This window comes from Gossypium arboreum, chromosome 2 (assembly GCF_025698485.1).
Source record: "Gossypium arboreum isolate Shixiya-1 chromosome 2, ASM2569848v2, whole genome shotgun sequence".
NCBI classification, from domain to species: Eukaryota; Viridiplantae; Streptophyta; class Magnoliopsida; order Malvales; family Malvaceae; genus Gossypium; species Gossypium arboreum.
The window spans coordinates 20,802,489-20,874,577 of NC_069071.1; the positions used below are offsets into that span (position 1 = coordinate 20,802,489).

Below are 72,089 nucleotides of genomic sequence, written 5' to 3' on the forward strand. Positions count from 1 at the left end.
CCCCAATTGAAACCGCTATTCGAGGGTTTGTCTCTTTGGACCTCTTTGGTTGAGATTGAAATGGCTTACTTATCTGTCTTTTTCGACATCTCGAGCCTCAATAGCGACTTTTCTTCTTTCTTTGTTCAATTCTTCTTTTAAGAGCTCGATCAACCAATACTACAAATTCTTTCAACTCCAAAATCCCTACAAACACTTTAATGTCCTCATTCAGCCCATCTTCAAATCTTCTACACATAATGGCCTCGGTGGACACACATTCTCGGCATACTTGCTTGAGTCTTACAAATTCGCGTTCATACTCATGATGACATTTTTCCTTGCTTCAATTCAAGGAACTCCTTCCGCTTTTGATCAATAAATTGCGACTTATGTATTTCTTTCTAAATTCTTCCCGAAGAAATCCCAAGTAACTTTTTCTTTTGGCACCACTGCAACCAAAGTCTTCCACCGGTGGTAGGTCAATCTCTCAAAAGTGATACAAAGACACTTTAAGCATTCCTCGGTGTACATGAGAGCTCATCAAATACACGGTAGAATTTTCAAGCCGAATTCCGCTTTCTCAGGGATCATCATCAACCTTTGCTCTAAACTCTTCGCCCCTTGTTTTCGAATCTTGTCAACCGGAGGCTTGTTCATTCTTACCAAATTTATACCTTGAGCAGCCTGTGAATCGCCCGAGGTATAGGAGGGGTGGAGGAGGTTGAGCATTTGGATTTGCTCGAATAAATTCAAGATACCAATTGTTCATCATTTGGAGAAAGGCGTCCGAGCCTCATCTCCTTGTCCCAATGTCTCAGTGTCTATTTTCCACAAAGCGGTCCCTTGTGCGGGAGCCGGCGACATTACTAAAGATCATCACCGCAGCCTTCAGATCCATTACTATATTAAAACAAAACACGCTTTAGAATAATCAGAGTCACCACACTATCACAATATTTTTATGGCATGTATAGCTAGACTTTTACACACACTTTATTAGTCCGAGAACCGACTAAACCATAGCTCGATACCACTAAATGTAACACCCTTACCCGCTACTCGTCGCGAACAGATACAAGGTATTACGAACATAACATATACCAAGATAGAAATATGTCATCCCATTTGATAATGCATCGTATAACATATATCTTGAACAATATTAGCCAACTTTTATGGCTTGTACAAAGTAATCGGTCGAGTCTCAGTAACTAATATTTTAAACCTAGACAAATATGACACATAACAAAATAATTTTTGCCTACTATACATGTCATAATTCAAAACATTTAGTTCAAATACCCCAAAGTATGATAGTGCGGTAGATCTTCACGATCCTTGACTCTGAGCAAGTGGAGAACACTATAGGACAAAAGAGAGAAAACGAAGTAAGCTTATAGCTTAGTAAGTAGTATGTAAATACTAATTTAAGAATCTAACATGTTTACACAACAATTCAAGTATGTCTACTTTAACTTCACTACTTATTCCACTTCGATTAAGCTGTCTCTCATGTGTCATATTCACTAAATAAATCATAACTCGAGTTACAAAACTCGAAATTCATATCCGTAAAATTTCCCTGAATCTAGACTCATAAAGCTTCTTGCTAAATTTTTTTTATAATTTTGGTTCAGCAGATTAGTACAGTTTATTAGTTAAATTTTCCCTGTTACACAGCTCGACTGGCCTGACCTCTGTCCACTACGAATTGAATTTCTCTCAGTACATAACTCAAACAACCCTGAAGTCTGTTGTATTTAAAACTAGTCTCAATAAGGAATTTAGGCATGTAAACTATATTTCTTAGTTTGCTTTGTACAATTTTTAATGATTTTTCAAAGTGGAAACAGGCGATCACGTATTCATCCTGAGCAAGTCAGTTACAATTGTAAATATCTCAAAATATAGAATTCCTTTGCTTGCCCTGCTTCTTTTATATGAAAGTAGACTCATTAAGCTTTAATTTAACATCTCATTCAACCTCTAATTATATTCTTTCTATTTTGGTGATTTTTCAAAATCACGTCACTGCTGCCATCTAAAACAGCTTTAATACTAATTTCACTCTTTCACACATTCTTTATGCTAACCTCATTTTATCGTATATATGTATATGCCACAATTCATTTTCACCACATTTCATTCACTATAAGTGTAGGTCCAAACCACAATGTCACCACAAAACCATCCCGTTGAACAATTCGGATCAATCCTCGATATTTAACGGTTTCAAAGACACAAATTTCACCATCATACTTCATTTAGTTCGGCTCTCTTGTACACATGGGGAACACTTAGTACCACTCATGCGACCTAGCCGATTTGTCTCGTAGCTCTCTTGTCTACATGGTGTCCTTCACTTGGAATCACGCATGCGACCTAGCTACATTTATCTTTCACGTAGCTCTCTTGTCTACATGGTGTCCTTCACTTGGAATCACGCATGCGACCTAGCTACATTTATCTTTCACGTAGCTCTCTTGTCTACATGGGATACATCTCGTATCACGCATGTGACCTAGCTACTACAGGGTGTCTCGTAGCTTTCTTGTACACATGATGTGCACTCAGATCATACATGTGACCTAGCTACGCCCTCTATTTCATTCGATCTCTCCAATGTTCAACCGAGATCTCTCTCTCTGATTTATTTCCATTCTTCCCATAGTCAATTTATATTTTAACATCAGCTAGTATATTTATATAATAGGCTGAAATATAAGAATGTACATGAAATTATTGTAATATTTACATACAACTTACCTTGGTGCAAAATATGGAAATTTTGCAATTTAGTCCAAAACTTTTTCTTTCCCTGCTCGAGGTCGGCCTGCGCCTTTCTTGATCTATAATAACACATTTAGCTCATTTAATACTCATACTATTTATTTCAATCCAAAATCACATTGTAGAAAAATTACATTTTGCCCCTAACTTTTACAAAATTACAATTTTGCCCCTAGGCTCGGGAATTTAATTTCAGCCCTTATTCTTATGTTTTATGATATGCTGAACATTTTCTCTTCTACAACAACATCAAATTCCCACTCTATCATATAGTTATGAACATTAGGTATTTTTACCGATTATGCTGCTTTTACTCGCTTTCACTTAAAACCGAGTAGCACAAATTATTTAACACAATTTAAAACCTCATATTCTATCATAAAACATCAAAATACACAAATTTCACCTATGGGTATTTTTCCAAATATGAACCCTAGGTTAAATTATTACTAGCATAAGCTTAATCGAGCTTCGGGATTCCAAAACGTAAAGAACATTAAAACGGGCTTAGAATCACTTACTATGGAGCTTGAAAGTTGAAGAATCCCTAGCTATGGAGAGAGTGAAGTTTCGCAGCAACTAAATGGGGAAGATGACTATTTTGTGTTATTTTTCCCATTTTATTTCATTTAATATCAAAATGACTAAAATACCCTTACTACTAAACTTTCCAAAATTCCTTCCATGTCCTAAATTTGTCCATGAACTTAAAATTGGTAGAATTGCTATTTAAGACCTCCTAATAAATATTTCAAAACAATTTCATACTAAAAATTTCTAGTATGCAAATTTTGCAACTTATTCGATTTAGTCCCTACTTTCAATTTAAACACTTTAGGCATAGAATTTCATCACGAAATTTTCACACAATCATGCAATCATATCATAAACCCCAAAATATTTATAAAACAATTATTTCTATCTCGGATTTGTGGTCACGAAACCACTATTCCGATTAGGCCCTAATTCGGGTTGTCACAGGCCAAATCTTCAACGCGCACACGATAGCTGCTAATTCCAAATCGTGAGTCAGGTTATTCTTTCCATGCGACTTCAATTGTCTCGAGGCATAAACCATTCAACAATGCATCACTATAGATTACGAATTCTTTACCCAATTCTGGCTGAACTAACATTAGAGCTTCGATCATTAAAGCTTTCAACTGATCAAAACTTTTCTGGCATTTATCTGACCACTTGAACTTAACATCTTTTTATAGCAGCTTTGACATCGGAGTTGCAATCATGGAGAAGCCATTTACAAATCATCTGTAATAACCGGCGAGTCCTAGAAAACTACGAACTTTGGATACATTTCTCGGAGGCTTCCAATCCATTATTTCCAAAATCTTACTCGTATCAACTCGAATACCCGATGTTGACATAATATACCCCAGAAAACCAACTTCTCATAGCTAGAACTCACATTTACTGAACTTTGTAAAAAGCTATTTATCTCGCAAAGTCTGTAGTACTATTCTCAAATGTTCAACATGCTCAGATTTATCACGAGAATAAATCAAGATGTCATCTATAAACACAACAACAAATCTGTCCATATACAATTTGAAGATCCAATTCATTACGTCCATAAAAACAACAGGTGCATTCGTTAATCCAAAAGGCATAACTAGAAACTCATAATGACCATACATGCTATTGATAGTGTGACGATGATCCTTGATGATCCCCAAGCTCGAACTAGCTTTATATATCTATAAAACAATGAAAGAACACACAATGTAAGCTTTGAAAGCTTAGTAAGCTGTAAAAAAATAAATCATCACAAGAACATTAACAATTCAATTCGAATAGGCCACATTTAACTAATCTCATACACATATACAATCACTTTTCTCATATAATCCATATTACCACGTTAAGTAACTTCATTTACCTTATTTTTCAATGAACATATAAACTTCATACGTACCTTAATCATTTAGCTTAAATTCACATTCGGTCACATTTTAACATTGTCCGTTGAACCATTCGAAATTGTTAAGGATACTCAGAAACACATATATCACATACAATGCCATATCCCAGATATGGTCTTACATGTTATCACATATCGATGCCTCTGTCCCAAACAGGTGCTTACACGTAATCTCATATCGATGCCAATGTCCCAGACATGGTCTTACATGAAATCACACCTCGGAAGTCCTAATGTCATGACATCAGTATCCTATACTATTCCTAAGGTTCATACGGGGCTTTCAACTTCGTAACTCAATCAAATCATGCTCGAAACAAGTCCTCTAATGCTTGATTCAATTCGGCAACATATATAAATATGCAATTCAATTCGATAATATATACATTTAAATTTAAAAGCATTTATTTGCATAAGAACTTACCTCGTATGGAAACGAACAGATCGGAACAACTATTCAACAACTTTTGACTTCCTCCGATCCAAATTTGATTTCTTTCTTTCTTGATCTAAATAAATTCAAATTTAACTTATTTAATCACACATTCATTCAATTTCACCCAAAAACACATAAATGGGCATTTTGCACTTTAGCCCCTAACATTTCATATTTTTACAATTTAGTCCCTATTTCAAAACAACACAAAATACACAAAATTTCATCAAACCCAAGCATGGACGATTCTTCCATAGGTCCCTAGAAGCCCATTAATTCCATTTATTTCACATTTTAACCCCTTAATTTACAAATTTCACAATTTAATCCTTAATAAGCATTTTTATCAAAAATCATTTCATAAACTATGAAAATCTAAAAACAAATATTTATTTTTCATCATCAAACAACAAAAAGCTTTAATATTCATCAATGGCATTTCAGAAATTCATCATCAAATCTGGATATTAAGTATGGGCTAGCTAATATACGAAGCAACGATCTTAAAAACGTAAAAATCATCAAAAATCGAACAAAAATCACATGCCAATTCAATTTTCAAATGACCAAACCCTAAATAGCCATGGTTGTCTTCTTTCTTCTTCAAATTTTAGCAAAAAAAGATGAACACTCTACTAACCTTTTGTTTTATTTTAATTTATTAACATTAATACATAATTTACCATTTTACCCATGGCTATTTAACTTATAAATTAATTAATGGTTGTCCATAAATGTCCACTTACTCTAATCTTGGTCAAATAACATTATAAGGACATCCAATTAAATAAATCATGGCAAATAATCACTTAAACAATTAGCATGCCACTTTTGCATTTTATGCAATTTACTCCCTCAATTAAATTAACTAACTAATCGATAAAAATTAAATCACAAAATTTTCACACATATCAAATAACTTGCTATAAACACCAAAAATAATATTAAAATAATTTTATGACCTCGAATTTGTGGTTCCAAAACCACTGTTCTGATTTAGCTAAAACTGGGTTGTTACATTTAGTCGGTTCTCGGACTACATAGCATGTGTTTGAGTCTAGCTATACATGCCATACGTGAATTATGATAGTGTGATGAATCTTGACAATTTTAAACTGTGTTTTTTATATAGTAATGGATCTTGATCGAGCAGTGGCGGATGATGTTGATAGTAACGCACCAGCTCCCATCCAAGGAGCAGTGCCTAGTGAGAGTAGACCTGAGATCATGAGTTAAGGGGAAGGGGCTCGAGAAGCCTTCTTCTAAGTAATGAATGAATGGTTTGCTAATTTTGTTCGCATGAACCCGACGTCTAACAAAAACAACCTACATCCCCTCCGAACCCTTAACCCATACCCCTAATAACTCAAGGTATAGACTTTATGAGATTTCATAGAACCTCGGTCGATAAAATTTGAAAGCAAGGGGCTGAAGAATTTAGAGTAAATACCAATGACAACCCCAAGAAAGCATAATTTTGGCTTGAGAATTAGATCAGGGTATTTGATGAACTATCATGCAAACCTAAAGAATGTTTGAAGTGTGCTATTTCCTTGTTGTGAGATGCGACATATTGTTAGTGGAAGACACTAGTTTCTATGGTTCCAAAAGAAAGGGTCACATGGGAATTGTTTCAAGATGAGTTCTAAAAGAAATACATTAGTGAGAGATCCATTGATTAGAAAAACAAGAAATGTTTAGAATTGAAACAAGGCCGCATGTCAGTTACTGAGTATGAAAGAGAGTTTTCTAGGCTCAGTAAATATGCTCAAGAGTGTATTTCCTCTGAGGCTATAATGTATAAGAGATTCAAGGATGGGCTTAATGAAGACATCAGGATGTTATTTGGTATTCTTGAACTAAAAGAGTTTTTGGTACTCGTTGATCAGGCTTGGAAAGCCAAGGAACTAACTAAAGAAAAAAGAAAAAGCTGAGTCTAAGGCTAGAGATGCAAGAAAGAGGCCGGCGGGCAAGTCATTTCAATCTCAGTCTAATAATTCTAGAGAGATGTATTCTCGTTCTCGTAGTTCAATTGAGTATTCACGTGGAAATTGTGAGAAGTAAAATTCAGGTTTTAAGTCTCAAGCTACATCTGTGGCTAGTGTGGGTAATGCTAGACCTTTTAGACTTGAGTGCCAACATTGCGGTAGACGTCATCTTAGTGTGTGTAGGATGAATGGTGGATCTTGTTTCAGATGTGGTTCTCAAGACCACTATATCAAAGACTGCCCCGAGGCGATCGAGAAAGAAAAATTTTCAAGTACAAGGCTGAGTAGTACAGCTTCTAAAGGGAGACCTCCGAGAAATACTGGTATTAGGGCTAGTAGCAAAAATGTGACGAGAGATACAACTATGAGATCTGAAGCTAGAGCTCTAGCTAGGGCCTATGCCATACGTGCGTATAAGGATGCATCTTTTCTAGAAGTGATCACTGGTACTTTTTCTCTTTATGATACTACTATTATTGCCTTGATTGACCCTGGTTCTACTCATTCTTATGTATGCATGAATTTGGTGATTAATAAAAATATGTCTGTTGAATCTACGAAATTTGTGATGAAAGTGTCAAACCCATTAGGTAGGTATGTATTAGCTGATAAAGTATGTAAGAATTGTCCTTTAATGATTAGAGGCCATTTTTTCTGGGTAATCTCATGCTATTGCTGTTTGATGAATTTGACGTAATTCTTGGTATGGATTGGTTAACTACTCATGACGTGATAGTAAATTGTGGAAGAAAATTTATTGAACTGAAATGTGAAAATAGGGATATTTTTTGGGTTGAACCAGATGAATCATATAACCTACCTACAATAATTTCTTCTATAACTGCTCAAAAATGTATAAGAAAGGGTTGTGAAGCTTACCTTGCCTTTGTACTGAATACAAAAGGGTCTGAGTTGAAAATTGATTCAATGCCGGTAGTATGTGAGTATCTAAATGTGTTTCCAGAAGAGTTGTCTGGATTACCTCCAGTTAGGGAAATTGAGTTTGGCATTGAGTTAGTCCTGGGTACTGCACCTATTTCAATTGCTTCATATAAGAAGGCCCCAATAGAATTGAAAGAATTAAAGTCTCAGTTGCAAGAGTTAACGGATAAAAGTTTTGCTAGACCTAGTTTCTCTCCGTGAGGTGCTCTAGTATTATTTGAGAAAAAGAAGAATGGATCCATGAGATTGTGAATTGACTACCATCAACTCAACAAGGTAACTATAAATAATAAATACCCATTACCGAGAATTGATGATTTTTTTGACCAATTAAAAGGAGTGACATGGTTTTCAAAGATAGACTTGAGGTCTGGTTACTACCAGTTGAGAGTTAAGGAGTCTGATGTACCAAAAACTGTATTTTGGATGAGGTATGGTCACTATGAGTTCCTTGTTATGCCATTTGGGTTAACGAATGCACCTACTGTGTTTATGGACTTAATGAATAGAATTTTCCGACCATACTTGGATAAATTGTTGTGTTTATTAATGATATTTTAATTTATTCACGAAATGAATCCGAGCATGCTGAACACTTGAGAACTGTTTTGCAAACTTTGAGAGACAAGAAGTTGTATTCTAAGTTTAGCAAAAGTAGTTTTCACTTTGAGAAATTAGATTTTTGGGGCACATTGTTTCGGGTGATGGTATTAGAGTTGACCCGAGTAAGATTTCGGCTATTATTGAATGGAAATTGTCGAGGAATGTGTCAGAGGTTAGAAGCTTCCTAGGTTTAACTGGTTATTACAGATGGTTTGTTAAAGGATTTTCCATCATTACTACTCCAATGATGAGATTGTTACAGAAAGATGTCAAGTTCAAATGGACAAAAAATAGAGTTTTGAGAAATTAAAGGCATTATTAACTGAGGCACCAGTTTTAGTGCAACCAGAATCAGGGAAAGAATTTGTAACTTATAGGATGCATCTTTGAATGTGTAACACCCCGTACCCAAGACCGTTGCCGGAGTCGAACTCGAGGTGCTAATGGACTTAATTCCTTACTTAAACAGCTCATACAATTCATTTTTAAAATTTCCAGACGAGCTGGCTAACTGCATAACAGTCACTCTAAAAATCATATCTTGAGTTCCAAAACACGAAATCCAATTCCGTAAATTTTTCCTGAAACTAGACTCATACATATATTTACTAATTATTTTTCTAGAATTTTTGATTGGTCCAATTAGTACAGTTTATTAGTTAAAGTCTCCCATATTTCAGGGTTCGACTACTCTGACCTTCATGAATTACGACTTAGATATCTCCCTGTACAGGGCTTCAATACTTATGCCGTTTGTTTCTAATGAAACTAGACTCAAAAAGGAATCTGTACATATAAAGCATGACTTCTAATTATCTCTGGTTAATTTATGGTGAATTTCAAAATTCAGAATAGGGGATCCAGAAATTGCTCTGGCCCTGTTTCACGAAAACTTAAACATCTCATAAAATACGGCTCATATGGTCGTTTCGTTTCTTTCATATGAAATTAGACTCATCAAGATTTGATTACATAATTTATTAATTATTTAATTCCATTTCTACTATTTTTAGTGATTTTTCAAATTCACATCACTGCTGCTGTCAGCATCTATTTTAAGGTAAATTTTACCTATTTCATAGTTTTCCATGAATCAACTAGTAATTTGACATACATTATTTCCAAGTATAATCACGATTAGCCATGACATACGTAGCACGAATAGGACCATGATTGGCCATTCCAATGGCTAATCATTACCAAACATTTCCACACCACTTAATAACCATATCATAAGACCATATATACAAAATGATCATAATGTTATACTCAAAATATACAAGCCATTTTCGCATGGCTATACGAATATACATTACCAAAAGATACTTAATCAACAACAAGGGTCAGCCCTATACATGCCATTATCAAGTTCAACTGGAGAGTACCAAAAAGTGGCTTAGATAGTGTGGATGACTTCGACTTTGACACTCCCGAGTCCGATAGCTGACGAACAAAATCTATAAAACAGAGAATTAAAGAAACAGAGTAAGCATTTAATGCTTAGTAAGTTTGAGTAATGAAATTATTTACGACCAAAGTATAGCATTCATATGACTAAATGAATAATTGCATATATGCATGTTCTCAAAATCATACTTACTTCACGCTTCAACCATTATATTCATACACAAGGAATCAAACCTAGCTAGAGGCCGGAAGCTCGTTGATCAATTGAGCGAATACTATTTAAAAGGAATCAACTTTTCCGTTGCATATACGAACATACCTTAACGTTTGGATTTTATGAGTGTATTAATTGAAATTTTTACAGCAAGATCGCTCACTTCCAAACCCAAGTATCTTCGAGATTTAGCCGGATATAGCAACTCGTACAAATGCCTTCGAGTCTTAGCCCGGATATAGTCACTAGCATAAATGCCTTCGGGACTTAGCCCGGATATAGTCGCTAGCACAAATGCCTTCGGGACTTAACCCGGATATAGTCACTAGCACAAATGCCTTCGGGACTTAGCCCGGATATAGTCACTAGCACAAATGCCTTCGGGACTTAGCCCGGATATCATTCGAATAATCATGCACATATATCAATAAATCATGACACATCCATATTTCATCTTCATTATTAAAGCTCAAACACAAGACACTTATCAAACCTTACCAATTTCCGCTCAATAGCCACATACAAAGAGCATGATTTTGATTGGCTTTATAACATGATCTCTATGCACATTCGGTTACCCGCCATAGGTATAAACTAATCACCTCAATATATAATTCAAGTAGAATCATTATATCACCGTTTACTTGTTATGCTTATATGTCATGACTTAATCAAATCATAAACTAAGTTTCATTACTCGAAGACTTACCTCGGATATTTGGTACAGTTGCGGGGTGGCTACTCGGTTACTTTCTCTTTTCCCTTATCTGAAATTGCCCCCCTATGCTCTTGAGCTTAAGTTCAACAAATTTTAACTAGTCATTAATCGACTATTCAAGTATTTCTTTCAGAATATAATACATATGGATTATAGTAAGCTTTATAAAAATCAATAAATAATTCATTAGCAAATTTTCATTAATGTTTACAATATATTTACAATTTCCTATAAGTGACTTCACGAGCAACAAATCACTAAAGTTTTTATAACTGAGCTACGAAACTCCAAATCAATTGCCGTAAATTTTTCTTGACAGAAGACACATTTATCTATTATCCTTAAAATTTTAGTTTAGCCCAACAATACCAGATTTTTCTTAAAGTTCACCTTGTTTCACTGTTTGACTAAATCGACTACTCTTCACTACTTAATCGAATTTCTCATTGTACAGAATTCAAAATATATTCTCGTTTATTTAATTTGAAACTAGACTCATTAAGGAGTCTAAGCATATAAATTTTATCTTAGGGCCATTTTTTACAATTTATACTGATTTTATAAAAACAGAATAGGAATCTAGTAGTCATTTTGACTCATTTCACAATACTTCAAATATCGCAAGATCGGTAACTCTTTTGTTTTTATAGTTTCTTTTGTAAGAAACTATACTCTTCAAGCTTTAATGACATAATTTATTCAGCTTCTAACTCAACTCCTACAAATTATGGCGATTTTATAAAATCACCTTCTGCTGCTTTGTCCCCAAGCGATTATTACCAAATCACTCTCTCACACATTCTTTGTATACATTTTATTTAAGAATGTATATCAACAATCAATTCATCATATAAATATCTATAAATTCACTCAAACAATCTCAATACAACACATGGTGCTCAAACCATTATTCAAGTTCAAAACTTGGCTAATACACATATATACACTAGCAATCAAATACTAACATTTGCATTTCACCTTAATAGCTAGCTTAGCAAACCTTAATTTAACATATAATTGTTCATAACACAATTAAAGCACCTCTCCACTCCATCAATTCAAAACACATACATTACCCAATAATATCCAAAATCATATTCGGCCTTAGTACACAACTTGTTAGCCGATTTTTCTCCATTTGGCAACTAATGCACATATGTGCTCATTTGTTAGACTCTACTTCACCTAACTACCATTTTTTTTTCATCCAAATAACATGAACAACAACCATTTCTTGAACATTTTCTCTTAACCGATTACTCATGTTACCAACAAGATTCAAAATTTGGACATGGGCTAACTAAGAGACTTAGTAACTAGCTTAATACATTCAACAATTTCAAAAGCTACCATGAATTACATACCTTATTCAAGACTAGAAGGAGTGGCCGAATGTTTGTTTCCCCTTCCCCTTTCTTCTTAGAATTTTTGGCCAAAAATGTTAAAAGATGAACACTTATTTCCTTTCTTCTTCCTTCCTCAAGTTACGGCAAAATGGGGGAGCAAGGATGAAACAACTTTGGTTTCTCCTCCCACTCCCCTCATATTTTATTATTCTTCACACAACATATTAACACAAAATGTTTATAATATGTTTTACCCCATAGCATGGCCGGCCACTACCTAAAATTTTGGGTAATTTGACATGCAAGTACAAGCATTTTCTAACATGTATTAATAGATACTTATAGATTAACCTATCACGTTTCAAAAGTGTCACACATAAGTCCTATTAACTAAATTCACATGCAATCGACTAAATCGAAGCTTAAAACTTTCACACAATCATAGTCACATATTTTAGACAATAAATATCATATTCAAATACTTTGGTGACTCGGTTTAGCGGTCCCGAAACCACTTTCCGACTAGGGTCAATTTAGGGCTGTCACAGAATGGATTGGGTTGTGTTCTTATGCAAGAGGGCAAAGTAGTAGCCTATGCCTCGAGACAATTGAAGCCACACGAGAAGAACTATCCAACACATGATTTGGAATTGGCCGCCATTGTGTTTGCATTGAAGATTTGGAGACATTATTTGTTTGGTGAAATGCCATATCTATATAGATCACAAAGGTCTAAAATACTTGATGACCCAAAAGGATTTAAACCTAAGGCAACGGAGATGGCTTGAGTTGTTAAAAGATTATAAGCTTGTGATTGACTACTACCCCAGAAAAGTGAATGTGGTCGCCAATGCCTTGGGTAGGAAATCATTGTTTGCTTTGAGAGCAATGATACACGGTCGGCTTTTTCAGGTGCAATTCATGCTAAGTTGCGAACTAGACTGACTTTTCTTGAAGAGATTTGTGAAGCTCAGAAAAGTGACAGTGATTTGCAAACCAAAAGAGCTCAGTGTAAATCTAGAAGTGACTCAGATTTTCAGATTGGTTCTGATAGTTGTTTGATGTTTTGAGATGGGGTCTATATACCGAAAGATGATGAGCTTATTCAGAAAATTTTACACGAGGCACATAGTAGTTGTTTGTCTATTCATCCGAGTAATACGGAAATGTATAATGATTTGAAGAAAGTGTACTAGTGGAATGGTATGAAAAGAGATATTTCTGAGTTTATGTTGAAATGTCTGATTTTTCAGCAGGTAAAGGCTGTACACCAAGTACCTTCAGGAGTACTTCAGCCTGTCTTGGCTCCCGAGTGGAAATGGGACCGAAATTCTACTGATTTTGTGACAGGTTTGCCTTTAACTCCAAGAAAGGAAGATGTTGTGTGGGTTATTGTTGATAGACTAAAGAAACTGGCTCACTTCATTCCGGTATGTATCGACAACTCACTTGATAAGTTAGCTAAGTTGTACATTGGTGAAACTGTTAGGTTGTATGGGGTGCCCATTTTGATAATATCAAATAGAGATCTGAGGTTCACATCTCAGTTTTAGAAAAAGTTACAAGAAGCTTTGGGTACGAAGTTGAACTTTAGTACCGCTTTCCATCCGCAAACCGACGGTCAGTCGGAGAGAGTAATTCAAATACTTGAATGACATTCTTTGATGTTGTGTATTGGAATTCCCAGGTAGTTGGGAAAAGTACTTACCATTGGTAGAGTTTGCTTACAACAACAACTATCAGTCGAGCTTGAAAATGGCGCCCTATGAGACATTGTATGGGCGTAAGTGCTGAACATCCTTATATTGGACTGAACTTAGGGAAAATCAAATTCATGGGGTCGATTTGGTTAAGGAAACTGAAGAAAAGGTAAAAGTGATTTGAAATTGTCTGAAAGCTGCTTCGAATAGACAAAAATCCTATGCGGATTTGAAAAGGAAAGAAATTGAGTATCAAGTCAGTCATAAGATATTTTTGAAAGTATCTCTGTGGAAGAAAGTTTTAAGGTTTGGTTAAAAAGGTAAGTTAAATCTGCGATTTATTGGACCGTATGAGATCACTGAGAGAGTTGGACCAGTTGCCTATCGGTTGGCCTTGCCATCAGAGTTGGAAAGGATTCATGATGTGTTCTATGTTTCTATGTTGTGTTGTTATAGATTTAATCCATCACATGTGATTTCACCTATAGAGGTTGAGATTCGACCAGATATGACTTATGGTGAGGAACCGGTTAAGATTACAGCTCAGGAAGTCAAACAATTGAGAAACAAAATTATCGCCCTTGTGAAAATGTTATGGGTTGAAGAGGCTACATGGGAACCTGAGGAGGCAATGAGAAATCAATTCCCGAACCTTTTCACAGGTAAGATTTTTGGGGATGAAAATACCTAAAGGGGGGAGAGTTGTAATATCTCGATTTTGAATCTAGTCAGAATGGTGGTTTGGAAACCACAAATTTGAAGTAGGAATAATTATTTTATGATTATTTGATGGCCCATGATATGATTGCATACTTGTGTGAAATTTTCATGAAGAAATTTTATGCCTAAAGTGTCCAATTTGATGTCAGGGACTAGATTGCATAAGTTGAAAAACTTGTGTTCTAGAAGCTTTTAGTATGAAATTGCTTTGGAATTTTAGTTAGAGGTCCTTAAATATAAATTTGACCAAGTTATAAAATTTTGGAAAAAAAATGAGCATGAATCGAAAAAATTTGAAAGAAAGGCCTTAAGGGCATTTTTGTCATTTGGTTAATAAAAGAATAAAAAAGGAAACATTAAGCAAAATTTAGCAAAATTTTGTTCATCTTTCTCATGTGGGTGCCAAAATTTTCAAAGGTTCCATAGCCAGGTTTTCCAACTTTTCAAGCTTGATTGTAAGTGCATCCTAGCCCCGTTTTTAATGTTCTTTGTATTTTTAAAGTTGTCATCAACTAATCTAGCTATTTCTACCCTTTATTTGAGATAGGGTTCATGTTTGAAATTTGACCCATGTGACATGCTTGTATTTTGATGTTTAATGGAGTGGATATGAAAGTTTGATGTGTGATAAACATCTTTTACTAAGTAATTTTGCATGAAAACACCTAAAAAGGGACCTATTTGTACAAGTTGAAAAATGGGTAGTAAATATGTGAAATAGAGAAAACTGTGGGCTACTATGAGTAGGAACATGAATCGGCTAGACTTGGGTAACAAAGAAAATGCATGCATTTCATTTTACGAGCCTAGGGACTAAAGTGTAATTAAGTAAAAAGTTAGGGGTAAAATGGTAATTTTACCAAAGTATGATTTTTGGGTCGATTTGAATAATGTGTGTATTAAATGAGTTAATTTGGTATTATAGATCAAGAGAAACGAAGTTCGGACCTTGACCGAGGAAGAATAAAGTGATTGATAATTAGACTCGTTTTCATCATTTTTGTACTAGGGTAAGTTCATGTGTAAATAATGTGATGTTGTAACATATTTTAATGCTTTGATATTACGTGAATTTAAATGCTTTATTGTTATCATGAATTATATGCCTTGATATTTCATGAGTATATGATTGGTATTATGGACATCGTGAATGACATTACGAGCAAGTTCGATAGCGATGCGATAATCAAGGAAATCCTGTTTGAAGCTTAGAAACAGTTTAGGATACAAGTGACATGTCACTAGGAATTATATGATTAATTTGAGCTAATGACATATGTGATATATGTTTATGTGGATCCGGATGCTGGTCTTGTACGTCTTACCGGTGGCTGGGTAGTTCGGCATGTGTTGCAGACACTTGACAGCTTGTGTAAGCAGCTCATGTAGCTACGTCTTGACGGACAGCTTGTGTGAGCAGACTCGTGAGTACTCGGGAATGAGCCTTTATGTGTTATGTGATATGAGGTAGCTTTGACTACATATGTGGCACTTATGTGGAAGATTCTGAGTATTCATTAGTATTCCAACTGTTCAACGGGAAATTCAACGAGAAATTCAACGAGGAAAGATAAAGGTAAGTTGAGTTTGTGATACAATGGGTAACTTGACAAAAAAACCCAAGGGGTAAGTCAACGATAAGTGAGTATGTGTTGTGTTACAAGTTGGTACAGGTATGTACACTATACTCATGAGTAATGCTTTGGTATATGATGAAATTGTGGAAAGAATGTTATGAGAAGAGTATGTTTATGAGATGTTGATGATAAGCATGTTTGTTTTCATTATGATAAATGTATGATAAGTACTCGTTTAGAATGCATATTATTTGCATGTGGACTTACTAAGCTTTTATGCTTACTCCTCGTCATTTCCATCTATTCTAGAGTTGCCAAGCTAGCTCGGGGATCGAAGGACGTCAGAGATTTCGATCACACTATCAATTGGAACATTTGGGTATAGTTAATCTCAACATTTTGAGTATGGCATGTATAAGAGACTTGGTTATTTTGTTATGTGTCATATTGATTAGCTGAATGTGTTCTCTCGTGATGGTATTATGATTATTTTTTATATGGCCATGAAATGTGGCTTATATTGATTATTGGGTTGTAACCCTAATTAATTATGCATGCATGCAAATGTGTTTATGCTTTGATGTGGTTTGTGGTTGCTTGTGGATGATGAGCTTGATGAATGGTATATGTGCTTGATGGATGGATTATGACCAATAGGTGTGACCATAACCATGGTATAAATGGGTAACTTGAAAGTAGGTTATTAATATTGATTGAATATGAAATTGGTGTGGAAGGCTTTAAAGAAGCATGTCAATTTGAGTATTTGCTATGTGACATTATAGACATAATTTTAACCATGATTGTGAATGCTTGAGTAACAAAATGTGCCATGTTGCATGCCATGAAGTGGGTTTAAGTATGTGAGTGTTTAAGGGTGGCAAATGGTTTGGAAAATAGCCTAGAATTTGTCCACGTGGTTAGACACACGGGCATGTTGCAAAAACAGAATTCCCAGTAGTAAACACATGGGCTAAGACACAGGCATGTGTCTTGGCCGTGTGAGGGACACGATCTGGAGATATAGGCGTGTGCCCAGGCCGTGTAAAGTCTGCACCATTTTATGACAAATTATGAAATTTTAATTGACCAAAAAGTCAAGCCACACGAGCGTGTGGCACGACCGTGTGACTATATTTTGGTGCTGAATCATAAACATAGAGTTATACGGCCTGAGGACACGGGCATCTCGAGGGCATACGGGCGTGTCCCCTGTTTCCACACGAGCGTCTGCCCCTATTTCTTGAGAAATTTCCAAGTTTTTCTAAAGACTTCTAAAGTTCTCGATTTAGTCCCAAATCACTTCTGATGTATGTTTTGGGCCTCGTAGACCCATATAAGGGACAATACGCATATATTTAAATGTGTTAAATTGAATGAAAATTTATGGTCTGATTTTGTCTGTATGTGTATGTTTAACTCCAGTAATGCCACGTATTCTATCCCGATGTTGAACACGGGTAAAGGATGTTACACCATGTGCCACACACGGCCTAGAGACACGCCCGTGTGTCTACCTGTGTGGAGAAAAATAAGGCTATTATCCAAGCCATTTGTCACCCTCAATTGCACAAACACACATGCAACCTCAAACCACATCATACAAGACATTGGCACATATACATACTTGCAACCAATTGAACCAAATTAAGCCATCTTCCATGGCTATGCACAAATAACCATCCACACATCATTTACATTCCAATTTTCATCATACATAACTTTACATAACTCGTCACTCAAATCCTGTAAGTTACCACATCCATGGAAGGTATCATCATATGATTTCACTTATAAGTAATAATAGCCAATTTCCAATGGCCTTATACAACATAAACTTCAATCCAGTATAAACCAACACAATTGGCTACTCAAATGAAGTATATACAAAAACGACCAAGTCCCTATACATGCCATACACTCAAAAAATACTTAAGTTTATCAATACCCAAAATGATAGCTTAATAGTGTGATGCAGCCTCTGACGATCTCTAATCTCGAGCTAGCTTGGTGACACTATAAGACATAGGAAAAGAAGGGGAGTAAGCTATATAGCTTAGTAAGCTCGTATGAAAACAATAAGTAATTCTTACCGCCCTTTATCATGATCAATAATGTAAACACAATACAATATAAATTGCAAAAATCTCATGGTTATAAATATCTTTCAATCACAACTCTTACCATACATTTACATCCCCATAATATAGCGAATGAACACGTAAATTTCAATATGCCTCATGGCCATGATTCATTCAACATAACTTATCGAACATTGTTCATTTCACTAAATCAACCAGTTCCAACAATACAATTACAAAATAATGTAAGTTAAAATAAGTCTTATATTCTTAATACATTTCATCCATAATATGAATTCAACCCTTATAAGGTTCGCATACATACTTGTACCATCTCATAATAACTTCATACACATCGTATCATAAACTTCCATTTCATTTCACCTTTGCACATTCAAGAATACTTCTCGTTGAACTATTGTAATTTCGATGGACATTCGATATCATATTCAAAGTATGCATATTATCTAACCATCATTTCATTGTTCAGGAGTGCCCGTTTAGTACAAGTTCATATAGTACACTCTCGAGCCGCATTTTATATAACAGGATTACCAGTCCAGGCTAAATCCTATTTTAACCATGTGTTCAACAGAGCTTATTCAGGATTTCTAGTCCAAGCTAAATCCATCCGGTTACACATGCTCCAAAGAGTTTAAACTGGATTACCCTTCCGGGCTAAATCCACTTTATAATGCAGGCTCGAGAGGCTTAGCTCAAGCTTACCTGTCTAGGCTAAATCTTTTCAGTAATACACATATATATAACATTATACTCATTTTGAAAATTTACCTTATTCCATCAAAATTCAACGTTCAACCGAGACAATAATATTATGTTAACTTTTGATAGCTTATGTTTATTTCATTATACACACATTATCTCAAACATGTCATCACAATTATACACTTCAATCCAAGAATAATGCTATTTTCTACAACGAGTAAAAAAAATTTCGTAATATCATTCGTTAATTATTTAAATGATAAACCATTGAATCACATTCAAATTAATGCTTAATTATCATACGAACTTACCTCAAACAAAAAAATGGCAAACTAAGTCAATTTATCCACGATCTCTTTTTTTTCCCGATCTAAGTCCGAATTTCATTTTTCTTAATCTAAAAGCATCACATTACTCAATTTAGCCCAAAAATCTCATTATGAAAAATTTACATTTTTGCCCCTAAGATTTCATATTTTTACAATATAGTCCCTAGGCTCGTAAAATGAAATGTACTCATTTTCTTCAAAATCCAAGCCTAGCCGAACATTATACAAGCTAATAATAGCATACATTTTTCATTATTTCACATTTCTACTACCCATTTTATCATCTTTTACAAATAGGCTACTTTAATGCATTTTCATCAAAAATTACTTAGTAGAAGTTGTTTATCACACATCTAACATGCATTTTCTACCATTAGACATCAAAATACATGCATGTCATACATGGATAAAATTTTAAACTTGAGCCCTACTTCAATATAAAGCTAGAAATAGGTAGATCAGTTGATAATGACTTCAAAAATGTAAAGAGTGTTAAAAATAGGGCTAAAATGGACTTACAATCGAGCTTGAAAGATGACAAAACCCTAGGGTCATTCGGCCAAGCATGAAGAAGATGGACTTACCAAATAACCAAAATGCCCTTAATGTCTTTCTATGAAATTTTACTTGACCATGTCCATTTTTTGTCCAACTTAAAATATAATGGTCTAATTACTAAATAAGGACCTCTGATTAAAACTTCATTGCAATTTCATACTCATAGCTTATATAACACACATTTTGCATTTTAGCCCCAAATATCAAATTGACACTTTATCAATAAAATTTCTTAACAAAATTTTCAAAAAATCATGTAATCATGTCGTAGACCATAAAATAATAATAAAATAAACATTTCCATGTTAGATTTTTGGTCTCAAAACCACATTTCTGACTAGACCCCAAATTGTGTGGTCCGCTCAATAACCGAACCAAAGTTTAAGAAGAAAAAGTTGGTGTTTTACTTGAGAATTTAAAGAGAAAATGGTGCTTGGTTGTTTACAAAATGCAATGCGCAATAAAATTTTGAAGGAAAATTAACTACCAAATGCAACAGCTTTTGAAATGAAGAAAGTGTAAACAGAAAGAAAATAATAAAAATGGAAATTAAAACATGAGAAGCAAATGAGCACTGAAAGCTTATATAGCCAAATTCATTTATAAACTTGGTTTATTTATCCTTCAGATCCCTCCAAATTCTGCCCTTGTTTTAATAAATCCCCCACTAACCATTAGTCCTAATTTACCTATTTAAGTTCTATACTTTGCTATTATTCCTATTTAGTCCTAATTACTAACGTGATTTCTGTTTACTCTATTTTTAATCTATAATTTAATGTCAATACCATCAGTCGAGTTTCTAGGATGTGACAATCTAAGGTTGGGATAAAAATGGGTAGATATGGTTAAAATTAAAACATACCTACAAGCCTTAAAAGTATAAAATAAAGTGCTGCAAAGATGGGGAAAGGTATGGATGCAAACACTGCTCCAAATTTTCCTACACAAAATATCATATATGTTAAGATTAAATCACTCTTTGGATCTAATTTAGTAACTTTTTTACATTGCAGTCTGAACTTTTTTTTTGTCGAAGTTAGGTTTTGAGCTTAGTAAATTGTTCTCACATTGAGACTTGAATTAGGTAATCGTTCCCACTTTGGGGCTTGAACTTTTTGATCTTTGAATTCCTTTTTGTCTTTGAATTTAAGGTATTATCATTTAAAATTTAAAAATTTCTTATAAATTTTCAAGCGATGATTACATTCAGTGTCAATAATTGAAGAATTGGATTCCATTGCCAAACATTTTATAAAACTTTGACACTTTTAATATTGAGATAATAGTAATTTTATCTCTCATCATTTATACATTGTGTCAATTTAATCTTGATTCTAAAAATTCAACTCCCTAACATTTATATAGTGCAATTTTGTATTTTTACAGCTTTGCTTTTATTTGTAACATTCAAGGTTAAATTTAAAACAATAAAAATTAAATTTTAGATTTTTAATTTTAATATATTTTGGATCAAATTTAATTGATAAATTTATTTTTAGCTTTCAATTAAAAAAACTAAAAAATATCAAATTATACAAGGTGTAAAAGTTAAAGGTTATTTTTAGAATCAAAACTAAATTGATACAATGTATAAATATTGATTATTAAAATTTTATTATGCCAATTTTATAAATAAAAAATTATATAGATAAAAATAAAATAATTAAATAGTATCGAGTTCAAGAGTATTCTAAAATAATTATATCGTAAGCCTAAATGCATAAAATGTTATCACATTGCAATAATTTTTGTTGAAGTGTATTTTTAAAATAATTAAGTTTAAGAAAATATTCTTAATAACATAGAATGTAAAACAAAACAAAATTTGTTTGCAAAATAAATATAATTATAGGAGTTACAACATCATAAAAAAATTATACCTATGCTATTAATTAAGCGGCCAGGGTAGGTTTTGCTGGGATAGGGGCAGAACATGCAGCTGGATTTTGTTTACCACTAACTTTAGGCTTCACATTCAAACATTGTGATACTGCAGGTCCAATCAGCCCACTGTGCATAATTTCAATGTCTGCAAGTTCCACATTTTCACAAGGAAAAGTAGCACTACAAATAATCTAGACAGCTTCTGGAAGCGCAGAAGTGCCGTGAATGTTTTTGAAACTAATGTTGCTTAGTTTAACTTTTGATTCTTCCTGCATCAACAAAATAATGATTCAATGACTGATTAACTCTTTTTGCTCTCTTACGATTTTGATAAATATGTACATACATTTATTTTTCGTTTGTTCCATAGGCAATATTTCTGATCAATTATAATAGGAGAACTGGCATTGGTCACGGTAATATCCTCAAAGTGAATGTTCGAACAAGTGCCAGGTTCAGCACCTGACCAACTTTTGATTCTAACACCATTGGAAGTATTAGTCATGGTGCAGTTTTTTACTGTAACTCCATCAACAGGTTCTTCATTTTTAAACAATCCGAGACTGTCAATACTGATACCATGTCCTGGTCCACAAGTTACTCCATTGATAACCAAATTTTTGGAACCATCCCCAATTGAAACACAATCATCACCAGTTTTTATCTCTGAATTAAGAACATTGACCCCATCTGATCTCCCAATGTGAATCCCATCTGTGTTTGGGCTTTCATTGGGTGCAGATACAATGAAATGTTCGAAAGTAATGTTTTTTTATCCTAGAACATTAACGTAGAACTGCTTACTGTCTTTGGTATTTACATCTTGTATCATTGCGTTGGTTAAAAAAATCAAACCTTTGGTTCTGTTTAATTCCAAAATGAAACAAAAAATAATTATTACTAAATTTTATTTATAAAAACAAAAGTCATAACTTCTCAATAAGAAAATAACTTACAATAGGAAGTGAACCACAATAATCATGACCTTTACAACCTTCCCTTTTATAAGCAGTGGTTCCCTGGCCGTCAAAAATTCCTCTGCCAGACAATTTGAAATTTTCAATTCTATTGAAGGCAATCCATTTAGGCTCCTTGAAAGCTCAATAGGAGCCTTCACAGTGCCTTCAACTTGAAGCTCAATAGGAGCCGTGCAAGGACCATCTAAGGTAGCTGTACTTAAAAAAATATATCCGTTTAGGAATCACAATTTTTGACGGAGATGTCGAAGCACATGCTTTTTTCCAAGCATTCAACAATGGCTAAAACCAAATAAAAAAGATACATAAGAGATTTGAAAAATAGTTATGTATACTTTTATCTACTGACTATAAAGTTATATGATATTTTGCTTACCTTACTCAAATATGTTTTCTCATCTGCCTTTGCATCAAACTTTGCAACAACATCAAAAACACCACCACCTCCTCTTCCTTGTCCTTCAACGGATGATATAGACTAAACTACTAGTATTAACATGGATGAAACAAAATTAAATTGAATAGCCATGCTTTATTTTTATTTACTTCAAAGAGAGAATGATTTCTGTCTTTTGTTTTGTTTCAAGCCATCTTATATAGAGAGTAAGGCCAAATTACAACCAACTAAACATTTTCTATTTTAGTTAGCGTGGGTAAATAATATGACCAAGTTTTACTTACTATAATTGTAACACCCTGAATTTGGGCCTAGAAGTTTTGGGCCTTGAGCATGGGAGCGGTTGAAGGCAGCTTATAATATTCTGTTGTGCATGCAAATTTCATTAATGAAGGCTTGTTTTAGTGGTTAAGTGTGTTGAGAAGTGTTGGAGAAGTCCTGGGTTTAAACCTGGACTCTAGCAAAAAATTTGGTTTAAGGTGAATCAAACCCTGGGTGTAGTAGGTAGGCCTTAAGAATATTGTTGGAGAAATTGTGACACAAAAAAAGCCTTGTGGTTTAGTGGCAAGTAGCATGTGGAGCATCTGAGGGGAGGCATGGGTTCGAATCCCATGGCAAGCAAAGAGCATTTATTTTGCTAACAGGGGGTGGCAAGAGTTGGTGTTGAATTTAAACTCTGATGTTGGAGGGATCCCACACCGGGAAGCTAACATAAGAGTGGATGGGAAGCTGGCTTTAAATAGAGAGAACCATGAGGAGAGTAAAGGTACCTTTCTTGGCTGATCCCTTTCGCTTTATGGCGTGCTCGTTTGGGTTGGGCGTCGGCTAAGAGTGCTCGGAGCATGGATTAACTCCAGTCTCCAATCAGGTGTGTATTTATCACTACTCTTGTTGTTGGATGGCTACTTCGGGCCGCGATGGGCCGAAAGGGGCCATGTGGGCCCAATGGGCCTACGGGCTCAATTGGATAAGTTGTTTGATTGTGTAGTAAATATTGGACTAGGCTAGGTGAATCGCATATCTGTGGCTAGGTTTGGGTTAAAAGGGCCACACGAGCGTGTGGGCCCATTTGGGCCGAGAATAGGCTTTAGGCCCATTCGTATTGTTATCCATGTTTAGAATACTTTAGTTTACCAATTACTGAAATGCCCTCGACTTGTAAAATTACCAAAGTACTCCCGATTTACAGAATTACCGTTTTACCCTTGATTTACAGAATTACTGGTTTACCCTCAGTTTACAAAATTATCGTTTTACCCTCGATTTATAGAATTACAGTTTTACCCTTGATTGTGAAATTACTGAAATACCCCTGTAGGGTAGAATTTCCGAAATACCCCTATAGGGTAGAATTACTAAAATACCCTTATAAGATAGAATTACCAAAATACCCCTGTAGGGTAGAATTATCGAAATACCCTTGTAGGGTAGAAATACCGAAATACCCCTGTAGGGTAGAATTACCGAGATACCCTTGTAGGGTAAAATTACCATTTTGCCCCTAGGGTGTTAAATGACTGTTTTGCCCTTGTAGGCAAGTGACTGACTTGGACTGTGTGTTTGACGGATTTGATTGTGAATATATGTTGGTGATATGAATGACTTGATTGTGATTGTTTGATTCAAATATGGGCATGACATTCTGCATACATGACATGTTGTATGGGTTGGGATTTTGTACGGAGGAAGCGTTCTGGTGGCTATGCCACAAATATCTGTTCTGGTGGCTCTGCCACAATATCTGTATTTGGTGACTCTATCACAATATCTGTTGACCGATCGATGGCTAAGTGCCGATCACGCTACCGAAGGCTGTGTGCCGTTGTTGTGGGCTTCGTGCCGATTATAGACCCGTTATTAATGGCTCTGTGCCAACCTAAATATGGCTTTGTTCTGTGACATCCCTAAATTGACCCTAGTCGAAAAGTGGTTTCGGGACCACTAAACCGAGTCATAATAATAATTAACCATCATAATTGATGTTCATTATATGTATATATGCATGTGTGAAAATTTCATGTTTGGATTTTGTTAATTGTAAGTGAATTTTTATCAAATAGGACTTCGTGAGAAAATTTAGAAATGTGCTAGGCAAATGTAAGGTGGCCTATTAATACATGTGGGAAAGTGTTGTCCTTGCATGTCAAATTAGCCAAAATGAAGCATGATGGCGGCCATACTATGGGTGGAAACATGTCTCCAACATGTTAGACTAGTGATGCATGTAGGAAACAATAAATTAAGAAAGTTAGCATTAAAGAAATGGAAAAAGAAAATGATGATAACAAAAAAAAAAGAGTGTGGATGCTTTCCCCCCTTGCCGTACATGAGAGAAACAAAACAAAGAAAGAAAGAAAAAAATGTTCATTCTCTCATTTTCTCCTTGCTTGGCCGAATGTACTAAGAAGAAAGGGGGAAGCTTGAGAAAATCAGCCATGGGAGTTTGCTAGACTAAGGTATGTTGATGTTATCCATGAGATTTATGCATGTTTTAGTTGATAGTTTGAGTTCCACCTAACCCATGGTCTAAACCTTTACCATGAAATGGGGATGATATTCGCCATGGGTGTTGTCTTCTTGGTATCATTGATGTTTGATGTTTGATGTTGTGGTGGTGAGGCATGAAGATGAGTTAAGGTTCAACTAAGGTGGATTTGTGGATGTTATTTGCATGCTAAAGGTAAAGCTTGTAATGATGCATGGTATGGTGTTGTATGGCATTTGGCCATGGTAGGGAATAAAAGGAAACTATGTTCGTTGTTCATGTCATTTGAATGAGAAGTGCTAGTAAGGTGAAGTACAAATGTTAGTGTTTGATTTACTAGTGTATATATGCATACTAGCCTAGTTGTGAACTTGAATCAAATTGGTGTTAAGTCGATACAAGCGACCTTACTTGTTGAATGTATCAAGTGTGGAAATCGGCCTTAACATGAATGTGTATGTTCGGCCACATGAACGAATACATATGTTGATGTGTATATTCGCCTTAGGTAGCCTATTGAGGGCCTTAGCTTTTCCTTGATGCTTGAATGAATTGTATTGAATTGCTTGATGTAATATAAAATGTGCATGACCAATGTGTATCCAAGCAAAAGGGTGGCCATATGACCATTTAAACTCCTTGTCATATTCGCCATAAGCTAGCATAATGAGGTTTTAATAAGTTAAATTTGTGTGAACTAGCTCAAGAACTCAAAGGATCAAAGTTGGACAAGGGAAAGACAAAGTAATTGAATAGCCATTGAAAACGTGCGACAACATCCGAGGTAAGTCATTAAGCATATATTTGGTATTGATTTAAATGATCATAATATATATGCAATTGTGTTTAATGAATTGATGTGTAAATGAAAATGTATGTGTATGGAATGATGCCATTGTTGAATGTATAAAGGCAGCAAAATGCATAAGGTATTGGTCACGGCACTAAGTGTGCGGGTATAAATGGACACGGTGACAAGATTGGCACTAAGTGTGCGGGTTTAAAATTGTACAGCACTAAGTGTGCGGGTTTAAAATTGTACAGCACTAAGTGTGCGAGCTGAAAATATATAGCACTAAGTGTGCGGATTCACTATATGCTCTTGTATTACAATTGGCACTGAGTGTGCGACATTATCGAGTTAATCCCGGACAGCGAATCGGGTAAGTACCTTGAGCTCATGACGAATAGGCAATATGTTCATGCTCGGGGTTGAGCTTGGTAAGCTTTAAATCTATGTGATGATTGCAATTGTGTTATTGTGGTGAAAATGAGTTAGTGTGTGAAAATGCCTCAAATATCTTATCGTATAAATATGAAATGTGGATGTATGGCTTGGTATGAGATTGAACCGAAGGTCCGAGGAATTATGGTATAGTTCGATATGGATGAAGTACCTAGCCTTGTTTCATTGTTTCACTTTGTGATGAATTTAGCTAATGGATAATTGTAAAGTGCTTATGACTTACTGAGTTATAAACTCACTCGGTGTTTTCTTGTCACCCATTTTAGGTCTCTTGGACTCGTATTGTTGCGTGCTCGGAACCGTCGTTGAAGTCATCACACCGGCTGAAATATTTTGGTATTGTCTTCGTTGTTGAAGAACATTTGGCATGTATAGGCTATTATATTTTGTTGAACTGTGGGTTGTAAACTTTAAGCCATGTGAAAATGGCCTATGTGGTCGTCGAGTGGGATGCTAGAACCTATAGCCACGAGTCTTAGAAACTTTAATTTTGATAAGGTGGCCATAATTTGTGTCATGTTTGATGGATGATTAAGGCCAAGGAAAGATTCATGAAATTGGCATAGTCTACTGCAGTAACTGTTGCGGACAACAGCAGTGAGGTGAGATTGAAAAATCACTAAAAATAGTAGAAGTAGAATTAAATAGTGAATAAATTATGAAATTGAACCTTGATGAATCTAGTTTAATATGGATGGAACGAAACGACCATATGAGCAGTATATTGAGAGATATTAAAGTTCTCGTGAGACAGGGCCAGAAAGGTTTCTGGGTCCCCTGTCGTGACTTTGAAAATTTACTATAAATTATCCAGAAAGAATTAGAAGTCATGCCTTATATGTGAAGATTCCATTTTGAGTCTAGTTTCATTAGAAACAAACGGTACCAGTATTAAAGCCCTGTACAGAGAGATATTCAAGTTTTAACGCGCGAAGGTCAGTGTAGTCGACTTCTGTAACATTGGTGAATTTAACTAATAAACTGTACCAATTGGCCCAACCAAAAATTCTATAAATAAATCCATGGATAGATATATGAGTCTAAATTCAGGGAAAATTTACGGAATCAGTTTCTGAGTTTCGAAACTTGAGATATGATTTTTATGGCGACAGTGATGCAGTTTTCCAGCCTGTCTGGAAATGCCAAATTGGTTGGTACCTTGAGAAGATTTGGCCCATTAACCCCTCGTGTCCGACACCGGCGACGGTCACGGGTTCGGGGTGTTACATGTTCCATCTTGACTATGGCTTCGTGCCAAACGTATTTACCTGTAGCTATGTGCCTAACATATTTGTTGACGACTCTGTGTCGATCATATTTACCGAAGGCTGTGCGCCAGTTATATTACCGTCACTGATGGCTATGTGCCGAAGTTATTACAGTTATCTATGGCTTTGTGCCACGTATTCTGTTAGGTGGGTTTGCCACATTATCTGATTCTGGTGGCTCTGCCACAATATCTGTATCTGGTGACTCTGTCACGATATCTGTTCTGGCAGCCATGCTGCAAATTCTGTGGTGTGTAGCGGATGGGTGGGTCGAGTTGTCTCCCCACATGGTGTAAGGTTGGTACGGGGGTGTATACGGCTGGATTGGGTTGGGATTGCATTCACATTCTGATTCTGATTCTGTCACCTAATTCTGATTCTGATTCTGATTCTGTTACTAATACTGATTCTGATTCTGATTCTGTTACTGATTCTGATTCTGATTCTGTCACCTAATTCTGATTCTGATTCTGTTACTAATATTGATTCTGATTCTGATTCTGTTACTGATTCTGATTCTGATTCTCATTTTGGTTCCAATTCTGATAATGTTTCTTATTCTGTAATGGGCTAAGGTCCATCTGGTACTGTCTGTTGTAATGGGCTAAGACCCGATTGGTACTGAAATTGTAAGTAAGGCTGGGGCCAGACTTTTAATTCTTTTAGATGACTGACTGTTCCTTTTTATAGTAGGGGATTTCACACTGAGTTTTCGTAAACTCACCCCGTTTATTAACCTTTCAGGTAATTTCCAGCCTTAGATGGATCGGGGTTGCTAGGGGCTTGGAGGAAGCCACACACACTGTTTATGTTATAGTTTTGATTATTACCTTTAAATTATTTTATGTGGGTTGTAGTAAAGCCGTTGTAATTTTCTTGATTTCAAATTTGGAATTTTATTTATTGTTCTTATAATTGCTAGTATTAAAACACGATTTTCCAAAGCAACTACTGTTATTCAAAACATCACGTAACCGCAATTGTTTTTAAAGTAAGTTTCCGCAACTACCAAGATTTTTACAAAGTTGTTAAGAATGTTATTCAGCTGAGGTTTTTTAACAAGGTTTAAAAAAGGTATAAGTTTTTAATTATTAAGAAGGATTTTTAATGGAAACATGGTTTTCGAAAAACACTTCAATGTGACACGCCAAGTTCGAGCCAAACTTCCAGGCCGGGTTTGGGGTGTTACAATAATTAGCACATCTTTTTTCTTTTTGGAAGGAATTAACTCGTTAATTTGCCAACAAACTTGATATAGTAAAAATAATTAATTAACAGGTGACTTATATAACTATTTAAGGTTTCTATATATAAATGAAAATGATGAATAAAATTGTCGACTTAGCTCAATTGGCATCGACATTGTTGCACATGCTAGAGACCATGGGTTCGAGCATGTTGAAGGGCATTAATGCTCTCCTATATTAAGGGTTGGGGAGGAGTTATGAGTAGTTCTAGGCATTGTATAAAAAAACGATGAATAAAATTATCCATTATTAATTTCTTTTCTATATTATATTAATAATTTATTATATGGTTAGATATAGATAATTAAATGTGTGTTTAATAATATTAAAAATTATAATATTTTATTAATTTTAAATATTTTAAAAATAAAATTTATTTATAATATAATAATATTAAGCTTGACTTAAGCTACTTTTTATATAAAAATAAAATCATCCATAAAAGGTAAGTCATTCTAGAGGAAAAAAAAAAGGCTTATTTTTCATTGAATTGTAAGTTATTTTCCATTGACCAAACTGCTTTCCATCAAACAAACACAGAAAAATGTAGAAAATATTTTTTGGGAACCATTTTCAATGAAACAGACAGTGCCTGCCTTGATTGAGTTGGTATCACAAGCTAAGGGGCACCAACTCTGTTGGGTAGATTACTTGAATTCAAAGTCTCATTTCAATTTCATATAATTATTTCATGTATCAGCAATGGTATACAAGTGTAGTTATAATGCTACTAAGTAACTTTATTTTTCGTTTATTAAAGAATAAACATAATATGCAAGTATGCTTTTATTCTATTTCAATTTAATGGTAAGTTTTTTTTTTCTAAATATAATATCCATTCAACGAAAAAAAAATTACAAGTGAGAATCAAATCTCGGATAAATGTACAAAATAAGATATAAACACAAAAGGAATTTGTAACGCCCCAAAAATCCCGAGATCCCGAACTTTTTTTTTTTTGGTTTCGATAAAAATTGTGCTTAACATTCCTAGTTAAGTGTTAATTATGTGATAGTGGGTCTTGGTTAAGGTTTCAGTTCGAACTTAGGGGTGAAGGAAATTATGATTTAATTATTAAAAGAACCTTGTTGGCAAGTAGGTTGGCTTTTAAATAAATGACAGAAGAATTGGACACAAGAAAGCCTTGTGGTGGAGTGGCAAGTGGCGTCACATGCATGACAAGGAGGTCTGGGGTTCGAATCCCTCCTTGCTTAAAAGAAGGATTTATTTTTGCTTAAGGAATGGATAGTGGTGGCATTGGATATGAACACTGTAGGGAGTGATAAGAGGCGAAATTTGAGCAAGGGATTAGGGAGTTATCAGGGAGAAAAATTAGGAGATGAGGAGTGAAGAAGAGGTAGAGCTGAATTGGGAATTTGGGCATAGGAAATTCAGCCATAGAGGCTATATATAGGTGCTGAACGTGAGGTTGCCAGGCTAATGTCGAATTCTCCCTCACATTGTTGCCAGAAAGCACATCTTTTCACCAAAGATCTAAAAGCCAAAAATCCCTTGTTCTTCCTTCATTTTCTTTGTGCCGATTCTCCATTCTTCCCTACTCAAAGTTTTCTTTTTAATTCACCTTTGGTTTTAAATGGTTTCTACTTTTCTTTGTGCCAAATAACCTTTTTCACCATACAAGTCTCAAGAGCTAAATATCCTCTGTGCCTCCACTACCCTTTCCATTCGGTCAATTCTAGTGTAAGTGTTTTGCTCTCTCAATTGGTTTTGCTTGTATAGATCACGCTGTCCCTCACTTCTTCTAATTGGTTTTGGTAGGATTAGTATCGAATCTCAGTCTTTTGGATCTCTGCCGATTTGCTCCCTAGGTGTTGAAACTTTGGTAAGTATTCTTCACTTCGGTAAAGGTTGGCTGAATAGGCTTTAGTAGACAAGGGTGACATATGCTGGATACAAGTCATCCAATATGTTTTTAAAGATAAAGGTTAATGCAGATCTGGGTAGCACTCATGATTAGTGATCAAGGAAAAGCTATTAAGATTTGGTGTTTCAGGTAAGGTTAAGGTGAGACTTTGGCTTTTGGTAAAGTATTCGATAAGTATATGTGAGTAATCATTGAGTGATATCAATTGTAGGTTCGTGGTAAGAGGGAGCGTAGCACGCTTTATTACCAGGTGTGTACATATATTGCACACACAGAGCAGATCGGCAAAATCTGAAATGTCGAAAAGCCAAAAGTTTGGCTACGGTAGTCTTGCGAGTGCACAAACACTCATAAAGGGGAAACTGATAGGTTATCTGAGGCCCAATGGGCAATTCCATGAACTTGGGTCGTGTTTTGGCCAACCGGGCCAAGATGGGCTAAGTGGGCCCGATGGGCTATTGGGCCCATAATAGGCAAAATTGGCAACTTGATGTTAAGTGGTGGAAATTATATGAATGCATGTATATTAATGTGATTTGTGCTTAATGGGCCATATGAATGTGATTTGCACCTAATGGACCATACGAATGTGATTTAGGCCTAATGGGCCTTACGAATTTGATTTGGGCCTAATGGGCCATATGAATATGTTTGGGCCTAATGGGCCATATGAATGAGATTAGGCCTAATGGGCCATAAGCATGTATGTAGACTTGTTTGGGCTCTGTAAGGGGTTTTGGACCTAGTATCTGACAACTGTTTAATTAACATAAAACTTAATTAATTAATTGCGTCCGTGGATGAGTTATAAGGTTAAAGTCTGGTAATGGGTATATGCATATCTAGGATTGGATCTAGGGAAAGCTTCGTACTTAAGCGGTCTTAACGACTCGCCTCCTCTTCTTTGGAATCCTACCTGGTGCGTAGTATATGTTCACTTTAGCCAATGAAAACTTGTTAACGGGACAAGGTAAGTAATAAACCTAATAAAGAGAAATTACCAAAATGCCCTTAAGGGCAAAAATGACCAAAATACCCCTATGTGTTGAATGTAAGATTTATGGATGTTACATGTATATCTGCTGCATACATATGATATTCTGTTTAGGTTGCATATGGGTTGGGAATGATGGAACAGAGGAAGTATATGAGGATCGCATGGTTGCTTGACAACCGTGGGTCCGCCGATGGCTTTTAAGCCAATATGTGATTGGCAGCTTGCTTCAATGAAGGTAGTTCTGCAACCGAGCTACCATTGATGTGTATCAGATAGGTGGGTCGATATTTATATCCCCACATGATGTGTATCGGGGGACGGAGTTGATGTGTACCGGTTGGATTATTGGGGTGGGTTGCACTGCATTACATTGCATGTATGATTTTATGGATTGATGAATGCTTATTACTCTTCGAGGGTTGTACACACTGAGTTTTTGTAAACTCACCCCCTCTTTTATTTTTCTCAGGTGATGGCCAGTAGGAGGTTCGATGGATGGAGGGACTCTGTGGTGGCCAGCTAGCAAGACGACTTGGGCATGTTTTTTTTTTTATATAGTTTCTAGTTTATTCAGTTATTTTAGACCGGATTGTAATAAGGCCTTTCCTCAGGTTATTATTCCAAATTAGGTCTATTATTTTTATGTTTTATATTTATTTTTTAAGATGGGTTCCTAAACCTTAAATGTTTTTATTGAATACTACATTTCCGCAACTAAATTTTTAAATGACAAGTTTTCATGAATCAAATTTTTTAAATAAAGCTTCTACAATTGAAAAGAGACTTTACAAAGTAATTAAGGTTTTTCATTCTAAGGAAGGGTTTTCAATGAAAACAAGGTTTTCAATAAAATACTTCAATGTGACACGTTGGATCCAGTCATAACGTCCAGGCAGAGTTTGAGGTGTTACATTTAGTGGTATCAGAGTCCGGTTGCAAAACTCAGGCTGTGAAGTGGGCCTTATTATTTTGGTTTTGTTTTAAAAAGAAATTCGGATCACAATGTTTTGGAAGAAAAAAATTCTTGATGTGCGGCACACCGAGCCTCCGACATCGAGCGAAGTAAGTTCTTTTACTATGAAGCTTGTTTAATTTGATATACTGTAGGTAGTTAGTGGGCTACTTTAGATGATTATGCTAAGGTTTTTAGATTGAAACTGAAGCCCGTAGGACCTTGAAACTGTAGAGGAATTACGAAAACAATCTTCTTCTAATACTTTCATAAAACATCGGTTTAATTATTGAAACTAACTAAAACTTCATAAAATTTTTAATCCAGATAATACGTGAATCAACGATAAGTGCTAGAAGAGATGTAAGAGGCCATGGTCGTGGCCTCGAAAGTGTTAGGGTTGAATCGTCAGCATCGGGCCATGTGCCTAATGTTGGGATAGAAGAGGCTCTGGCCTCACCCATGGCTGGGACTGGACCGTATGATCGGGCCGCGGGGGAAGATGTATTGTCGCAGGCAATGCTGAGGATTTTGGAAAGGGTCGCAGGACCGAATAATGGTACGAGAAATCGGGGGTCCATTTTGGAGCGACTTTGATCAAATGGGGCTGGGATCTTTAAAGGCGTGGCTGGTGTGGCTCCTAACATGGTGGAATACTGGTTAGAGGCCTCCGAAAGGATAATAGAGGACTTGGACTATTCTCCTGAACAAAAGTTGAAAGGGGCAGTGTCATTGCTTAGGGAATAAGCTTACCAGTGGTGGCTGGCAGTGAAAGAGGGCACCCAACCTGAGCAGGTCACTTGGGAGTTTTTCAAAACTGTGTTTCAAGGGAAGTATATGGGTGCGAGTTATGTGGATGCTAGAAGGAAGGAATTCCTAAGCTTGACCCAGGCAAACAAATCTGTGGCAGAGTATGAGGCAGAATTTCTACACCTTAGTAGGTATGCAAGAGTTATGGTGGCAACGGACTATGAACATTGCGTTAGGTTTGAGGATGGTCTTAGGAATAGCCTCCGAGTATTGATAGCTCCAAAAAGGGAGTGAGTCTTCTTAGAGTTGGTAGAGAAAGCAAAGATAGCAGAGGAGGTGAAGCGCATTGAGCGCTTAAATCGAGAAAAAGAAAAGGGTAGGAATAAAAGGGAGGTTGAGACTCATGCTGTTAAACAGAGGCCTAAGGCTAGGGCTAGAGATAATGGGTCGGTTAGAGCAGGACTGTAATGGCCTAAATTCAAGGTTATCGGAACAGTGGTTTTGTAACCACAAATCCGATTTAAAGAGAAATTTAGTTCAATATTTTTGCATGAAAATTGATATGATAGGAAAATCGTATGAAAATATTGATAAAATTTTTTTACCGATTTAGTGGTTACTTAGAAAAATAAATTATTGAAGAAATTGGATAAAATAAGGTATCGGGACCTCTATCTCGTAAGACCAAGTCAAAAATAATTTTATAAATATTTATGAAATGTTAGTAATGTGGTATTAAAATTTCGTTAGGAAATTTTAATGTTTGGATAGTTAATTAAATGAAAAGGACTAAATTGTAAAAGGTGTAAAAGTCGATGGGATGATTAAATAGCTTAAGTGTCTAATGAGATAGGATTTAAAAGGCAATTAGACCTAAAATTTATTTGGGCTGGACGGAAAGGGCATGAAATCAGCAGGAAAATTGATAAATTAAAGGAAAAATTGGAATATTGCAAAATTAACTAAATAAAACTAGGATTAAATAGGAAATATCTAGATTTCTCTTCATTTCTCTTCAATTCCAGCAGCTAAAAATGCCATAGGAGGGTTCTCTAAGCTGGTATTCCATAATTTTTCCACCAAGTGAGTTAATCCTTGACTTTTTCTTGTAATTTTTGTATTTCTAAGACTTTTACAACTAGGTCCTACTATTAAATTCATTAGTTTTTGATTTCATGGATGAAATTGAAAGTCACCATGGTTGAGTGCTGTAAGTTTATGATGAAATAGAATGAAATTAAAGCTTTAGTTTGTTTATGAGATGATTTTATTAGGTAATTTCAATAGAAATTGATTTTTAGGACCTAATTGTGAAAATGTTTGAAATTAAAGTCTATTGCTGAAATTTTGATTCCTAAAGGTTGTAAACTAGTTTAAGGTGATATAATAAAGTGTTAATTGGGAAAAATCAGCTCAATTGAGAGGCTAATTGAGTAGGGACGAAATTGTTATTTATTAAAAGCTTAAGGGAAAAATGGTAATAAACAGCTTGCACTAAAATAATATTGGACAGCAGCAGTAAACTAACTTTCAAAAATCACCATAAATTGTATGAATCGAATTAGAATATGAAAAAATATGAAATTAAAGCTTATTGAGTCTATTTTCTCATAGAGGAAACAGTATAAGCAATGGATCTGTAAATCATGAGATATAATGAATTTTGTGAGACAAGGTCAGAATGAATCCGAGTTCCCCTGTTCTGACTTTGAAAAATAATAAAAAATTGAATAAAAATAATTATGGGCTTAAATTTATGTCTAGAATCCTGAATGAGTCTATTTTCAATAGAAATAAATAGGAGCATCATCCAAATTCTGTATGAAGAGATAATTAATTTTTAGTGAAGAAGGGTCAGAACTGTTAGACAGCAGAACAGGGGTAACTTTAAAGAATAAACTGTACTTATTTGCTAAACCAAAAATTTTTAAAATTTTATGGTAATAAGATATATGAGTCTAGTTTCATAGAAAATTAACTGATCTTAATTTGGAGTTCCATAGCTCGAATTATAAATAATTTAGTGGTTATGACTCAAATAGACAGCTTTGAATAAACTATAAATAATAATAATGAAATTATAGAAATTGCTGCATATGAACATGAAATGTATTAAATTGATAATTAAATTTATTTATTTAGATCCAGAAGATTCAAATACGAAGCTAGATCGAGGAAAGGAAAAAGTTCAGGATTAGTAGATTTTTGTACACGAACAAATATCAAGGTAAGTTCATGTAACTTGAATTATATTCTTAAATGCTTGAAATGTATGTTATTGATGTGAAAATGATTTGAAAGTTTATTGTATGAAAATTTATGAAACATTGATATATTTAATAAAAAGTGGAAGAAATCCTAGTTGAATGAAAGGAAATTTTGATGGATCTCTGAAAAGGAATTGACGGTAAAAAGGATCTAGCCCAGACGGGTGATCCTATCCTGATATAGCCCTCCCGAAGAATATGTGTAAAATGGATTTAGCCCGGACGGGTGATCCTATCCTGATATAGCCCTCCCGAAGAATATGTGTAAAATGGATTTAGCCCGGACGAGTAATTTAGATCCAAGCTCATTAAAGCAATTGTCGTTGCAGGGGATTTAGCCTGGACTGGTAATCCCGACAATACACTATGAGTTTATATTGCAGGGGATTTAGCTTGGGTGGTAATCCCACCGCAAGGTGAGGTTCATGGAGTGTGCTCTCTGAAATGGAAATGTGCACACATGAATATGAATTGACGGACCCGGAATTGTAAACTAAAAGTGTACCTCTAAAAATCCATCAAAATTTCGATAAATTCAACTGGATAAATATGGAAAAATAACAAGGAAATGGAAATCATGGTATTGATGAGCTCATCCATCATGGTATATATTATTGGTACATGGAAATTATTGTACTAACTTGAATGTTGAGTTTGTGCATGTTAGGATAATAATGCATTGAATGGATATATGAATGTTTATTGTATTGTATTGAAAATATTAGGTAAGTATAATTCTTGTTACATGAGCTTACTAAGCACAAAGTGCTTACCCTATTTCCTTTTCCCCTATTTTGTAGTGTTAAGAGCTCAGAGGTCGGATTTGGTCGGAGACACATCACACTATCAACCTCAGGATTTTGGTATATAAAGAAACTTTATTTTGGAAGCCAATGGCATGTATAAGCTAATAAAGCAAGTGTTAACGTGAAATGAATGTAAAGTTAGCCATTAGTATGGTTAACAAACCTGGTTTTGGGTATGTGATGACGTTATCTTATAAATATGTATGAATTTATCTTGAAAATATGTTGAATTGGTTTGGTTGATATGGATTGGTCTCGATTTAATATTGCAGGGAAGGTTAGATATTTATAAAGGGGATATATTGAATAAAAAATAAAAAAATTGTAAACTTCGGTAATACCTTGTACCCTATTCCGGCAATGAATATGGGTAGGGGGTATTACAAGGACCCCCTGCTATGAATCTAAGGGTACCATCTTGTGCTGATTGTGGGAAAGGTCATGTTGGCGAGTGTTGGAAGAGGACGGGAGCTTGTCTAGCTTGTGGATCTATGGAGCATAGGATCAAGAATTGCCCTAAGATGCCAGTTCAGGTGCCAGACATGGGTAGAAGTGATGTATAGCCACCAAGGGATGGTAAGTAGCCGCCCAGAGGCCATGGTCAGGCCAGGGGTGGAAACGGTTTGGGCCGTGGAGCACCGGGCAGAGGTGCTGGTCATGCTGAGGTGAGACAGCCAGCGTTGGTCTATGTAGCATGTCGTCGAGAGGACGAAGACGCTCTAGAGACAAATATTGGTACGTATGTTAACCATAATATACTATTTATTTAGTTTGGAATTAGAGTGCACAGCGGGAGCGTGGTGTGGAAGTCTATGCTATGAAGTTGTACTGATAGTTGGGAATTTCGAGGATGAAATTTCTTTTAGGGGGTAGAGTTGTAACACCCCAAAAATCTTGAGATCCCGAACTTTTTTTTTTTTGGTTTTGATAAAAATTGTGCTTAACATTCCTAGTCAAGTGTTAATTATGTGATAGTGGGTTTTGGTTAAGGTTTGAGTTCAACCTTAAGGGTGAAGAAAATTATGGTTTAATTATTAAAAGAACCTTGTTGGGAAGTAGGTTGGCTTTTAAATAAATGATGGAAGAATTGGACACAAGAAAGCCTTGTGGTAGAGTAAAAAATGGCGTCACATGCATGACAAGAAGGTCCAGGGTTCAAATCCCCCCTTGCTCAAAAGAAGGATTTATTTTTGCTTAAGGGATGGACAGTAGTGGCATTGGATATGGACACTGTAGAGAGTGATAAGAGGAGAAATTTGAGGAGGGGATTAGGGAGTTATCAAGGAGAAAAATTAGGAGATAAGGAGTGAAGAAGAGGTGGAGCCGAATTGGGAATTTGGGCATAGGAAATTTGGCCATAGAGGCTATATATAGGTGCTGAATGTGAGGTTGCTAGGCTAATGCCGAGTTGTCCCTCACCTTGTTGCCAGAAAGTACATTTTTTCTCCAAAGATCTAAAAGCTGAAAATCCCTTGTTCTTCCTTCATTTTCTTTGTGCCTATTCTCCATTCTTCCCTACTCAAAGTTTTTTTTTTGATTCACCTCTGGTTTTAAATGATTTCTACTTTTCTTTGTGTCGAATAACCTTTTTCACCATACAAGTCTCAAGAACTGAATATCCTCTATGCCGCCACTACCCTTTCCACTCGGTCAATTCTAGTGTAAGTGTTTTTCTCTCTCAATCAGTTTTGCTAGTATAGATCACGCTGTCCCTCACTTCTTCTAATTGGTTTTGGAAGGATTAGTATCGAATCCCAGTCTTTTGGATCTCTGCCAATTTGCTCCCTAGGTGTTGAAACTTTATTAAGTGTTCTTCACTTCATAAAGGTTGGCCGAATAGGCTTTAGTAGAAAAGGGTGACATATGCTGGATACAAGTTACCCAATATGTTTTTAACGATAAAGGTTAATGCAGATCTGGGTAGCACTCGTGATTAGTGATCAAGGAAAAGCTATTAAGACTTGGCATTTCAGGCAAGGTTAAAGTGAGACTTCGACTTTTGGTAAAGTATTCGATAAGTATATGTGAGTAATCATTGACTGATATCGATTTTAGGTTCGTGGTAAGGGGGAGCGTAGCACGCTTTATTACCAGGTGTGTACATACACTGCACACACACAGTAGATTGACAAAAGCCAAAATACTAAAAAGCCAAAATACCGAAAAGCTGAAAGTTTGTCTACGGTAGTCTTGCGAGTGCGCGAACACTCGTAAGGGGGAAACCGATAGGTTATCTGAGGCCCCATGGGCGATTCCATGAACTTGGGTCGTGTTTTGGCCAACTGGGCCAGGATGGGCTAAGTGGGCCCGATGGGCTATTGGGCCCATAATAGCCAAAATTAGCAACTTGATGTTAAGCGGTGGAAATTATATGAAAGCATGTATATGAATGTGATTTGGGCCTAATAGGCCATACGAATGTGATTTGGGCCTAATGGGCCATACGAATGTGATTTGGGCCTAATGGGCCATATGAATGAGATTGGGCCTAGTGGGCCATATGCATGTATGTAGACTTTTTTGGGCTTTGTAAGGGGTTTTGGGCCTAGTATCTGACAACTGTTTAATTGACATAAAACTTAATTAATTAATTGCGACCGTGGACGAGTCATAAGGTTAAGGTGTGCTAATGGGTATATGCATGTCTAGGATTGAATCTAGGGAGAGCTTCGTACTTAAGCGGTCTTAATGACTCACCTCCTCTTCTCTGGAATCCTACCTGATGCGTAGTATCTATTCACTTTAGCCAATGAGGACTTGTTAACGGGCCAAGGTAAGTGATAAACCTAATAAAAAGAAATTACTGAAACGCCCCTAAGGGCGAAAATAACCAAAATACCCTTATATGTTGAATGTAAGATTTATGGATGTTACATGTATATCTGCTGCATACATATGATATTTTGTTTAGGTTGCATATGGGTTGGGAATGATGGAACGGAGGAAGTGTATAAGGATCGCATAGTTGCTTGACAACCGTGGGTCCACCGACAGCTTTTAAGCTAATATGTGATTGGCAGCTTGCTGCAATTAAGGTAGTTCCACAATCGGGCTACCATTGATGTGTATTGGATGGGTGGGTCGATATTTATATCCCCACATGATGTGTATCGGGGGATAGAGTTGATGTGTACCGGTTGGATTATTAGGGTGGTTGCACTGCATTGCATTGCATGTATGATTTTATGGATTGATGAATGATTATTACTCTTCGAGGGTTGTACACACTGAGTTTTCGTAAACTCACCCCCACTTTTATTTTTCTCAGGAGATGCCCAATAGGAGGTTCGACAGATGGAGAGACTCTATTGTGGCCAGCTAGCAAGATGACTTGGACATGTTTTTTTTTATATAGTTTCTAGTTTATTCAGTTATTTTAGACCTGATTGTAATAAGGCCTTTCCTTTGGTTATTATTCCAAATTAGGTCTATTATTTTTATGCTTTATATTTATTTTTGAACATGGGTTCCTAAACCTTAACTGTTTTTATTGAATACTACGTTTCCGCCGCTAAATTTTTAAATGAGAAGTTTTCATAAATGAGATGTTTTAAATAAAGCTTCTGATAAACCGTAATTTACATATATTTTTACCCTATGCTTAATGCATTTTATGGATGATTTCCCACTAGAATTGGTGAATTCAATGCTCTTAATGCTTTAATTTCATGTTTTATACTTAGAAGAGCATAGGAGAGAGAAGGGAACGAGAAACGGGCCAAAAACAGAGAAAATGGGCCAAAGTACGAAATCAACACTGCTTGGATCTCCTCACATGGGCAGACCACACGGCCGTGTCAATTTGGCAGGCTCGAGCACGGCCTGAAGTAATCACACACGGACGTGTCACACGAGCGTGTCCCTACCAAGCCCAAGTTGAGTCCAATTTGGAAAAGCCTATAAATACACCCTAGAGGAGGAAGAAAGACACACACAGGGAGGGAGTAAGAAATTACTCCAACGAAGCCGATTGATCCATCTCAGAAGTGGGATTCATCATCAAGACTGAAGATCTCTCCTCAATTTCTCCTTCAGGAGTTTGGGGTTTTCTTTATGTTCTGTACTCTTTATTATTTTGAGATGTTTTCTTATTTAGTTATGAAATAAAACCCCTAAATACCTAAGGGGAATGAAACCTAAGACGAATCTTGTTATTATTTTCTGAATTGTATGATAAATATTTAACTTGTTCTTAATTATGTGTTCTTAATTCTTGTTTTGATATCCCAGGATACTGATTCAAGATAAGCTCTTATTCAGAGGAGGAATAGACCCTTTCTAAGAGTACATTTGTCATAGTTAAGCGGAGTTGTTTACGCGCCTAGACATAGGGTGACAAGATTTTTGTCGGGTTAGGGTGAAACCTAATAAGGGGATCCATAGTTCGAGTTAATGCAACCTTAGGGTGTTAATTAGAGAAAGGTCTCAATTATTCAACCTAGGGATTAGATGTTATTTGTCTTGAATAAGGATAATAACATAACTTAGGGATCTCTACGGAACAAGTTTAAAGAATAAATCATCCAATTCGGAGCCAGAGTAAAAAGACAAAACCTCTTAGTTTAGATAATTAGTTAGGTAAAACAAAACCTCTTTATTCTTAGGCTAGATAATAAAAAGACAGTCATTACTAGTACTTTTAGTTCCTTTGGGTTCGACAATCCAGCCTTGCTAAAACTATACTACTATTCGATAGGTACACTTGCCTGCATCGGGATAATAGTTAGTTTCAAGAAAAACTAATTATAAATATTTAAAACTTATCACAAAATAACGCGATTAAGTTTTTGGCGCCGTTGCCAGGGAACTAAGATATTAAGAACGCTCAATTTTTATTACTTTAGCCATTTTTTTTCTTGCAATTTAATTTTATTATTTATTATTTATTAATTTACTTTTTCTTTCTCTTGGTAGGTTTTTATAGTTTATAACTAGAAGAAACCCGTCAAGACCACTACTTTTTGACGAAGAAATCGATTGCACAGTTCGCAGACACCAACGAGAAATAAGGCGAAGCTTAAGATACACAGAGAACGAGCAAGAGGACGATACTTAACACCCAACCGAAGAGATGGCTGAAAACCAAGACAATCAACTACCTCCTGCAATTGCGGTTAATTAAAATCCTGCTCCACGCACTATGTATGATTATGCTAAACCTTTTTTAACAGGAACTGAATCAAGCATAGTTAGACTTGCTATAGCTGCAAATACTTTTGAACTAAAACCTAACACTAATACAACAATTTGTTTAGTTTGATGGTTTGCAGGATGAGGATCCCAACGCTCACTTAGCAAACTTTTTGAACTATGCGATACATTTAAAATTAATGGTGTTTCTGATGATGCCATTTGTCTTCAGTTATTCCCTTTTTCATTGAAGAACAAAGCTAAACAATGGTTGAACACATTACCACAAGAGTTAATCACTACTTGGGAACAAATGACCAAAAAATTTCTTTTAAAATATTTCCCGCCGGTTAAAATGGCCAAATTACGTAATGATATCTCTTTAGTTGTACAGATGGACTTAGAAACTCTTTACGATGCATGGGAGAGATATAAAGACTTACTAAGAAGGTGCCCTCACCATGGGTTACCACTTTGGCTTCAAGTTCAAACGTTCCATAATGGCCTGAATCCTTCGACTCGGCAAATGGTTGACGCAGCTGCTGGTGGAACCATCAATAATAAAACACTTAAAGATGCTTATGAGTTTATAGAGGAGATGTCACTGAATAACTATTAGTGGCAAGTCATCAGGACAAAACCAACAAAAACAGCCGGTGTTAATAACATTGATTCAGTCACCATGCTCTCTAATCAGGTAGAACTCTTGAATAAGAAGATTGATGGTTTTCTTAGTTCTTTACAGGTTCACCCAGTAATGCAGTGCGAACCAAGTGGAGGTGGAGCAAGCCATTCGGAATACCAACCTTATGGCCACAACATGGATAACAAGCAGTTAAATTACATGGGTAATAATCCTCGATCTCAAAAAAATCGATATAGTAACACTTACAATGCAGGTTGGAGGAACCATCCAAATTTCTCGTGGGGCGGTCAAGGAAATCAAAGACCACAACATCCTCCGGGTTTTCAACAGCCACCCTATCAACAGGGAAAGAAACCAAACCTTGAAGAGATGCTCACAAATTTTATCTCGGTGTTAGAAACCCGTTTCCAAAACACCGAGATAGCACTTAAAAATCAACAAGTGTCGATCCAATGGCTCGAAACTCAGATAGGCCAGCTGTCCAAACTAATCTCCGAATGACCTCAAGGTAGCTTGCCAAGTAATACTGAACCCAACCCAAGGGAACAGCTCAACGCAATTAATATTCAAGATGACGAAGGAGTCGTTGAGCCTGAACCAGAACTGAGGCAAGAAATTGTGGTAAGCAAAGGTCAATGTGAGGTAGGTTATAATAAAAAAAAATTAGTGAATGTCGAATACAAACCTCGTGTGCCATACCCCAACGCGACAAGGAAAGACCACTCAGATGAAAAATTTGGTAAATTCCTTAAACTCTTAAAAAAATTACACATTAACTTACCATTTATTGAAGCTCTATCACAAATGCCAAATGCAATGAAATTTTTAAAGGAGCTTTTAGCAAATAAACGGAAGTTGGATGAGGCATCGCATGTGAGCTAAATACAGTTTGCTCAGCTATTCTGCAAAATAAGCTACCGAACAAATTAAAAGATCTAGGGAGTTTTACAATTCCTTGCTTAATTGGTAGTTTAGATGTTAATAATGCATTAGTTAATTCACGGGATAGTATTAACGTCATGCCCTACAAAATGTTTAAACAATTAGGTCTTGGGAAACCCAAACAGACTAGGATGAGCATTCAATTAGCAGATAAAACTATAAGATTCCCTAGGGGTATTATTCAAGATGTGCTAGTTAAAATCGATAAATTTATATTTCTCATTGACTTTATTGTTCTAGACATAAAGGAGGATAGCAACACTTCTTTAATTTTAGGAAGGCCCTTTTTAGCAATTGCTAAAACGATTATTAATGCTAGCACAGGTGAACTCACAGTCCGTGTGGGAGACAACACAATCACTCTTCAAGCTCGCAATTCTGGCAACACATCAGAAATTGAAGGTGATCATCTAAATCATTCTATTAAAACTGACAATATGATACAACCCACTTTGCAGGAGATAAGTCTGAAGGAAGTACATGAGCCATTCTCAAACAATAGTAGAGGACCTATTCATAAAGAACGAAGGCTACAAATCGAGAAGCTAGATGAATGGTGAACGCATAAACCGAGAACACCCGACAAACCGAATCTACGACAAAAAGAGCTCAATACCTTTCCAAATCAACTTAAAGTTGGAGATAGAGTCTTATTAGATGCCGCAGATCCCCACATTGTCACTACCACATCAAATGAAGAAATCCCTCTTATGGTACTCAGCATTTTCCCATTCGGTACAGTCGAGGTGAGTCATCCCAAGTTCGGCACTTTTAAGGTAAACAACACTCGTTTAAAACCTTATTTTGATGAGACTGATAGCAGGAATGAGGAGTATAAACTCCTCAAACCACCATGATCATTCAACAAAGAGGTAAGTCGAGCTTTGACTATAAATAAGCGCTTCTCGGGAGGAAACTCGAGCACTAACTATATTAACTTCTTTAAAATTTAGTCTTCAACACTTAATGTAATATCCCGAATTAGGGCCTAATCGGAATAGTGGTTTCATGACCACAAATCTGAGATAGAAATAATTATTTTATGATTATTTTGAGGTCTATGATATGATTTCATGATTGTGTGAAAATTTCGTGAAGAAATTCTATGCATAAAGTGCTTAATTTGAAGTTAGGGACTAAATTGAATAAGTTACAAAACTTGCATTCTAGAAGTTTCTAGTATGAAATTGCTTTGAAATATTAATTAGGAGGTATTAAATAGCAATTTGACCAATTTCAAAGTTTATGGAAAAATATTGGACATGAATGGAATTTTTGGAAAGTTTAGTAGTAAGGGCATTTTGGTCATTTAGGGGTAAAATGAATTAAAATACAAAATTAAAAGCCAATTTTGCTCATCTTCTTCACCATGGAGGTGTATACCAAGGGAGACTCCATGGATAGGGTTTCCAAGCTTCCAAGCTCAATTGTAAGTCTGTTCTAGCCTCGTTTTTAATGATTTTTACGTTTTTGGAGTCCCGTTAACTTGATTTAGCTTATGCTAGCAATAATTCAACCTAGGGTTCATATTTGGAAAAATACCCATAGGTGAAATTTGTGTATTTTGGTGTTTTATGATAGAATATGAGGTTTTAAATTATGTTAGACAACTTGTGCTACTCGGTTTTAAGTGAAAACGAGCAAAAGGGCTTAATCGGTAAAAATACCTAATAGTCATAAGTACATGTTAGAGTGAGAATTTGATGTTGCCATAAAAGGGAAAAATGATCAGCATGTCAGAAAACATAAGAAAATAGGATGAAGTTTAATTTCCGAACCTTGGGGCAAAAGTGCAAATATGCAAAATTTTAGGGGTCAAAATGAAAATTTTTAAAAATATGATTTTTGGACCCGTATGAATAGTGTGACTAATTATTAGGCTAAATGTGATATTATAGATGAAGGAAATCGAGATTCAGGCTTAAATCGGGAAAATACAAGGTTATGGACTAAAATGGTAAATTGCCGTTTCTGGATCGAGGTAAGTTCGTATGATAATAATAATGCAATGTTATGTTTGAATTATATTTATTACTATTATTGCATATATTTTATGATTTAATATATTGGAAAAGTTGAAGGAATGGTGTTTATGATGTGAAAATTTGACATGAAAGAATGTTACATGAAATGCAAGAAAATGAAGATACATGACAAGCGATATATGAGATATGTGATATATGTTATGTAAATTCTTAAAAGATGATTTGATATTTGAGTTGTGTCTTATTATACTATGAATGGACAATTGGTACTATAGATAGTGAGATCGACACTTCGAGTAAATTCGTACATAAATAATCTATCGATTCTTTTTATGTTATTATATTTTGATATCATATGAAATGTGGCTGCCTATCAAATGGTTATTTGATGTAAATTATGAATTTAAATTGATTATGGACAATTTAGTAAAATGTTGAAAAGTGAGGAATTTCCCGACTGAACCTTCGGAATAAAAACGATACGAATGATCTATTGTGAGGTCGCATGTGTAGTACTAAGTGCAGGCTACTATGCGTACCCGAAAACTGTGATCATGTGTGTAGTACTAAGTGCAGGCTACTACATGTACCAGACTGTTGGTCACATGTGCAGTACTAAGTGCATGCTACTATGCGTACCAGATAGCTTCGGCTACAAGTGTGGAAATGGGAAAATGTGCAGCAATTGTGTATCTCATTATTATTCGATGAGTTCAACGGAAATCGATTAAATGAAAATACATGTGAAAGTGATTATGTGATGAACAAGTGCAAGTATATGTTTATTTGAATTTATGAGTAATATGCTCAATATTTGAGCGAACTTGGTAAAATGGAATGGATTAAGTGAAATTGTGTAAAAGTGAACTTTAGTAGTAAAACAAGATTAGACAAAGAAGATGCATGACTTTGAAAATTCACCAAAAATTGTGTAAGTTGAATTAAATTTAAAAAAAAATTATGGAAATAAATCTTAATGAGTCTATTTTCACATGAAAGAAACAAGGAAGCAAAAGAATTCTATATTGTGTGATATTTGAATTCTTGTGGAACAGGGTCTAAATGAATTCGAGATCCCCTCTTTTGACTTTAGAAATTCACCATAAATTGTAAAACAATTATTGAGAGTCATACCTTACATTCATGGATTCCTTATTGAATCTAATTTTAAGGGAAACAAACAGTATGGTCGTTGGAATTTTGTACAGGGATAAATTTGGTTTGTAGTGCACAGAGGTCAGAGCAGTCATACCCTGAAACAAGGGAGACTTTAACTAATAAACTGTACTAAATGGTCATTCCAAAAATTCTAGAAAAAACTTAGTAAGTAGACATATAAGTCTAGTTTCATAGAAAACTTACGGAATTGGATTTTGAGTTTTGTAACTTGAGATATGATTTTTTTTAGCACCGGGAGTCCAAAAAATAGCCTGTCCTGAATATGTGTAATTGTACAATTATAGTGTTTTATCTTGAAAAGCATAGTAGTAATTGCTTATTATTTTCATATGAACCTACTAAGCGTAAAGCTTACCCATCCTCTCCATTTCTTTAGTATTGGCAGGTCGGCTCGGGGTTGGAGATCGTCGGAGGTAATCACACTATCAAACTATCAAACTATCATTTTTGGGAAAATTAATTCAAATATTAGAAATATCAAGTGAGTGGCATGTATAGGAAGTTGGTTTGTGATATGTATTTTTATTATGATTTTGACCATACGTATCAGTCTGCATTGAGTTATCATATAAAATCATGAGATGTGGTCCTTATCCATTATGCTTTATAAGTTTAATTAATTGTGCCATGTCCTATGTTTTGATGTGATGATATAGTTAGCTTTGTTTGTTATGCATGTGTTCGAAAAGTTTTGAATTAAATGAAATTTTATGGCCCGGTTTTTGTCTATGTGTATTGTTAAGTTAGGTAATGCCTCGTACTCTATTCCGGCCTTGGATACGGGTAAGGGGTGTTACATTTAGTGGTATCAGAGCTATGGCTTAGTCAGTTCTCAGACTAACCTAGCATGTGTAAAAGTCCAGCTATACATGCCACTGATCCGTGATAGTGTGATGTCTCCCGATGCGTATGAGCACCGTCTTGCTTAGATAGAGGTACTCTCCAACCGAGCTGCACTGACCATGTTCAATGTGATGCGAAGGTGTTTGAATAAAATTACGATTATGATGAGTCTCAATTTAGAAAAGTATGAATAAAAATTTATGATATATATATATATAAGTGATAACACATGAGATGAAAGGTCATGTTGTGATAAATATCCATACTTGCTTGATGCTCATATGATGTAGTGCACTTGGCTTACTTGATAAGATGAACGGGATAAATAGAAATTCGTAGAAGTATGAGTAAAAGTTCCTAATATCATGACATGAATGAAAATGTCATTGCCTTGATTGAACGTTGAATGTTGATGAATGTCAATGATATTTTTTATGAGATAAATGATTATAATGAAATGAATTTATCTATGTTAAATTGTTTGGACTGAATTATGTGATTGTAATTATATGTATATGATGATGCACGAAACAAAAGTTGTGATTGTGATATAAATATCTATGTTTGTTTAACCCTTATATGATGTCATGAGTATGATTTGTTCGAGTAGATGAATGGATAAGTCAAGCTATCCAGAAAACATAGGATGCATGTATAATTATACTTGACTAAATGAGATAACTGGAAAGTGAGCATTAAATCAATACGAATGTTAGTTACTCAAAATGAATAACATGATTGAGATATGATTGCTATGAAGAAAACTGTGTTACATGTATATGTATATGAGAGTTGAATCAGAGGCCCTACGACCCCTTTCCCCTTACCAAAGTGGTGTTTTATAATGGAATTTCATGAGATTTATCTTGAATAAGTTTCCGTTGAGAAACCAAAGAGTTCAAGCTAGAATAATTATAAATATGATTAGAGATTGAAGAATGAATTGATAAGTAAAGTCAAAGCTAGAAATGTATCAGATTGGCATAAGGATTATTGGAGTTATGCACTATTCCAGTTAGAGAAGAAAGTTATTTTGATAAATCAAATTACTAAGGTACAAGGTCGAGAAAAGTGCAAATAAAAATTTATTTAGAACAAGTCTTCTTTAGTGAAAAGTAATATGAAATTTGTAATGGCAGAAATAGTTGGGGAAATGATATCCAAATGTGTAATATCCGAGTGTGACGATTCTGCTTGGATGATTTTAGCGCTTTCTTCAAAGATGTTCTATGTGTTTATCCGTTCCCAGAAATATTTCTATGGTTATTGATCTTTTGAAGAAATTCTTGTTATATGGGGATGTTTTCTAATCCTGATGTTAAATGAAAGCATTGGTAGCCTGACTGGTTTATAATTTATATTGCTCTATTCCTTCGGGCATTCTATTATATTCAACCTGATAAAAAAATTTGATGAGAGAATATGTATGATACTTTGATTCTGTTTCTTCTACTTGATGCTCCATTTGATATGTATATATATGGGAAGATACATTATTCTTGTTGCATTTGATTCCAGTGAGACTAAATGATGTTTTCTACTGGATTTCTTTTCTCTGAGTAATTATCGGGATCTTCTATATTTTCCTATGAGTTTGGTTTTCAATTTTCTGGCATAGTATTGTATCTTGGGTTTCTTTATTTCGGATTTCTTTATTCTGGGTTTTTCTATCTTGGATTTCTTTATTTGGTTTTCTTGTTATCTTTATTCCGTAATTTGTCAACTACGACTCATGTTCGGAGTGCATTCTTCAGCTCGTGATAATCATGTCAAGTTTGGCTATACTTCTGATTTGATTTGGGTGATGTGGTGATTTAAGTATTGGGATTTTTCTAATTTTCGTGTAAGGTTTGACAACAGTAAAGGTATAAGTGATAAAAGTGCGAGTTTCAATCGGTATGGTGGATTACTTCTCTCAAGTAAGTCAATTATAGTTAATGTCTTCAATTGAGATATTTTGGTACTTGAGCTAATGCAATTGAGACGGTTTTGATTAACGTAATGAATGAATAGTAAAGGATGGCATGATGAATTGTTTTGTAACTAGAAGAAAGGATTATTTTCGAGGTTATATCAGAATTATTTCCGTAGCGGAAAGAGGAAAATGTGATAGTGAGTAGCAAACTAAAAGAGTATAGTGAGGATCGACTTCTGATAATGAATTTCAGAATATATGAGAAATTAAAGAGATATATTGGAGGCACCGCCTGAGTGAAAGTTCTTCAACACTGAATATGAAATTGAGGAATCTAAGTGAAGACCACTTTTTTGGTAAGATTTTCGGGGATGAAAATCCCTAAAGGGGGGAGAATTGTAATATCCCGAATTAAGGCCTAATCGGAATAGTGGTTTTGTGACCACAAATTCGAGATAGAAATAATTATTTTATGATTATTTTGAGGTCTATGATATGATTGCATGATTGTGTGAAAATTTCGTGAAGAAATTCTATGCATAAAGTGCTTAATTTGAAGTTAGGGACTAAATTGAATAAGTTGCAAAACTTGCATTCTAGAAGTTTCTAGTATGAAATTGCTTTGAAATATTAATTATGAGGTCTTAAATAGCAATTTGACCAATTTCAAAGTTTATGGACAAATATTGGACATGAATGGAATTTTTGGACAGTTTAGTAGTAAGGGCATTTTGGTTATTTAGGGGTAAAATGAATTAAAATACAAAATTAAAAGCCAATTTTACTCATCTTCTTCACCATGGACGTGTATACCAAGGGAGACTCCATGGGTAGGGTTTCCAAGCTTCCAAGCTCGATTGTAAGTCCGTTCTAGCCTCGTTTTAAATGATTTTTACGTTTTTGGAGTCCCGGTAACTTGATTTAGCTTATGCTAGCAATAATTCAACCTAGGGTTCATATTTGGAAAAATACCCAGAGGTGAAATTTGTGTATTTTGGTGTTTTATGATAGAATATGAGGTTTTAAATTATGTTAGGCAACTTGTGCTACTCGGTTTTAAGTGAAAACGAGCAAAAGGGCTTAATCGATAAAAATACCTAATAGTTATAAATACATGTTAGAGTGAGAATTTGATGTTGCCATAGAAGGGAAAAATGATCAGCATGTCATAAAACATAAGAAAATAGGATGAAGTTTAATTTCTGAACCTTGAGGCAAAAGTGCAAATATGCAAAATTTTAGGGGTCAAAATGAAAATTTTTAAAAATATGATTTTTGGACCCGTATGAATAGTGTGACTAATTATTAAGCTAAATGTGATATTATAGATGAAGGAAATCGAGATTCGGGCTTAAATCGGGAAAATACAAGGTTATGGACTAAAATGGTAAATTGATGTTTCTGGATCGAGGTAAGTTCGTATGATAATAATAATGCAATGTTATGTTTGAATTATATTTCTTACTATTATTGCATATATTTTATGATTTAATATATTGGAAAAGTTGATGGAATGGTGTTTATGATGTGGAAATATGACATGAAAGAATGTTACATGAAATGTAAGAAAATGAAGATACATGACAAGTGATATATGAAATATGTGATATATGTTATGTAAATTCTTAAAAGCGATTTGATATTTGAGTTGTGTCTTATTATGCTATGAATGGACAATTGGTACTATGGATAGTGAGATTGACACTTGAGTAAATTCGTACATAAATAATCTATCGATTCTTTTTATGTTATTATATTTTGATATCATATGAAATGTGGTCGCCTATCAAATGGTTATTTGGTGTAAATTATGAATTTAAATTGATTACGGACAATTTAGTAAAATGTTGAAAAGTGAGGAATTTCCCGATTGAACCTTCGGAATAAAAACGATACGAATGATCTATTGTGAGGTTGCATGTGTAGTACTAAGTGCAGGCTACTACATGTACCAGACTATTGGTCGCATGTGTAGTACTTATTGCAGGCTACTATGCATACCAGATAGCTTCGGCTACAAGTGTGGAAATGGGAAAATGTGCAGGCAATTGTGTATCTGTTATTATTCCGATGAGTTCAACGGGAAATCGATTAAATGAAAATACATGTGAAAGTGATTATGTGATGAACAAGTGCAAGTATATGTTTATTTGAATTTATGAGTAATATGCTCAATATTTGAGTGAACCTCGGTAAAAATGGAATGGATTAAGTGAAATTGTGTAAAAGAACTTTAGTAGTAAAACAGTATTAGATAGCAGCAATGCATGACTTTGAAAATTCACCAAAAATTGTGTCAGTTGAATTAAATTTAAAAAAAATTATAGAAATAAATTTTAATGAGTCTATTTTCACATGAAGGAAACAAGGGAAGCAAAAGAATTCTATATTGGGTGATATTTGAATTCTTGTGAAACAGGGTCTGAATGAATTCGAGATCCCCTGTTCTGACTTTAGAAATTCACCATAAATTGTAAAACGATTATTGAGAGTCATACCTTACTTGCATGGATTCCATATTGAATCTAATGTTAAGGGAAACAAACGGCATGGTCGTTGGAATTCTGTACAGGGAGAAATTCAGTTCGTAGTGCATAGGAGTCAGAGTAGTCATACCCCGAAACAGGGGAGACTTTAACTAATAAACTGTACTAAATGGTCCGACCAAAAATTCTAAAAAAAGATTAGTACGTAGACATATGAGTTTAGTTTCATAGAAAATTTATAAAATTGGATTTTGAGTTTTGTAACTTTAGATATGATTTTTTTTAACACTGGGACCCAAGAAAATAGCCTGTCCTGAATATGTGTAATTGTACAATTATAGTGTTTTATCTTGAAAAGCATGGTAGTAATTTCTTATTATTTTCATATGAACCTACTAAGCGTAAAGCTTACCCTTCCTCTCCATTTCTTTAGTATTGGCAGGTCAGCTCGGGGTTGAAGATCGTCGGAGGCAAAATCACACTATCAAACTATGAAACTATCATTTTTGGGAAAATTAATTCAAATATTTGAAATATCAAGTGAGTGGCATGTATAGGAAGTTGGTTTGTGATATGTATTTTTATTATGATTTTGACCATACGTATCAGTCTGCATTGAGTTATCATATAAAATCATGAGATGTGGTCCTTATCCATTATGCTTTATAAGTTTAATTAATCGTGCCATGTCCTATGTTTTGATGTGATGATATAGTTAGCTTTGTTTGTTATGCATGTGTTCGAAAAGTTTTGAATTAAATGAATTTTTATAGCCCGGTTTTTGTCTATATGTATTGTTAAGTCTAGTAATGTCTCATACTCTATTCTGAACTTGGATATGGGTAAGGGGTGTTACACTGGACTTACTAATGAAGCTCTTGAATACAGGTCTTTCCATAGAGACACGGCCAAGCACACGGGCGTGCTTAGGGCCGTGTTAAAACAGGGCAAAGATTTCCCCAAACACGGGCTACGATAAAATGCTACGGCTGTGCGACATGGCTGTAGTCGAACCTACCAAAACAACACGGGCGTGCGACACACCCATGTGGAAGAACTGTGGGTGAACTTGTTAAAACAGCTCGAGTGCTTGACACGCCTGTGTCTAGCACCCGTGGTCGAACCTGTTAGATTGACACGGGCATGGATCTACATACACAGGCGTGGGAGAAGCGAACAACGCCAGACACGGCTGTGTACGCCCACACGCCTAAGGAACACGGGCGTGTACTAAATGTCAAGCGCGCCCAAATTCAAAATTCGCGAATCACACGAGCTGAAATTGGGGAACATGGGCGTGTTACCTGGCCGTGTGCCTCAAAATCTATAAATAGGCTGCACTATTCATTGTCTTCTTTACCCAAAAACCCTAACCCTAGCTGCTGCAAGTCCACACGCCCTCCTTGCCACGCCCGTGCGCTGCCTCCAACTCCATTTTTTACGCTCATTCTCCTCTTTTTAGTATTTGTTTACTCTTTTCTCGTTTATTGTTTCTGATTTCTAGGGCTATTTATCATAATAATATGAATTTTTTCATGTTCCTTTTTTTATCATACAAATGTTATATCTAGAATAGTTATTATCTTTCTCATGTTAAAATTCTTACTCATTACATGATTTCTCTACTCCATTTAATTAGTTAGAAGTGAATATTCATGGTTAGGATAGTTGAAATAATCATGCCTTTTGTGTTGACATTTCTATTTATTCATATAGTATGTTGCATTCCATTCTTTGCCATTTTTACTTATATCACTATGCTAATGCCACAAAAATAGGTCATTGAACTTGTTGTCTTAGTTAAACTTAGTAGTTCTGGCTGAACATATTTATGCATTTTTCTTTTCGAATTTACTCACATTTTTTTCCTTGTCTACTCATCAAGACAAATTGATGTTTCCACTTACAAGTATACAATGTCGTCTTCACGTGGTAAAAAGGCTGTTATCCCTGCTTCAAAGAAAAGGAAGGGAGCATCATCTTCCTCGGGTCCTACTGCGAAAAGTCGTTACCCTTTCCTAAGGTTCCCCATCGGGCCTCAAGAATAACTATTCCAAATACTCCGGGCCCGACCTTTAATTGCGGGCTGCTGCATCAACTGGGCCGCGGTAGAACAAGTTCAGTTGGCTAAAGCAATTCAGGCCCTCCTAACCACGACCCTTGGGAGCTGTTCTTTGGGATCATCGAGCCAGCATACTTTAAGATCACGATAGAACTATGCTCAACGTTCCATCTTCAGACCGTAATGACGAACTACGATGATCCCGGCACGATCCAATTTTGCCTAGGCGGATTAGTCCGCCAGCCTAGCGTCCCAGAATTCGGTACGGCGCTGCATTTATATACGAGAAATTTAAGGAGGAGAATGACTTACATGCTTTCAATCGCCACATCCATCGTTCTCCTTCACAGTGCTGGGACACACTAGTACCAGGTAGGGCCACCTACAATCCTAGCCGCTCCAAGGGATCGGCTCTCCCTCTATCTCTGAGGTACCTACACAATATTTTGGCTCACACGATTACAGGACGACAAGAGAGCACTGGCATCGTCAACACTCATGATGCCTACTTTTTATGGTGTATGTCGCATGGGCACGTCATCGACCTTGCCTGTTTCATCACCCTCGTGATTCAGCACCAGAAGGAGCAGCATAGGAAGGGGATCATCTCCTTTGGCCCTTATGTTACTCGGTTGGCTCGACACTTCGGGCTCCTCAGCACCGTAGCCCAGGAATTATCCTTAACCCTTATTGGCTAGATGTCTCCACAAGGCATCTCGAGCATGCTTAGCATGAGGATGATCGAAAGGCGCCGAGAAACCTACCCTCCTCAATATCGTCTGGCCCAATCTACCGAGGAGGAGGCCTACGAGGACATTCCTAATAATGTCCCTCCACAGCACGAGGACCCACCGACTCAGCCACCACCACCTTCTCGTCCAGTTCATACGGTGGCTTCATATGCTGACATCTCTGAGCGCCTCACTCAATTCGAGCAGTAGTGTTTTCAAAGATTTGACAACATTGATGCTACTTTACAGCAGATTTGTTAGCACCTCCACAACTCATCGCCAGCCCCACCTCGCGAACCATCCAGCGATGAAGATGTTTAAAAACATTTATTTATTATTTTATGTTTTTAATTTTTATTAAAACTACTTTTTATTTTTATTAGATTTTAGAATTTTATTTTTAATTATCAATTTCGATTATTTCTTTATGAGTAATTATTCCTCCTAAGATCCCCTAAAAGGTTCTTGATTTTATCACAGTTATATAGAGCTCCTAAGCTTATCATCACATAGGAACTAAAAACTCCATCGGGAAAGGTTCTCCACGTCTGTCATGCCCTGATCGACCACGACCATAGCTGCCACTAGATATAATACTCTTTTGGTGTAGGACTTATAGACTAATGAACCTCTACCACCACCGGAGTATCCTCCTCTACTCTCGCACCGATTACTCTCTAAACTCCAGTTCGAGGAATTTCATCCATTTTCAACTCAAGAAGTTTCACTTCTCTCCCTATCTTATTTTTATATTTTTATATCTATCTTTGTACATTGAGGGCAGTGTACATCTTAAGTCTGAGGGGTATTTATTTCATTATCAGAAAAATCCCTGAATGACTGCCTTGTTCTCTTGAAAAGTTCTCATATAATATTTAGGGTAAATTTTGATTGATTTATGATTTTGATTGATATATCTTGAATTAAAACATAGGCATCTATGCATTGATTGGTTAAACTTAAAGACGTTAGAGAATCAAGCATGATAAGTTGATTTTTAAGAATTTAAAATTTTAGGTTGTTTCCTCAAAGTTTAGGTATTACTTTGAGTTGGAATTCACAAGTTCTAAACATCAAAAAGCCATAATTTTTGTGAGATTTTTGAGCCTTTTGAGCGTCTTTTAATTCTTTCATGCTCACTTTTATTATTGCTTTGAGTGCGTCAGTATTGGACTGTTATTCTAGAACTTGCTTGATTATGCATGTCAAGACCACACCATTTGATTTGATATGTCAAAATGATTAAGCCACTTAGGATTAACCCACTCATGCCATTTAAAGCCTACCTCCATGATTAACCCTTGGTGAACCCCGTTGAGCTAACAAGCCATTTCTTGTATTACCCTTAATATTAACCATTAACCCATTATTGTTGAAATCCCCTAAATTAAATTTGATCCTTATTTTTTGTCAAGATTTGAATTGAAATAGTTGCTCAGCTATGTGATGTTCTTAATAGTTAGTCTATGTTATTTAACTTGTTCTTAAAAAAAAAAACATGTATACCTATTAGTAGTTGTGATCTTTTGAGCTAAAGAAGTTAAATTCCATATTTTGAGAAGAAGCTTTGTTGTACGCAAGGAATGAGTAGTCATTTTTTTTCTAGTTAAGTGATTTTTCAATTCAATCTCGATTCTAACTTTTTCTTTCAGGTTGTAACCACACCCCCTAACCAAGCCTCATTACAACCCTCTAAAGACCATTTGATTGATGTATCATCTCAATTTATAGTGGTGGAGATTTGATTTTCATGCAAGCCTATGGTAATAATTTTTCATTATTGACTATTGAGTGCTTCAATTATTGTCCTTAAACACCTTGAGTGATTTGAGAGAATCTTTAGTGAGGATGTGAAACTCTATGATATTCTGAATCAAAGGTAATTACTTAGATGAGGGGAGACACCTATATTTTCAGAATAAAATGCCCAACTTGGAATGCTTGAAACTTTGATGTTCTTTTAGTTGAATTCTCAATGTATGATTACCTATGGATTATTTTGAGATATTATCGATAGAAATTATAAGTTAAGAAGAATTCATTTTGATTATGAGTTGAGAATTTTGCTTGAGGACAAACAAATGCTTAAGTGTGGGGGTATTTGATAAATTGTAATTTATACATATTTTTACCCCATGCTTAACGTATTTTTTGGATGATTTCCCACTAGAATTGGTGAATTCGATGCTCCTAATGCTTTAATTTCAAGTTTTATACTTAGGAGAGCATAGGAGAGCGAAAGGAATGAGAAACGGGCCAAAAACGAAGAAAATGGGCCAAAGTATGAAATCAACATGGCCTGGACCTCCTCACACAGGCAGACCACATGACCATGTCAATTTGGCAGGCTCGAGCACGGCCTGAAGTAATCGCACAAGGGCGTGTCCCTACCGAGCCCAAGTTGAGTCCAATTCGGAAAAGGCTAATTTTGAGGGCTCTTAGGCATTTCAAAGCCTATAAATACACCCTAGAGGAGGAAGAAAGACACACACAGGGAGGGAGTAAGAAATTACTCCAAGGAAGCCAATTGATCCATCTCAGAAGCGGAATTCATCATCAAGACTGAAGATCTCTCCTCAATTTCCCCTTCAGGAGTTTGGGGCTTGCTTTATGTTTTGTATTCTTTATTATTCTAAGATCTTTTATTATTTAGTTATGAACTAAAACCCCTAAATACCTAAGGGGAATGAAACCTAAGACGAATCTTGTTATTATTTTCTGAATTGTATGATAAATATTTAACTTGTTCTTAATTATGTGTTCTTAATTCTTGTTTTGATATCCCAGGATACTGATTCAAGATAAGCTCTTATTCAGAGGAAGAATAGACCCTATCTAAGAGTACATTTTTCATAATTAAGCGGAGTTGTTTGCGCGCCTAGATATAGGGTGACAAGATTTTTGTCGGATTAGGGTGAAACCTAATAAGGGGATCCATATATCGAGTTAATACAACCCTAGGGTGTTAATTAAAGAAAGGTCTCAATTATTCAACCTAGGGATTAGACATTATTTGTCTTGAATAGGGATAATAACATAACTTAAGGATCTCTACAGAATAAGTTAAATGAATAAATCGTTCGATTCGGAGCCAGAATAACAAGTATAGTCTAGGTGGATTTTTCCTTAGGTATTATCTTAATTCAATCGATTTTCCCAAAAACAATTCCCCAATTCCATTCTCTGTGAGTTCTTAGTTTAGATAATTAGTTAGGTAAAACAAAACCTCTTTATTCTTAGGCTAGATAATATAAAGACAGTCATTACTAGTACTTTTAGTTCCTTTGGGTTCGACAATCCGGTCCTACTAGAACTATACTACTGTTCGATAGGTACACTTGCCTACATTGTGATAATAGTAAGTTTCAAGAACGAATAATTATAAATATTTAAAACCTATCACGAAATAACGCGATCAGCTTCCGCCACTGAAAATAGACTTTACAAAGTAATTAAGGTTTTTCATTCTAAGGAAGGGTTTTCAATGAAAACAAGATTTTCGGTAAACACTTCAATGTGACACACTGGATCCAGTCATAATGTCCGGAATGGGTTTAGGGTGTTACATTTAGTGGTATCAGAGTCCGGTTGCAAAACTCAGGCTGTGAAGTGGGCCTTATTATTTTGGTTTTGTTTAAAAAAACTTTCGGATCACAATGTTTTGGAAGAAAAAAGTTCTTGCTATGTAGCACACCGAGCCTCCGACGTTGAGCCAAGTAAGTTCTTTTAAGTAAGTTCTTTTACTTTATGCTTGTTTAATTTGATATACTGTAGGTAGTTAGTGGGCTACTTTAGACTATTATGCTAAGGTTTTTAGATTGAAACTGAAGCCTGTAGGACTTTAAAACTGTAGATGAATTAGAAAACAACCTTCTTTTAATACTTTCATAAAAAATCGGTTTAATTATTGAAACTAACTAAAACTTCACAAAATTTCTAATTCAGATAATACGTGAATCAATGATGAGTGCTAGAAGAGGTGCAAGAGGCTGTGGCCGTGGCCACGGAAGTGTTAGGGCTGAATCGTCGGCATCGGGCCATGTGCCCAATGTTGGGATAGAAGAGGCTCCGGCCTCACCCGTGGCTGGGATAGGACTGTATGATCGGGCCGCGGGGGAAGATGCATTGTCGCAGGCAATGCTGAGGATTTTGAAGAGGGTCGCAGGGTCGAATAACAACACGAGAAATCAGGGGTCCATTCTGAAGCGACTTCGATCAAATGGGGATGAGATCTTTAAAGGCATGGCTGGTGTGGCTCCTAACGTGGTGGAATACTGGTTGGAGGCCACCGAAAGGATAATAGAGGACTTAGACTATTCAATTAAACAAAAGTTGAAATGGGCAGTGCTATTGCTTAGGGAAGAAGCTTACCAGTGGTGGCTGACAGTGAAAGAGGGCACCCAACTTGAGCAGGTCACTTGGGAGTTTTTCAAAACTGCGTTCCAAAGGAAGTATGTGGGCGCCAGTTATGTTGATGCTAGAAGGAAGGAGTTCCTGAGCTTGACCTAGGGAAACAAATCTGTGGCGAAGTATGAGGCGAAATTTCTACGCCTTAGTAAGTATGCAAGAGTTATGGAGGCAACGGACTATGAGCATTGCGTTAGGTTTGAGGATGGTCTTAGGGATAGCCTCAGAGTATTGATAGCTCCACAAAGGGAACGAGTCTTCTCGGAGTTGCTAGAGAGAGAAAAGATAGCGGAGGAGGTGAAGCCCACTGAGCGCTTAAATTAAGAAAAAAAAAAGGGTAGGAATAAAAGGGAGGCTAAGACTCCTGGTGTTGGACAGAGGCCTAGGGCTAGGGCTAGAGATAATGGGCCGGTTAGAGCAGGGCCTCCTGTTGTGAATTCAAGGGTGCCACCTTGTGCTGATTGTGGGAAATGTCATGTAGGCGAGTGTTGCAAGAGGACAGGAGCTTGTCTGCTTGTGGATCTATGGAGCATAAGATCAGGAATTGGCCTAAGATTCCAGTTCAGGTGCCAGACATGGGTAGAGGTGATTTATAGCACCGAGGGGTTGTCAGCAGCCGCCCAGAAGCCATGGTCAGGCAAGGGGTGGAAATGGTTTGGGCCGTAAAGCACCGGGTAGAGGTGCTGGTCATGCTGAGGCGAGACAACCAGTGTTGTTCTATGCAGCACGTCGTCAAGAGGATGGAGACACTCTAGAGACGAATATTGGTACGTATGTTAACCATAACATGTTATTTATTTAGTTTGGAATTAGAGTGCGCTACGGGAGCATGGTGTGGAAATCTATGCTATGCAGTTGTACTAATAGTTTGGAATTTCGAGGATGAAATTTCTTTTAGGGGGTTGAGTTGTAACGCCCTAAAAATCCTGAGATACTGAACTTTTTTTTTTTGGTTTCGATAAAAATTATGCTTAACATTCCTAGTCAAGTGCTAATTATGTGATAATGGGTCTTGGTTAAGGTTTGAGTTCAAACTTAGGGGTGAAGGAAATTATGGTTTAATTATTAAAAGAACCTTGTTGGCAAGTAGGTTGGCTTTTAAATAAATGAAAGAAGAATTGGACACAAGAAAGCCTTGTGGTGGAGTGGCAAGTGGCGTCACATGCATGACAAGGAGGTCCGGGGTTCGAATCTCTCCTTGCACAAAAGAAGGATTTATTTTTGCTTAAGGGATGGACAATGGTGGCGTTGGATATGAACACTGCAGGGATTGATAAGAGGAGAAATTTGAGGGGATTAGGGAGTTATCAGGGAGAAAATTTAGGAGATGAGGAGTGAAGAAGAGGTGGAGCCAAATTGGGAATTTGGACATAAGAAATTTGGCCATAGAGGCTATGTATAGGTGCTGAATGTGAGGTTTCCAGGCTAATGCCGAATTCTCCCTCACCTTGTTGCAAGAAAGCACATTTTTTCTCCAAAGATCTAAAAGCCAAAAGTCCCATGTTCTTCCTTCATTTTCTTTGTGCCGATTCTCCATTCTTCCCTACTCAAAGTTTTCTTTTTGATTCACCTCTGGTTTTAAACGATTTCTACTTTTCTTTCTGCCGAATAACCTTTTTCACCATACAAGTCTCAAGAGCAGAATATCCTCTATGCCGCCACTACCCTTTCCACTCGATCAATTCTAGTGTAAGTATTTTGCTCTCTCAATTGGTTTTGCTAGTATAGATCACGTGTCCCTCACTTCTTCTAATCGGATTTGGTAGGATTAGTATCGAATCCCAGTCTTTTGGATATTTGCCGATTTTCTCCCTAGGTGTTTAAACTTTGGTAAGTGTTCTTCACTTCAGTAAAGGTTGGTCGAATAGGCTTTAGTAGAAAAGGGTGACATATGCTGGATACAAGTCACCCAATATGTTTTTAAAGATAAAGGTTAATGTAGAACTGGGTAGCACTTCGGCTTTTGTTAAAGTATTCGATAAGTATATGTGAGTAATCATTGAGTGATATCGATTGTAGGTTCGTGGTAAGGGGGAGCACAACACGCTTTATTACCAAGTGTGTACATGCACTGTACACACACAGTAGATCGGTAAAAGTTGAAATGTCAAAAAGCTGAAAGTTTGGCTACGGTAGTCTTACGAGTGCGCGAACACTCGTAAGGGGGAAACTGATAGGTTATTTGAGGCCCCATGGGTGATTCCATGAACTTGGGCCGTGTTTTGGCCAACCAAGTCGGGTGGGCTAAGTGGGCCCAATGAGCTGTTAGGCTTATAATAGGAAAAATTGGCAACTTGATGTTAAGTGGTGGAAATTATATGAAAGCATGTATATGAATGTGATTTGGGCCTAATGGGCCATATGAATGTGATTTGGGCCTAATAGGCCATACGAATGTTATTTGGGCCTAATGGGCCATATGAATGAGATTGGGCCTAGTGGACCATATGCATGTATATAGACTTGTTTGGGCTCTGTAAGGGGTTTTGGGCCTAGTATCTGACAACTGTTTAATTGACATAAAACTTAATTAGATAATTGCGACCGTGGACGAGTCATAAGGTTAAGGTTTGGTAATCGGTATATGCATGTCTAGGATTGGATCTAGGGAGAGCTTGGTACTTAAGCGGTCTTAATGACTCACCTTCTCTTCTCTGGAATCCTACCTGGTCCGTAGTATCTATTTACTTTAGCCAACGAGGACTTGTTAACGAGCCAAGGTAAGTAATAAACCTAATAAAGAGAAATTACCGAAATGCCCCTATGGGCGAAAATGACCAAAATACCCCTATGTGTTGAATGTAAGATTTATGGATGTTACATGTATATCTGCTGCATACATATGATATTCTATTTAGGTTGCATATTGGTTGGAAATGATGGAACGGAGGAAGTGTATGAGGATCCCATGGTCGCTTGACAACTTTGGGTCCACCGACGGCTTTTAAGCCAATATGTGATTGGCAGCTTGCTGCAATTAAGGTAGTTTCGCAACCGGGCTACCATTGATGTGTATCGAATGGGTGGGTCGATATTTATATCCCCACATGATGTGTATCGAGGGACGGAGTTGATGTATACCGGTTGGATTATTGGGGTGGGTTGCACTACATTGCATTACATGTATGATTTTATGGATTGATGAATGCTTATTACTCTTCGAGGGTTGTACACATTGAGTTTTCGTAAACTCACCCCCTCTTTTATTTTTCTCAGGTGATGGCCAGTAGGAGGTTCGACAGATGGAGGGACTCTGTGGTGGCCAGCTAGCAAGGCGACTTGGACATGTTTTTTTTATATATATAGTTTCTAGTTTATTCAGTTATTTTAGACCAGATTGTAATAAGGCCTTTCCTCTGGTTATTATTCCAAATTAGGTCTATTATTTTTATGCTTTATATTTATTTTTGAACATGGGTTCCTAAACCTTAACTGTTTTTATTGAATACTACATTTCCGCAACTAAATTTTTAAATGACAAGTTTTCATAAATCAAATGTTTTAAATAAAGCTTCCGCAACTGAAAAAAGACTTTACAAAGTAATTAAGGTTTTTCATTCTATAGAAGGGTTTTCAATGAAAACAAGCTTTTTAATAAAACACTTCAATGTGACACGCTGGATTCGGTTATAACGTCCAGACCGGGTTTGGGGTGTTACAGAATTACAAACAAAAATCATACTTTATTTGAATCAAGTTGAAAACTCTATCATATGTTGGTATTTAGCCATTAGGGCTGAGAAGGTTAGACCTTGATGTGTAGAATTTTGTCATGCCTTCACTGCTGTTATAATGGACACACCTCAAACACCCAATAAATGCGAAAAGCTCGAGCAAAAATAAGCAAACTAAAGCTGCTCAAGAGCTCCCAAAAATTAGAAATCAAACCCTTAGTAGAGGAGCTAAGCAATGCATTATTATGTCGGAAAAGAAGATGTTTATTTGCATTCATTGGCATCTACAAGCTGGTAATATGCCAGCTAATACAAAATTCAATGAGAAGGAACATAAAGGGGGAAGAGAGGGTTGATTTTTAGCCATATAATTGTCAACAACCACACTACCAGCCAAAATGTAACAGCCCATTTTTGGTCAAATCGGAACAGTGGTTTTGGAACCACAAATCCAATGTTGAAATATTTATTTTATTATTATTTACAGTATGATTTAATGATTGTGTGAATGTTTCATTAAGAAATTTTAGCGTTTGAGTGGTTAATTCAATAAAAAAGACTAAATTACGTAAAATGCAAAAGTGTTGTTGTATTAGCTAAAGGTGTTAAATAGCTATAAAACCTTAATGTAAAGGTCCTTATGTTGTAATTACACCATTATTAGTTTGAGTGGAAAAATATGGACAAGTATTTAATGACTTTTAAGCTTTATAACAAAGGTTAAAATGGTGATTAATAAATAATGGTTAATAAAATAAAACAAAGCCAAATTTGCTTCATCTTTTTGCCATTGCCGAAAATACATGAACAAAAACACAATTGTAAGGGTTTGAAGTATTCGATCACTTTAGAGCTTAATTGTAAGTCCATTTTTGCTCCGTTTTTAATGAGTTCTATGTTTTTGTGATCGTTGCATCTAGTACTAGCTAACCCGGGGACTATTTTGCAAAAATATTAAAGATTTTGAATAATTTTATTGATGAATACTTGTGTATTTTGAAGTTTCTTGATAGATTATGAGTGTTTGTTGATAGATATACAAGTTTTACTAAGTGATTTTTGTGAAAATGCAAAATAAGGATTAAATTGATAAATGTGTAAAGTTAGTGTTTAAAATATGAAATAAATGAAAAATATGCACTGTTAGGGGTATAATGGTAAGTTGGCTAAGCATGGGTGTTTTGACTTTTTTTGAATTTGTGATTTTGTATAGTAAGGACTAAATTGTATAAATGTGAAAGTTAACGGGTAAAAGTGTAAAAGTGATTAAATGTGTGTTTTGGATTGAGTTAAATAGAGAGGTGATTAAATAAGCTTAATTTAAATATATTTAGATCAAGAAAAGCAGAATCCGAATATAGATCAGGGAAAAACTAAAGTTATCGAATAATCGACTTATTTGCCATTTTCACACCTGAGGTAGGTTCGTATGTTATAAATCTCATTATGAATGCATTTTATATGCCTTGATATTGTATGAAATATGGATATGAGATTATGGAAATGTTTGGTACTGAATCGACAATGATTCGAAATTCAAAATCTCGGTTGAACCTTAGGAATAGTTTTGGGTACTAGAGACATGTCATTAGGTGATTCATTGAGTTGGCTTCGAGCCATGATATTAGCACTTCGAGTGTGAGTTATACTGGTTTGGATTTGGGTCATGATATCAGAGATTCAAATATAAGCTACCTTGGTTTGGCTTCGGGCCATGGTATAGGTGCTATTCATACCTTGAAATGGTATGTTTTTGTGCTAGTTTGATTGATTTGGCTGCATATTATTGCTATGAATTGTGCCATTTGAATTTGATTTGATGCCTGAAGGTTTGGGTGGCAATTTGGCTTGGTAAATAGCCTATTTTTGTCTACACGGGTAGAGACACGAGTGTGTGTCTCGGCCGTATATGACACACGATTGTGTTACACGTTCGTGTGTCCCTTGGTGTGGTTTTATATTTCAAGTCAGTATGCTCCACATGGCCTCACACACGGGCGTGTGACTTGGCCTTGTGGCATAAGTCAGTATACCCTACAGGTTTGGCACGACCTGGCATATAGGCGTGCTTGGAAAATTTTAGGGCACATGGGCGTGTGAGTTGGCCATGTGACCCAAGTTAAAAAGTTACACGGGGTAGGATACGGGTAGGGACACTGCCATGTGATCCCTTTTCGAATGTCCACACAGCCGATGACACGGGCGTGTCTCACATGGCCTGACCACACGGGTATGTGTCCCTTATTTTGAAGAATTTTTCTAAGTTTCATGAAAGTTTTAAAAGTATTCAGTTTAGACATGAACCACTTCTATTGCATGTTTTGGGCATCTTAAGCTCGTCATAGGGACAATATGATTGAGATTGAAGGATGAATGCATGAATTGTGAAAATGTATGCTAAATGAATGTTTAATTATTTTATAAGTCTTTAATGTTTCGTAACCCTATTTCGATGTTGAATACGGGTAAAGGGTTTTACATTTGTTGGTATCAAAGCTACAGCTTAGTCGATTCTAGGACTGACGTAGTACATGTAAAAGTCTGGCTGTACATGCCATATATATAACCTATGATAGTGTGATGACTCCTGACATTTTAAAATGTGTTTTCATATAGCATATGGATCCCAATCGAGCTACTGATGATGAGGTTGAAAGTAACGCGCCTGCTCCCACTCAAGAGACAGGGCCATTTGAAGTTAGACTCGTTTCGGGTAGTCAGGGAGGAGAGGCTAAAGAAGCCTTCATCCAAATGATGAACGAGTGATTCTCGAAGTTTGTTTAGATGAATCCGACTGCTCAACAACCTCCACCCCTTCCAAATCCCAACCAATTCCTATAACTCCTCAAGTAGTGGAATTTCAACAATTAAATAAGCCAGCAGTTGATAAAATAAGAAAGTACAAGACCAAAGAGTTCAGAGCTACTGTTGATGTTGATCTCGAGAGAGATGAATTTTGGCTAGAAAACACTATATGGGTATTTGATGAATTGTCATGTACTCCAGCTGAGTGTTTAAAATGTGCAGTATCACTTCTGAGGGACATTGCGTATCAATGGTGGAATACTTTGACATCTATGGTGTAACAGCCTGGTTTTGTCTAAATCAGAATATTGGTTTTAAAACCAAAAATCTGATCTCTAAAAATTATTTTAATATTATTTTCGGTATTTACAGCATGTTATTTGATATGTGTGAAAATTTCGTGAGCTAATTTTATCGATTGGTTGGTTAATTTGATAAAAAGGATTAAATCGCGTAAATTGTAAATGCATGTTCTATTAGTTAAGAGTGTTAAATAGATTTGGCTTTTAAATATGATGGCCTTAAATGGTAGTTAAACCATTATTATTGTTAATGGACATTTATGGGCTCATAACAAGTAATTTAAATGTTTTATAACAAAGGTTATTAAAGTAATTTATTGAATTAACAAGTAAATAATAAAATCAATAAGGTTATCATCTTTGTTAAACCTTTTCTACTGATATTTTTTAAGAAAGAAACTCTATGGATGCATGTGTATTTGGCTAAGCTTCCTAGTTCATTAGGTGAGTGATTTTTGATATGTTTTTAATGATTTATACGTTTTTGAGATGGTTGCTTCGTATTCTAGATAGCCCGTATCCTAGATTTCGAAATTGTTAAAGATTTTGAGAGTTGCAATTATTGAATCTATGTGTTCTTTGATGTTTAATGTTAAAATATGAAAGCTTGATGATAGTTTTACATGTTTTATTAAGTAATTTTTGATGAAAATGCATAATAGGGATTAAATTGTGAAATGGTAAAACTGTTTGGTTGAAATGTGAAATAGATAAAAGTTTTGGACTGCTAGGGACTTATATATAACTCAGCCAAGCATGGGTTTTGTTGAATTGTGCGAATTTTGTGTATATAGGGACTAAATTGATTAAATGCAAAAGTTTAAGGGATAATGAATAAAAATGCCCAGATGTGTATTTTTGGATTAATTAAATGAGTTGATGAGTAAATAAGTTAATTTTGAATTCATATAGATCAAAAAAGAAAGAATTCGGATTTAGATCGGGGGAAAAACAATGTTATCAATTAGTTAACCGATTCGTCAATTTTGAATACGAGGTAAGTTCGTAAGTGATGATTACATTATAAATATATGTTAAAATGCTTTAATAGTGCATAAATTGTTAAAACAGGATTATGGATGATGTATGAATTGTGAAAACGACTCTATGAATGCATTCAATGATTGAAATGAAAAGTGTAAAAGCCCAGTTGAACCTTAAGAATAGTTTTGGATACTAATGATACATTACTAAGTGATACATTAAGTTGGCTTCGGGCCATGATATTAGCACTTCAGGTGCGTATTTTACCAATTTCACTTCGGGCCATGCATATCGGATGATTTGGCTTTGGGCCATGTGTATCGGATAATTTGGCTTCGGGCCATGATAATATATCTTTGAATAAGTTGCCTTGGTTTAGCTATGGTCCATGTTATAGGTACTTAACATACGAGACTCCTGAGTATCTGATTTCTATTCCAAATGGTTCAATGGGTAAATGAATGATATGGTTGAGAAAGAGGTTAGTACGAGGCAATACAGGTATGAGCAGAACGTATTCAAGTATTAAATAGTGAAAGTTCGATGAGTTTGTAATTGATCATATTTTGAAAGATGGGAAAGGTTTGTAGTTAATATGTATATGGTTTTGTCATGTGTAATTGGTTGGTTTCCATTTATTCAATGAATTAAGTTATTCACATATGAGCTTACTAAGCTATGGAGTTTACTTCGTGTTATTTTTCTATATTTTATAATGAATCAAGGCTAGCTCAGATCCAAGAGTCGTCAGGAACATCATCGCACTATCCAACTATCAATATTGGTACTTTTGAGTTAAGTTTTGAGGCATGTATAAGGACTTTGATCATTATGGTTTATGTGAAGCTTATAAAGTTAGCCATTTAAAATGGCTTGTAAATGTATATGTGTTGGTTTTATGAATGTGGTCATGGTTTTATAGTTGCTCAAATGGTTAATTGATTTGTAGAGTATACGTGCTTGAGAAATGCCTTGTTGAGGTATGATTTTAGATGTTGTGTTGGTTATTTATAGGGTAAGTTATGTATGTATGAATTATGGTAAATGAACCATATTGTTTGATATTGTTTTGGTATGTATTTGGCTTGGAAAATAGTTTATTTTTGTCCACACGGGCAGAGACACGGGAGTGTGTCTCAACCATGTGTGACCCACGGTCATGGTACATGGCCGTGTGTCCCCTGTAGCTCTATTTAAATTCAAGTTATTGAGTTACACGGCCTAGACACACGGGCGTGTAGATAGCCGTGTGACTCAAGTCAGTATACCCTTCAGTTTTCACACGGCTTGACATACGGGCGTGTCTTCGACCATGTGATGTAAGTCAATATGTATGCCCTGTTTCCATACGGCCTGACTGTGTCTGGAGTCGTGTGAGGCACACGACCTGTTCACATGGGCGTGTCACCCCTATATGGTTGAAATTTTTTTAGGTTTCCAAATTTTCATATGTTATCGGTTTAGTCCCAAACCACTTCTAAAGTATAGATAAGGCCCCGTAGGCCCTTATAAGGGACAATGTGTTTGTGATTAAATGGTATTGAGTATGAATGCATAAATGTATGAGTTATGTACGTTAAACAATGTGTATTGATAAGTAATACCTCGTAACCCTACTCTGATGACAGATATAGGTTAGAGGTGTTACATGTGTTGCTGAGAGAAAGTATTACTTGGGATTTTTTTCAAACTGAGTTCAAAAAGAAATACATTAGTCAAAGATTTCTCGATCAAAAGCATAAAGAATTTCTAGAATTGGAAAAAGGCCGAATGACTATTACTGAATATGAAAGAAAGTTTATACGATTGAGCATGTATGCTCAGGAATATGTTTCAACTGAAGAAATCATGTGTAAAAGGTTCGTTGATGGGTTGGATATTAAACTTCTAATTGGGATTTTAGATTTAAAAGAATTTGTTGTTCTTGTTTGTCAAGCTTGTAAATCTAAAGAGCTTAGTCGATAAAAGAGGAAAGCTGATTCAGAGGCTAGAGATTCGAGGAAAAGATTAACGAATAAAACTTATCATTTTTCGTCAAAGAAATCTCAAGAGGTATATAGCCGATCAAATGCTTCAATGGGTTACTAGAATAGAGATCGTGGAAATTAGCATGTAAGTCCTAAAGCTCAAGCCACTTCTATTTCAAGTGAGGGTAGTGTGAGAAATAGCAAACTTGAGTGTCAACAGTGCAGAAGAAGACATTTTGGAGAATCCTGGAATAAGAGTATTAAATCTTGTTTCAAGTGTGGTTCACTGGATCATTTTATTCGGGATTGTCCTGAGTTGGATGAAAAAGATAAATTTCAGAGTACGAGACCGAGTAATACGACTGCTAGAGGGATATCACCGAAAATGCAAGAAATATGTCTAGTGGAAAAGGTGTAACTAGAGATTCATCTGTGAGATCTTAGGCTAGAACACCAACCAGAGCTTACGCTATTCGCGCTCGCGAAGATGTGTCGTCACCAGATGTTATTACCGGTGCTTTTTCTCTTTATGACACTGATGTGATTGCTTTGATAGATCCTGGATCGACTCATTCGTATATCTGCATGAATTTAGTGTCTAGTAAGAATTTTTCTACTGATTCTACTGCATTTGTGATTTAAGTATCGAACCCCTTAGGCAAGTATGATCAAGTTGATAGAGTTTCCAAGAATTATCCTTTGATGACTTGGGGTTACTGTTTTCCGGCTGACTTGATGCTTTTTCCATTTGATGAGTTTGATGTGATTCTAGGTATGGAATGGTTGACATTACATGATGCAGTTGTGAATTGTAGACGGAACGTTATTGAATTGAAATGCCAGAATAGTGAAATCATTCAAATCAAATCCGATGAATAGAGTGAATTACCTATTGTAATTTCATCGATGTCAGCATAGAGATGTGTGAAAAACGGTTGCGAAGCTTATTTAGTATATGTTTTAAATACAAAGGTGACTAAGTCAAATATTGAATCAGTGCCTGTAGTATGTGAGTTTCTGGATGTGTTTCCAAAATAATTACAAGGTTTGCCACCGATCAAATAAGTTGAGTTTGCTAGTGAATTAGTACCGGGAACTTTACCGATATCTATAGCTCCGTACAGAATGGCTCTAACAAGATTAAAAGAGTTGAAATCTAAGTTACAAGAATTGATAGATAGAGGTTTTGCAAGACCAAGTTTCTCACCCTGGGGTGCACCAGTATTGTTTGTAAAAAAGAAACAGGGGTTGATGAGAATATGTATTGACTATCGACAACTTAACAAGGTTACAATAAAGAATAAGTATCCATTACCGAGAATAGATGATTTCTTTAATAGTTGAAAGGAGCAACAATGTTTTCGAAGATTGATTTGAGGTTGGGTTACTATTAGTTGGGAGTGAAAGATTTGGATGTGCCTAAAACTACTTTCAGAACAAGGTATGGACATTATGAATTTCTTGTTATGCCTTTTGGATTGACTAATGCTCCTTCAGTTTTTATGGACTTGATGAACTGGATTTTTAGACCATATTTAGATAGATTTGTTGTTGTGTTCATTGCTAACATTTTGATTTATTCACGAGATGAATCTGAGCATGCCAAGCATCTGAGGATAGTGTTGCGAACCTTGAGAGATAATCAATTGTATGAAAAATTTAATAAGTGTGAGTTTTGGCTAAGAGAAGTCAGATTTTTAAGGCATATTGTTTCAGCGGATGGTATAAGAGTTGATCCGAGCAAGATTTTCGCAATTCTTGACTGGAAACCACCTAGAAATGTATCTGAGGACAAAAGTTTTCTAGGGTTCGCTGGCTATTATCAGCGTTTCGTTAAAGGATTTTCGATGATCGCTACACCGATGACCAGATTACTAAAGAAAGATGTGAAATTTGAGTGGTTTGAGAAATGCCAACAAAGCTCTGAGCAGTTGAAAGCATTGTTAACTAAAGCACCAGTTTTGGTTCAGCCTGAGTTAGGGAAATAGTTTGTGATTTATAGTTATGCGTCATTGAATGGTCTAAGGTGCGTTTTGATGCAAGAAGGAAAAGTTATAGTGTAACACCCCAATCTCGTATCCGTCGCCGGAATAGGTAAAGGGGCATTACCGGACTTGAAACTCCTATCAGAATAGTAATTTTTTTTCTTTTTGAAATAAGGAGCATTCCTTTGGGTAAATACTAAAGACAGTCAGGGATACAATTTAAACTTCTATAAGTACACATTCAAAAGATGCCATTTTCGCATGGCTTATATACATTAACCAAAATATCCTCCCACTACTAGTCTATTCTATACATGCCATAAGATAATCCAAAACATAGCAGTACCAAATAGTGGATAGTGATAGTGTAACTAGTTGCTGATGATCCCCGAGCCTGTAGCTTCGAAATGAGATCTATAAAACAGAGGAAACAAAGTAAACGGAGTAAGCATTACAATGCTTAGTAAGTTTTAAGCAGTGTCAACAGATAACAATCAAATTATAACATAGTTGTTCGTATTTTTATTTCACTCTTCCTTCAGGCATACAATCCCTTTTACCGAATATGCACATCTCATCATATACAATAGGCAGATAAACTTTCACATAAAAGTGAGCTCATGTGACATAGATATATTGTATGATTTCACATAACCTCTCACACTGATCCGATGTCACATAAACATAGGAATAGTCTCATAGATTGCTCACGTATGCATCACATGACTACCTTATGATTTAGTTCAAATCAAGCTCACATATAAACTTGGAGTACATACTGCTTAACCTTTCGCATTGAATATATTTATAAGCAATTCTTATTACG

At 35.8% G+C, this 72,089-nt stretch overlaps 1 long non-coding RNA gene, 1 other non-coding gene and 1 pseudogene across 2 annotated transcripts; 1 reads left to right on the plus strand and 2 right to left on the minus strand.

Annotated features, from left to right (window-relative positions):
* Nucleotides 1–21,951: 21,951 nt before the first annotated feature.
* Nucleotides 21,952–23,449, minus strand: LOC108466242 (polygalacturonase-like; annotated as a pseudogene).
* Nucleotides 23,450–24,088: 639 nt separating this feature from the next.
* On the plus strand, nt 24,089–29,340 carry LOC128283619 (uncharacterized). Its single transcript, XR_008274011.1, has 2 exons — nt 24,089–24,185; nt 28,892–29,340. It is a non-coding gene; the product is annotated as an uncharacterized LOC128283619 (long non-coding RNA).
* A 13,371-nt stretch (nt 29,341–42,711) lies between these two features.
* Nucleotides 42,712–42,818, minus strand: LOC128290059 (small nucleolar RNA R71). The gene has a single exon (XR_008279700.1). It is a non-coding gene; the product is annotated as a small nucleolar RNA R71 (small nucleolar RNA).
* Between the last annotated feature and the right edge of the window lie 29,271 nt (nt 42,819–72,089).